The 71,355-nt window shown below is 44.2% G+C and overlaps 1 protein-coding gene across 1 annotated transcript; it reads left to right on the plus strand.

The window, feature by feature from the left end:
- Positions 1-13,061: 13,061 nt before the first annotated feature.
- LOC311134391 (serine palmitoyltransferase 2-like) lies at positions 13,062-60,659 on the plus strand (the record flags this gene model as incomplete). Its single annotated transcript, XM_084168070.1, has 4 exons — positions 13,062-13,099; positions 14,558-14,706; positions 48,328-48,452; positions 60,558-60,659. 4 exons carry the CDS (start codon positions 13,062-13,064, stop codon positions 60,657-60,659), a joined length of 414 nt encoding a protein of 137 aa, XP_084024196.1.
- Positions 60,660-71,355: the final 10,696 nt, after the last annotated feature.

The following is a 71,355-nucleotide window of genomic DNA, read 5'->3' on the forward strand; positions in this document are numbered from 1 at the left end:
GAAGTGTACCTATGATAAAAATTACAGACCTTTACATGCTTTGTAAGTAGGAAAACCTGCAAAATCGGCAGTGTATCAAATACTTGTTCTCCCCACTGTATATATTTATCTAGGAGAGACAGAGCAGCATATATATATGTATCTAGGAGAGACAGAGCAGCATATATATATTTATCTAGGAGAGACAGAGCAGCATATATATATGTATCTAGGAGAGACAGAGCAGCATATATATATTTGTCTAGGAGAGACAGAGCAGCATATATATATTTGTCTAGTGGAGCAGACACCCTGACAGACAGACAGTATAGTGAGTGGAGCAGACACCCTGACAGACAGACAGTATAGTGAGTGGAGCAGACACCCTGACAGACAGACAGTATAGTGAGTGGAGCAGACACCCTGACAGACAGACAGTATAGTGAGTGGAGCAGACACCCTGACAGACAGACAGTATAGTGAGTGGAGCAGACACCCTGACAGACAGACAGTATAGTGAGTGGAGCAGACACCCTGACAGACAGACAGTATAGTGAGTGGAGCAGACACCCTGACAGACAGACAGTATAGTGAGTGGAGCAGACACCCTGACAGACAGACAGTATAGTGAGTGGAGCAGACACCCTGACAGACAGACAGTATAGTGAGTGGAGCAGACACCCTGACAGACAGACAGTATAGTGAGTGGAGCAGACACCCTGACAGACAGACAGTATAGTGAGTGGAGCAGACACCCTGACAGACAGACAGTATAGTGAGTGGAGCAGACACCCTGACAGACAGACGGTATAGTGAGTGGAGCAGACACCCTGACAGACAGACAGTATAGTGAGTGGAGCAGACACCCTGACAGACAGACAGTATAGTGAGTGGAGCAGACACCCTGACAGACAGACAGTATAGTGAGTGGAGCAGACACCCTGACAGACAGACAGTATAGTGAGTGGAGCAGACACCCTGACAGACAGACAGTATAGTGAGTGGAGCAGACACCCTGACAGACAGACAGTATACTGAGTGGAGCAGACACCCTGACAGACAGACAGTATAGTGAGTGGAGCAGACACCCTGACAGACAGACAGTATAGTGAGTGGAGCAGACACCCTGACAGACAGACAGTATAGTGAGTGGAGCAGACACCCTGACAGACAGATATCTATTGTTTAAAGAAATGCTCAGGAACCTTGGCGACTACTAAGTAATTTTTAAACCTCCCGCTTTGGTGTGGATATGTCAATGTGTAGTTCATACATGCATAATCAATTAGCATCATTACTGTCTTACCTCAAGTTAGCCACAAAATCCCTAGTTTGAAAGCAACTGTTTTTCAGGAAGCTGTGCGGCGCCATTTTCCCCCACGTGTGCCAGCCCCCTAGAAATTGGAGTTCAATCAATGAGCTTCCGCCCCTCGCCATTTGAGTGACATCTAGCAAGAGGCACATAGTGCACCCACTGCAGAAAGAGAGAGAGAGAGAGCAATGACTTGGAGTACATATGTGCACATATGTGACGTAGTACGCAATTTTCAGGGACCACTTTTGGCTTGTGAGCGCTACTTACAGAACTACTGGCTGACAAGTATACAAAAGTACCAGAGAATCTTTTAAGATCTCATGGATCAGACTGAAAACTGAAACAACCCACACACACACGCACACGCACACGCACACACACACACACACACACACACACACACACACACACACACACACACACACACACACACACACACACACACACACACACACACACACACACACACACACACACACACACACACACACACACATAAACAGAGAGAGAGAAACACTATGTTGTTTTCAGATTACATAGGCCTATCTAGGAGACCAGGGTGGAGAGAAGACCTTTCTGAGACACTATAGGAACAGAGACCAGGGTGGAGAGAAGACCTTTCTGAGACACTATAGGAACAGAGACCAGGGTGGAGAGAAGACCTTTCTGAGACACTATAGGAACAGAGAACAGGGTGGAGAGAAGACCTTTCTGAGACTGTATAGGAACAGAGACCAGGGTGGAGAGAAGACCTTTCTGAGACACTATAGGAACAGAGAACAGGGTGGAGAGAAGACCTTTCTGAGACACTATAGGAACAGAGAACAGGGTGGAGAGAAGACCTTTCTGAGACACTATAGGAACAGAGACCAGGGTGGAGAGAAGACCTTTCTGAGACACTATAGGAACAGAGAACAGGGTGGAGAGAAGACCTTTCTGAGACTGTATAGGAACAGAGACCAGGGTGGAGAGAAGACCTTTCTGAGACACTATAGGAACAGAGACCAGGGTGGAGAGAAGACCTTTCTGAGACTGTATAGGAACAGAGACCAGGGTGGAGAGAAGACCTTTCTGAGACACTATAGGAACAGAGAACAGGGTGGAGAGAAGACCTTTCTGAGACACTATAGGAACAGAGAACAGGGTGGAGAGAAGACCTTTCTGAGACACTATAGGAACAGAGACCAGGGTGGAGAGAAGACCTTTCTGAGACACTATAGGAACAGAGACCAGGGTGGAGAGAAGACCTTTCTGAGACTGTATAGGAACAGAGACCAGGGTGGAGAGAAGACCTTTCTGAGACACTATAGGAACAGAGACCAGGGTGGAGAGAAGACCTTTCTGAGACACTATAGGAACAGAGAACAGGGTGGAGAGAAGACCTTTCTGAGACACTATAGGAACAGAGACCAGGGTGGAGAGAAGACCTTTCTGAGACTGTATAGGAACAGAGACCAGGGTGGAGAGAAGACCTTTCTGAGACACTATAGGAACAGAGACCAGGGTGGAGAGAAGACCTTTCTGAGACACTATAGGAACAGAGAACAGGGTGGAGAGAAGACCTTTCTGAGACACTATAGGAACAGAGAACAGGGTGGAGAGAAGACCTTTCTGAGACACTATAGGAACAGAGACCAGGGTGGAGAGAAGACCTTTCTGAGACACTATAGGAACAGAGACCAGGGTGGAGAGAAGACCTTTCTGAGACACTATAGGAACAGAGACCAGGGTGGAGAGAAGACCTTTCTGAGACTGTATAGGAACAGAGACCAGGGTGGAGAGAAGACCTTTCTGAGACACTATAGGAACAGAGACCAGGGTGGAGAGAAGACCTTTCTGAGACTGTATAGGAACAGAGACCAGGGTGGAGAGAAGACCTTTCTGAGACACTATAGGAACAGAGACCAGGGTGGAGAGAAGACCTTTCTGAGACACTATAGGAACAGAGACCAGGTTGGAGAGAAGACCTTTCTGAGACTGTATATGAACAGAGACCAGGGTGGAGAGAAGACCTTTCTGAGACACTATAGGAACAGAGACCAGGGTGGAGAGAAGACCTTTCTGAGACTGTATAGGAACAGAGACCAGGTTGGAGAGAAGACCTTTCTGAGACACTATAGGAACAGAGACCAGGGTGGAGAGAAGACCTTTCTGAGACACTATAGGAACAGAGACCAGGGTGGAGAGAAGACCTTTCTGAGACACTATAGGAACAGAGAACAGGGTGGAGAGAAGACCTTTCTGAGACACTATAGGAACAGAGACCAGGGTGGAGAGAAGACCTTTCTGAGACACTATAGGAACAGAGACCAGGGTGGAGAGAAGACCTTTCTGAGACACTATAGGAACAGAGACCAGGGTGGAGAGAAGACCTTTCTGAGACAGAGAGGCAGTGTGTGTGTGAGCAGGGCATGGTCACCAGGGGCGGTGTGTTCAATAGGGCGACATGGGCGACGCACTGCCAAACGGGAAAAGGAAGGGATTTTTTTTCTAATCAATTATATCACGGCAACAGTAGTTATCAGTGTTCTAATCTGATCTGACTGCCACTAAATGTCAAATCAGGCTAAAGTCGTGCTTCAAATGGCCCCGCCCGTTTTTGGGGCGATTTCAGTCATGTTGAAAATCGCCCAGAAGTCTGTCATAGACTCCCATGTAAAATCTATTTTTTTCAAATTTCAAAGCTTTCAATACAATCTCTATGGGTGTCTGTGGGCTTGCACTTACGCGCTTTCGTCATACGTGACGTAACCATGAACGTAACTAAGAAAATAGCGGCTAGCAGCGTCTCTGTTGCGACCTGCAGTGTGGCGTTATCTTATGTTTTTAATTTGTACACTTAGTGGTGTTATTTTATGTTTTTAATTTGTACACTTAGTTTACAAACATTCTGCCAACCATGGATTTCCAGTGGTGGGTTTTGGACTGATCTTGTTGATCGTGTACATACCCGCTACGAACGGACTAAATAATGAAAACGCTGCTGGCAGCGGAATCCAATACAGCTGGGAGACTTGGCTGGATGACAGAGTCCCGGACAGAGAAGTGGAGCCGGCCGGCTTCACCCTGGTCAGAGCGGACCGCGATCTGACACAGTCACAGGGAAAATCGATCCTGGTAAGAGAGCGACTCTGTACCCCCGACATTGAACTGCTTTCTGTGTCACTGCGACCTTACTATCTGCCCCGTGAGTTCCCCCAATTGTTTGTTACCGTTGTGTACTGTTGATAATCACAAGTTTACTGGAGAACTGAGACCAAGTAGAGACTTTGGACAGGGTGGATATGGTATAATAAAGGCAGTTTATTCAGAGGTAAAGATATCTGGAATCGCGTGCACGGACTCGTTCGTCAAACTCTTAGGGAGCTATCTGAAGAGAGCCCCGAAAACATTGTGTGCAGACATTTTATACAATAAATGATGTAGGTTGAATCTAGTAGTTCTGATCTTCTGATTGGTCCTGATGAGTTGGGCGAGGTCCCCTCCACTGTTGCATTGGCTCTGAGTCGGGTTCTCTGTCTTCAAATGTTCAGCCTAAAGAGAGGGGATTTTTGTGTGTGTGTGTGTGTGTGTGTGTGTGTTTAACAGTGATGATGTGTGTGTGTGTGTGTGTGTTATCAGTGATGATGTGTGTGTGTGTGTGTGTGTGTGTGTGTGTCCTCAGAGCAAGAACTCGTGAGTTGGAAGAACAGAGACCTATGGCGTGGGTGTTGTCCTTGGCCACCTGCTGACAAGGCTGACAAGATAGGACTCTTTTGTCCATTGTTATAGGATAGGAACAGCATTGATTGAAAACAAACGCCCAACACAAAATGGGTCATGCACAAGATTTTAGTCAGACCAAGCTATAACATTATATATTTACTACGACAGTACATTCAACCAAAAGCTAATATAACAAAGGCATCAGAGATTATTTATAATCTGTCACAGAAACTGGAATCCATCTCCCCAGATCAGTCAATAAATGCTTCTGGTATTGACTTATATGCTGCCCCTGTCTTCATGTTGTTGCTGGACATATCTTTTTTTAAATGTGTGTAGGTCACCTAAATCATCAGAAAAATTGCCCCTCCTGAGAATTTTTTCAGGAGCCGCCACTGATGGTCACTCAAACATCTCTCTCTCTCTCTCTCTCTCTCTCTCTCTCTTTAACCACATTTTGCGATGTTCAGATTAGTATTAGCATTCCAATTTGTAAAGACCATCATTCAAACCAACTAAACCGCCCATACTCTCCTTGAGGCAATACTGCAGACACAAAGAGATGGTGTCTGTTAAGGTCAAATGTATGTGTGTGTGTGTGTGTGTGTGTGTGTGTGTGTGTGTGTGTGCGCGCGCACATGCGTGTCAGAGGAGGCTGGTAGGAGGAGCTATAGGGAGATGGGCTCATTGTAATGGCTGGAATGGAATTAATGGAACGGTATCAAACACATCAAACAAATGGACACCACATGTTTGACTCCGTTCCATTAATTGCATTCTAGCCATTTCAATGAACCCATCCTCCTATAGCTCCTCCCACCAGCCTCCTCTGACACACATGCGCACACACATACATACATTTGACCTTAACAGACACCATCTCTGTGTGTCTGCAGTATTGCCTCAAGGAGAGTATGGGCGGTTTAGTTTTCAGAGAAGCAGACCGATACTGATTTACTACAGCCCTGATAATCTACTAGAAAGATCACCTAGCTGTGTCAAAACCGGTTCAATACTACTACAGACCATACCTTTAACAGTGCTCTCAATGGCTCTTGCATACAGGCCTAGACATTGTGCAAGATAAGTTTCTGTACTCTTTTCAAAGTACCTGTTCTGCTGCTGTGTAGTGTTCTTTGTATGGCCCTAATATCCATAGCCTGCAGGCTTATATGGTTGTGATGTGTAACCTACACGTAACAGTAACTTGGCTGTAATAAAACATAACAGAACCTTGTCTGTCATTTGAAACAATCATGTTTTTTTTCTTCCTCAATGTGGTTTGAAGCAAACGCCACAGTAGTATTGTTTTCATTGCTTCCTGTTTCCGTGTAAATGCCTCGTCCCAAATGCCACCCTATTCCCTATATAGTGCACTACTTTTCACCAAGGACCATAGAGCTCGGTTTCAAAGTAGTGCACCATATAGGGAGGGAATAGGGTGCTATTTCAGACGTATTCACTTTATTTGACACTATATTAAAGAACTGAAAGTTAGCACCCTGAACCCAGGGTATTAATGACAGATCCATTTGACCTCGTGCTTTAATCTAAGTCCAAACTGCTGTTGAATTCTATGACAGCCTTAGGTCTGGTGACAGCACTTAACTACATTATATTTCTATATATGACAGTCTATCATGAGTTTAGGAAAATGTAATGTACATTTTTCTTCCAATTGGTTTCAGATTCAGAGTCAACGCATTGTTTTACCAGCTGCTTCCTCAAGATCTATTTCACAACGTGGAGATGAGATTCGTAGCTGCGTGTACACAATATTAAGAGGGTTGTGCGTGGGTTAGGTTTCCTGGGCGACCTATTGTACTGATTATATAATGAAGTCACCTTTGTCATAATTACCCAAGTAAAGTAAACCGGTTTCATACCTGGGCTGCCACTCACTCACCGCTGCTGGAAAAAAACACTTCCTACTTATTCACTCAGTCGATCCCGTCTCTTCTCCTGACTAGGTATGGCTCGAACTACACTGTCTATAGCTCCTGTGCCCAACGGAAACCGCAAGATACAACTGAACGGGAATCACTTCAAAAGCGCCATTTGTAAGAAAAATGGATACCACAATAAGGCACAGGTATGTACAATTATTGGCGAGTAGATGTCATGGGGCGTTTTCCAATGTGCGACATCTTGAGCAGCCTAACTTTTATTATCTGTAAAAAAAAAAAAAAAAAAGACCGATAGAAAAACAACAACAACAATAATAATATCACCTGTAGGTGTAATAATGTAGGATCCGTTGCCGAGTTAGTGGGCTGTCACTTGTTATATGTTGACAGTGGCTACATGATGCGTAGCGCTGTCTAGTCTCTCAGAATCACACTTGTTGATGCAGGCAGGTATAGCTAGCTAGCTAGCTAGCCTCACATCATCATTTTCCTGCAAGTCAGAACAGCCTACAAGCACATGGAATCGGATATTTCAAGCCACGTTTCAAACATAGGTGGTTTGAAATCTACAAATCTGATTCCTGGCCATGCATCTTGTGTCTGAACGGTCAAATCTGATTTATTTACCCTCAGATGTTGTTTTTTTTGACTGTTATTTAGCATATCTTGTCGTTTGCTAGTTACTGTTGGGTTGACAGTTTGATAAGAACGTGTGGTAACTAACTAGCTAGCTTGTTAATTGTTTACAAAACCACTTAGTGAATGTGCTAGTTGACTCGGTTTTAAAGTCGAGGCTTTAAAAGTGTTCTTACTTTAAATGTTGAAAATCATAATGTCACTGGGAGACTTCTATGGCAGGTACTGTTGTCACCTTAGCTCCGCTGTAGTGAGCCATTACCATGACAACTAGTGGAGCCATGTCAGCAAATGACTACAGTCTGAACTAAAGGATGGTCGTTTTACATTATTTGACAGTTTTTGACAGTAATTTTTTTTCCATTTCTATTTTTTGAACACAAAGGCATGTATCTAAATTACCAGTCAAACGTTTGGACACACCTACTCATTCAAGGGTTTTTATTTATTTGTAAAAAAAAAAAAAAAAAAAAGACATCAACACTATGAAATTACACATATGTAATGATGTAGTAACCAAAAAAGTGTTAAACAAATCAAAATATATTTTATATTTGAGATTCTTCAAAGTAGCCACCCTTTGCCTTGATGAGGCAAAGGGTGTCACCTGGAATGTATTTCAGTTAACAGGTGTGCCTTGTTAAAAGTTAATTTGTGGAATTTCTTTCCTTCTTAATGCGTTTGAGCCAATCAGTTGTGTTGTAATAAGGTGAAGGGGGGTATACAGAAGATAGCCCTATTTGGTAAAAGACCAAGTCCATATTATGGCAAGAACAGCTCCAATAAGCAAAGAGAAACGACAGTCCATCATTACTTTAAGACATGAAGGTCAGTCAATATGGACAATTTCAAGAACTTTGAACGTTTCTTCAAGTGCAGTCGCAAAAACCATCAAGCGCTATGATGAAACTGGCTCTCATGAGGACCGCCACAGGAATGGAAGATCCAGAGTTACATCTACTGCAGAGGATGAGTTCATTAGAGTTAACTGCACCTCAGATTGCAGCCAAAATAAATGCTTAACAGAGTTCAAGTAACAGACACATCTCAACATCAACTGCTCAGAGGAGACTGTGTGAATCAGGCCTTCCATGGTCGAATTGCTGCAAAGAAACCACTACTAAAGGACACCAATAAGAAGAAGAGACTTGCTTGGGCCAAGAAACACGAGCAATGGACATTAGACCGGTGGAAATTTGTCCTTTGGTCTGGAGTCCAAATTGGAGATTTTTGGTTTCAACCGCAGTGTCTTTGTGAGATGCGGTGTGGGTGAACGGATGATCTCTGCATGTGTATTTCCCACCGTAAAGCCGTAAAGCATGGAGGAGGAGGTGTTATGGTGATTTATTTAGAATTCAAGGTACACTTAACCAGCATGGCTACCACAGCATTCTGCAGCGATACGCCATCCCATCTGGTTTGGGCTTAGTGGGACTATCATTTGTTTTTCAACAGGACAATGACCCAACACACCTCCAGGCTGTGTAAGGGCTATTTTACCAAGAAGGAGAGTGATGGAGTGCTGCATCAGATGACCTGGCCTCCACAATCCCCCGACCTCAACCCAATTGAGATGGTTTGTGATGAGTTGGACCGCAGAGTGAAGGAAAAGCAGCCAACAAGTGCTCAGCATATGTGGGAACTCCTTCAAGACTGTTGGAAAAGTATTCCAGGTGAAGCTGATTGAGAGAATGCCAAGAGTGTGCAAAGCTGTCATCAAGGCAAAGGGTGGCTACTTTGAAGAATCTCAAATATAAAATATATTTTGATTTGTTTAACACTTTTTTGGTGACCCTGACTGTTGTTGTGTGTGTGTAGTTTCCCTGACGGTTGTTGTGTGTGTGTAGTTTCCCTGACGGTTGTTGTGTGTGTGTGTGTAATTACTCTGACTGTTGTTGTGTGTGTGTAGTTTCCCTGACGGTTGTTGTGTGTGTGTGTGTAGTTACTCTGACTGTTGTTGTGTGTGTGTAGTTACTCTGACTGTTGTTGTTTTGTGTGTAGTTTCCCTGACGGTTGTTGTGTGTGTGTGTAGTTTCCCTGACTGTTGTTGTTTTGTGTGTAGTTTCCCTGACTGTTGTTATTTTGTGTGTAGTTACCCTGACTGTTGTTGTTGTATTGTGTGTAGTTTCCCTGACTGTTGTTGTTTTGTGTGTAGTTACCCTGACTGTTGTTGTTGTTTTGTGTGTAGTTTCCCTGACTGTTGTTGTTTTGTGTGTAGTTTCCCTGACTGTTGTTGTTTTCTGTGTGTAGTTTCCCTGACTGTTGTTGTTTTGTGTGTGTGTAGTTACCCTGACTGTTGTTGTTTTGTGTGTAGTTATCCTGACTTGTTGTTGTTCTTCTTCCTCTAGAAAAACATCACATCACATGGTGCTAGGCCCCCCTGCAGTAAGCAGAGGTTTCAGAGACCAGAGTCCTTTGAGCAGGCTCCCATGTACGTAGCTGTGATGACATACCTGGGGTTCGGCATCGTCACCCTGTTCGGATACTTCAGGGACTTCCTCAGAGCAGTAGGACTGGAGAAATGTCACATCGCCAGGGAGAGAGAGGAGCAGAAGGTAGACATATACAGTACCAGTCAAAAGTTTGGACACCTACTCATTCAAGGGTTTTTCTTTATTTGTACTATTTTCTACATTGTAGAATAATAATAGTGAAGACATCAAAACAATGAAATAACACATGGAATCATGTAGTAACCAAAAAAAGTGTTAAACAAATCAAAATATATGTTATATTTAATATTCTTCAAATAGCCACCCTTTGCCATGATGAAGGCTTTGCACACTCTTGGCATTCTCTCAACCAGCTTCACCTGGAATACTTTTCCAACAGTCTCGAGGTAATTGAGGTAATGTGGGTAGAGTTAAAGTGACTATGCATAGATAATAAACAGAGTAGCAGCAGCGTAAAAGAGGGGGTGGGGTGTGGGGGCAATGCAAATAGTATGGGTAGCCATGATTAGCTGTCCTGTTGAAAAACAAATGATAGTCCCACTAAGCCCAAACCAGATGGCATGGCATATCACTGTAGAATGCTGTGGCAGCCATGCTGGTTAAGTGTGCCTTGAATTCTAAATAAATCACAGACAGTGTCACTAGCAAAGCACCCCCACACCATAACACCTCCTCCTCCATGCTTTACGGTGGGAAATACACATGCGGAGATCATCCGTTCACCCACACCGCGTCTCACAAAGACACGGCGGTTGGAACCAAAAATCTCAAATTTGGACTCGTCTAACGTCCAACTGGTGAGTTCTGTTCTTCTATTTTCTGTTCTGCCCTGCTCTGTTCTGCTATATTCTGCCCTGTTCTGGTCTGTTCTGCCCTGTTCTGTTCTGCTATGCTATATTCTGCTCTGTTCTGCCCTGTTCTGCTCTGTTCTGCTCTGCTCTGCTCTGCTCTGTTCTGCTCTGTCCTGTCCTGTCCTGTCCTGTCCTGTCCTGTCCTGTCCTGTCCTGTCCTGTCCTATTCTGTCCTGTTCTGTTCTGTCCTGTCCTGTTCTGTTCTGCTCTGCCCTGTTCTGCTCTGTTCTGTCCTGTTCTGCTCTGCTGTGCCTTGGTCCTAAGGGAGCTCTTTGAACATAGCTGTTAGATCAGAAGCTGTCCAAATAACCTTTTTGACAACAACACCATATCCAGTGTACTCCTCTTACAGGGGGGTGTGATCTCTATACCCCATTAGGAGTAGTTCACTGCACCACCACACTAAGTATTCAAACATACTTACCACTTACAGTGGGGAGAACAAGTATTTTATACAATGCCGATTTTGCAGGTTTTCCTACTTACAAAGCATGTAGAGGTCTGTAATTTTTATCCTAGGTACACTTCAACTGTGAGAGACGGAATCTAAATAAAAAATCCAGAAATTCACACTGTATGATTTTTAAGTAATTAATTTGCATTTTATTGCATGACATAAGTATTTGATCACCTACCAACCAGTAAGACTTCTGGCTCTCACAGACCTGTTAGTTTTTCTTTAAGAAGCCCTCCTGTTCTCCACTCATTACCTGTATTAACTGCACCTGTTTGAACTCGTTACCTGTATAAAAGACACCTGTCCACACACTCAATCAAACAGACTACAACCTCTCCCCAATGGCCAAGACCAGAGAGCTGTGTAAGGACATCAGTGATAAAATTGTAGACCTGCACAAGGCTGGGATGGCTACAGGACAATAGGCAAGCAGCTTGGTGAGAAGGCAACAACTGTTGGCCCAATTATTAGAAAATGGAAGAAGTTCAAGATGACGGTCAATCACCCTCGGTCTGGGGCTCCATGCAAGATCTCACCTCGTGGGGCATCAATGATCATGAGGAAGGTGAGGGATCAGCCCAGAACTACACGGCAGGACCTCGTCAATGACCTGAAGAGAGCTGGGACCACAGTCTCAAAGAAAACCATTAGTAACACACTACTCCGTCATGGATTAAAATCCTGCAGCGAATGCAAGGTCCCCCTGCTCAAGCCAGCACATGTCCAGGCCCGTCTGAAGTTTGCCAATGACCATCTGGATGATCCAGAGGAGGAATGGGAAAAGGTCATGTGGTCTGATGAGACAAAAATAGAGCTTTTTGGTCTAAACTCCACTCGCCGTGTTTGGAGGAAGAAGAAGGATGAGTACAACCCCAAGAACACCATCCCAACCATGAAGCATGGAGGTGGAAACATCATTCTTTGGGGATGCTTTTCTGCAAAGGGGACAGGACGACTGCACCGTATTGAGGGGAGGATGGATGGGGCCATGTATCGCGAGATCTTGGCCAACAACCTCCTTCCCTCAGTAAGAGCATTGAAGATGGGTCGTGGCTGGGTCTTCCAGCATGACAACGACCCGAAACACACAGCCAGGGCAACTAAGGAGTGGCTCCGTAAGAAGCATCTCAAGGTCCTGGAGTGGCCTAGCCAGTCTCCAGACCTGAACCCAATAGAAAATCTTTGGAGGGAGCTGAAAGTCCATATTGCCCAGCGACAGCCCCGAAACCTGTAGGATCTGGAGAAGGTCTGTATGGAGGAGTGGGCCAAAATCCCTGCTGCAGTGTGTGCAAACCTGGTCAAGACCTACAGGAAACGTATGATCTCTGTAATTGCAAACAAAGGTTTCTGTACCAAATATAAAGTTCTGCTTTTCTGATGTATCACATACTTATGTCATGCAATAAAATGCAGATTAATTACTTTAAAATCATACAATGTGATTTTCTGGATGTTTGTTTTAGATTCCGCCTCTCACAGTTGAAGTGTACCTATGATAAAAATGACAGACCTCTACATGCTTTGTAAGTAGGAAAACCTTCAAAATCGGCAGTGTATCAAATACTTGTTCTCCCCACTGTATGTGCCATGTAGCAATCAAGCTGTACTGTGATAATAAACCTGTTTCAATATTATCCTCAGGATTTCGTCCCGCTGTATCAAGACTTTGAGAACTTCTACACCCGTAACCTGTACATGAGAGTGAGAGACAGCTGGAACAGACCTATCTGCAGTCTGCCCGGCCCTTTGTTTGACGTGATGGAGAGGGTGTCCCCAGACTACAACTGGACATTCAGGTACTGACACTTACTGTTTACACTAGCCAAATGGGTCATCTGTATCAGAACCCCAGATTTTTACAGAGGAGTGCTGATCTAGAGTCAGTTTTTCCTTGTAGATAACGATGGGTCAGACTATTATAATAATAATAATAATAATAATAATAATAATAATATAATAATAATAATAATAATAATTAGTCATTTAGCAGACGCTCTTATCCAGAGCGACTTACAGGAGCAATTAGGGTTAAGTGCCTTGCTCAAGGGCACATCGACAGATTTTTCACCTAGTCGTCTCGGGGATTAGAACCAGAGACCTTTCGGTTACTGGCACTACGCTCTTACCCACTAAGCTACCTGCCGCCACAGACTACATGGACAGGGAGGACCTGATCCTCGATCAGAACTCCTACTCTGAGACACTTTGTGAATATGGGGCCGAGGTGCTAAGGCTAAGAACAAATGTAATTTAATAAAATATTGATTGATATGTTTACTGTATTGTGTACTGGTAGACTCTGGTGAATAATAACTTATTGTATTATGTTGTAGGTTGGTTCCCACTAATCAGTGGTGAATAATAACTTATTACATTTACATTTTAGTCATTTAGCAGACGCTCTTATCCAGAGCGACTTACAGTTAGTGAATACATATATATATTTTTTTTTTATACTGGCCCCCCGTGGGAATCAAACCCACAACCCTGGCGTTGCAAACGCCATGCTCTATCAACTGAGCTACATCCCTGCCGGCCATTCCCTCCCCTACCCTGGACGACGCTGGGCCAATTGTGCGCCGCCCATGAGTCTCCCGGTCGCGGCCGGCTGCGACAGAGCCTGGATTCGAACCAGGATCTCTAGTGGCACAGTTAGCACTGCGATGCAGTGCCTTAGACCACTGCGCCACTCAGGAGTTATTATATTATGTTGTAGGTTGGTTCCCACTAATCAGTGGTGAATAATAACTTATTGTATTATGTTGTAGGTTGGTTCCCACTAATCAGTGGTGAATAATAGCTTATTGTATTATGTTGTAGGTTGGTTCCCACTAATCAGTGGTGAATAATAACTTATTGTATTATGTTGTAGGTTGGTTCCCACTAATCAGTGGTGAATAATAACGTATTGTATTATGTTGTAGGTTGGTTCCCACTAATCAGTGGTGAATAATAACGTATTGTATTATGTTGGAGGTTGGTTTCCACTAATCAGTGGTGAATAATAACTTATTGTATTATGTTGTAGGTTGGTTTCCACTATTACTGTCATTCAATAATGTTGTGTGTGTGCATTTGTCTGTTTGTGCCTCCCAGACATACATGTGCAACGAAATCAGTTGTTCACATGTCTGTAACATAAACATCGATACAAACAGGTTAGAAAATGATTAGTACATGTTCACATTAACAGAGAAGACCATTGACAACGTCCTCAACATGGATCTAACGTCTGTCCGTCCGTCTGTTTTCAGTTTAACAGGGAAGACTATAGACAACGTCATCAACATGGGTTCCTATAACTACCTGGGTTTCGCTGAGAACAACGCTGATTTCCTGAAGACTGTGGAAGACATTACCCAGCAGTATGGCCTCGGGGTCTGCAGCACACGACAGGAAATGGGTGAGCAGTGTGGGTGTGGAGGGTTGGACTGGGAAGGAGGGGGTCTGTGTGTGTGTGTGTGTGTGTGGGGGGGGGGGGGGGGGGGGGTTGGACTGGGAAGGTGGGGGTCTGTGTGTGTGTGTGTGTGTGGGGGGGGGGGGTTGGAGCTGGGAAGGTGGGGGTCTGTGTGTGGGGGGTTGGACTGGGAAGGTGGGGGTCTGTGTGTGAGGGGGGGGGGGGGTTGGAGCTGGGAAGGTGGGGGTCTGTGTGTGTAGGGGGGGGGAGGGTTGGAGCTGGGAAGGTGGGGGTCTGTGTGGGGGGAGGGAGGTTGGAGGGTTGGACTGGGAAGGTGGGGGTCTGTGTGTGGGGGGGGTGGAGGTTGGAGGGTTGAACTGGGAAGGAGGGGAGGGTGTGTCTGGTTGTGTGTGTGTGTGTGTGTGGGGGGGGGTGGAGGTTGGAGGGTTGAACTGGGAAGGAGGGGAGGGTGTGTCTGGTTGTGTGTGTGTGTGTGTGTGGGGGGGGGTGGAGGTTGGAGGGTTGAACTGGGAAGGAGGGGAGGGTGTGTCTGGTTGTGTGTGTGTGTGTGTGTGTGTGTGGGGGGGGGTGGAGGTTGGAGGGTTGAACTGGGAAGGAGGGGAGGGTGTGTCTGGTTGTGTGTGTGTGTGTGTGTGTGTGGGGGGGGGTGGAGGTTGGAGGGTTGAACTGGGAAGGAGGGGAGGGTGTGTCTGGTTGTGTGTGTGTGTGTGTGTGGGGGGGGGTGGAGGTTGGAGGGTTGAACTGGGAAGGAGGGGAGGGTGTGTCTGGTTGTGTGTGTGTGTGTGTGTAGGGGGGGGGGGGGGGTATAGGGGTGTGTGTGTGTGTGGTAAACGTGTGTGTTTATGGTTTAAACCATCCAACTCTGAAGCCAGCCACTCTTTATCCACTCGGTTTGTAATAGGTCAGAACTGAACTGCTCACATCTTGGCTGTTTCCCAAATGGCTCTCTATTACGTAAATAGGGCACTACTTTATTGCTCTGGTCTAAAGTAGTGTACTATATAGGGAATAGGGTGCCATTCTCTGGTCTAAAGTAGTGCACTATATAGGGAATAGGGTGCCATTCTCTGGTCTAAAGTAGTGCACTATATAGGGAATAGGGTGCCATTCTCTGGTCTAAAGTAGTGCACTATATAGGGAATAGGGTGCCATTCTCTGGTCTAAAGTAGTGCACTATATAGGGAATAGGGTGCCATTCTCTGGTCTAAAGTAGTGCACTATATAGGGAATAGGGTGCCATTCTCTGGTCTAAAGTAGTGCACTATATAGGGAATAGGGTGCCATTCTCTGGTCTAAAGTAGTGCACTATATAGGGAATAGGGTGCCATTCTCTGGTCTAAAGTAGTGCACTATATAGGGAATAGGGTGCCATTCTCTGGTCTAAAGTAGTGCACTATATAGGGAATAGGGTGCCATTCTCTGGTCTAAAGTAGTGCACTATATAGGGAATAGGGTGCCATTCTCTGGTCTAAAGTAGTGCACTATATAGGGAATAGGGTGCCATTCTCTGGTCTAAAGTAGTGCACTATATAGGGAATAGGGTGCCATTCTCTGGTCTAAAGTAGTGCACTATATAGGGAATAGGGTGCCATTCTCTGGTCTAAAGTAGTGCACTATATAGGGAATAGGGTGCCATTCTCTGGTCTAAAGTAGTGCACTATATAGGGAATAGGGTGCCATTCTCTGGTCTAAAGTAGTGCCCTATATAGGGAATAGGGTGCCATTCTCTGGTCTAAAGTAGTGCACTATATAGGGAATAGGGTGCCATTCTCTGGTCTAAAGTAGTGCCCTATATAGGGAATAGGGTGCCATTCTCTGGTCTAAAGTAGTGCACTATATAGGGAATAGGGTGCCATTCTCTGGTCTAAAGTAGTGCACTATATAGGGAATAGGGTGCCATTCTCTGGTCTAAAGTAGTGCCCTATATAGGGAATAGGGTGCCATTCTCTGGTCTAAAGTAGTGCACTATATAGGGAATAGGGTGCCATTTGGGACGCTGCCCCATTCTGTGTGTTTCTGGGGAGCACTAAAGCACTTGTAGTGTCCACCTGACGTGAGCCACTCCTTCAACCAGTATCAGTCTTTTATCTATGGAGTATCTAAATCAAATTTGATTGGTCACATACACGTGTTTAGCAGATGTTACTGCGGGTGTAGCGAAACGCTCGTCTTCTACTGTAGCCGTGTAAAAAGCCTTCACCATATCTTTTGAAGTCGATAGTATTGAACCACTCTCCCCTTAAGGAGTTGGACACGGCCAGTTCTTTGTTAATACCTATAGTTTTACGAGCTGTATAAATTCCTCTCTTCTATAACCTACCACTTACATAAGATTCTATAACCTACAGTTTGTTCGGAAAGTATTCAGACCCTTTGACTTTTTCCACATTTTGTTAAGTTACAGCCTTATTCTAAAATTGATTAAATTGTTTTTCCCCCCTCATCAATCTACACACAATACCCCATAATGACAAAGCAGAAACTGGTTTTTAATAGTTTTTGCAAATTTGTGACCGACCGCCTTGATTTGGTCTTATGTAGCAAAGAAATTGTATTTTTTACATTGGATAAAAGCAGAGACACAGAGCTACAAAATGGGATATCATACACTGCATTTAAGGAACAATGGAAAAGTAATTCTGCTTTGAAAGTTGATAAACTTGTAACCTCACTTTTGAGAAAATGGCCTTTGAATGTTTTGGTACCTAGTGAAGAGCTCTTCTTTGTCTAAACCCATTCAGCATCGTTCACACCCTCTTAAGCTTTAGCCCCACACATCTAATTTAGCTCTCGGAGCATTCAGAGCGCACACTTGACGCTCTGGCCGATGAGTAGGGTTGATCGGAACGTTCTGACCTCACAACGGCAGTCAAGCACCCAAGCTAACTGGCTAACGTTGGCTAGCTTGCTATTTACTTTCAGACACAAAATTGGGATTATGGTTAATTGTTTACCTCTGGATAACTTGAAAACAGCCTAACCAGCTCAACTGGCAACAATTTAATTACACTTTTTTGCCGACGTTTACTGACACCGGCCATATTCAACGGGTGTTGTGTGTTCGTAAATTCATCAGTTATTCTGTGCTCTGGCATACTCAGACTTAATTTACGAATGCACCCGAAATGGTTATTTGCATAGCGGAGTCTTTTGTTAAGACATGTAGCTAGCTAGCTAGCTAGCTAAACAATTAACCTAGCTAGGTAAACAACGTGTAAGTTCATATACGTCACGTAACGTTAGCTAGCGAGCCAGTCATGTCGTTTCTACCCTGCATGAATCTGCTGGTAGCTAACCAACCATGTTCAATGTTAGCTAGCTAACATTAGGCTCTAACTAGCAAAGCAAGTGGCTCTGAGATCCGAATAATAACATCATACACATAACGTTAGCTAGCGAGCCAGCCAGCTAACGTTAGCTAGCTAGCAAACAGTACACTTGAAATTAAACCACTTTCTGTAAAAATTAGAAACGTGTAATATGTGAAAATTTAGCTAGCTAGTCTATGCATGATGGACGCGTCTCTCTGTCACAGATGCCATGGTTGCCCTTCGTTTGAAGATGTAATCCGGAGACAGGTTTTTTCTCCATCTCTTTAGCTATCATACTCTCTAATTCCACTGATTTAAAAACTCGATCCTCCAGAAAGTGGAGAGCAACACTTATGCAGCTCCACTACACAATGCATTAAAAAAAGCAGCGTTAGACAGGATTACCTACACATACTGACCAGCTCAAATAGACAGAAGCCTTCTATATGGCAGACCAATCCGGACTCCTCTCTCTGCATGTCCAGCCCACTCATTATCTCAGCCAATCATGGCTAGGGAGAAGGTTGCTGTCTTTTTCTGTGGCTTAACCAACTAGGTTTGTAATTTAACCATTTTATTCGTATTTACTGATGGCATACAAGTTTGTTATTAAGGCACATGAAAGTTCACATGTTCCAGAATGCATTTCTGCCCCCAAAAGTTATTTTGATAAAAAAAAAAAAAAAAGTTTACGTTCAAATGGTTCTCCTGTGAAGTAGTAAACCGCAACATACGCCTAGTTTCCTGAAACGAGTCACATTTCTTAAAATACTATTTACATAAGTATTCAGACACTTTACTTTGTTGAAGCACCTTTGGCAGCGATTACAGCCAAAGGTGTTTCTCCTATTCTTCTCTGCAGATCCTCTCAAGCTCTGTCAGGTTGGATGGGGAGCGTCGCTGCACAGCTATTTTCAGGTCTCTCCAGAGATGTTCGATCGGGTTCAAGTCCAGGCTCTGGCTGGGCCACTCAAGGACATTGAGACTTGTCCCGAAGCCACTCCTGCGTTGTCCTGTTGGAAGTTGAACCTTCCCCAGCTCTGTGCCTCGACACAATCCTGTCTCTGAGCTCTACGGACAATACCTTCGACCTCATGTCTTGGTTTTTGCTCTGACATGCACTATCAACTCTGGGACCTTATATAGACAGGCGTGGGCCTTTCCATATCATGTCCAATCAGTTGAATTTACCACAGGTGGACTCCAATCAAGTTGTAGAAACATCTCAAGGATGATCAACTTAAACAGGATGCACTAGAGCTCAATTTCGAGTCTCATAGCAAAAGGTCTGAATACTTGTATAAATAAGGTATTTCTTTTTTTTATTTGTAATACATTTGTAAAAAAAAATCTAAAAACCTGTTTTCGCTTTGTCATTATGGGGTATTGTGTGTAGATTGGGAAAAATAATAATTTACCACTTACATAAGAGTCTATAACCATTTTAGGATAAGGCTGTAACGTAACAAAATGTGGAAAAAGTGAAGGGGGCTGAATAATTTCCGAATACACTGTATGTCAAGATGGGTGAGAAAAATTGACATCACATCGCGCTTCCTGTTGAACGTGGAACGATGTTGTTTTGGAAAGTCTTACTAGCTAGCTACCGCTAGCTACCTTTTGAGATTGGATCCCAGTTGCACCGCTACTATCTGTCCAGTGATTCAATGCCAGGTCTGAGGAGCTGTTTGGCTCTGTTTAATACTAATAAAAGAAAGGACCTGAAGAACAGTTTGCAGTTTCTCCCAGGGTCAGCTCGACGAGTTTAAACAGCATAACGGCAAGATGACAGCAATCTGTAAGTCGTTGAGAGAGGACATCAGTTCTGTATGTGATAACAATCACGAGGAACAATCAAGGCGGAACAACATGGTTGTGGACGTAATTGCACAATCTCCACATGAGACCTGGGCGGAGTCTGAGGACAAAGTGAGGGAAATGTTGAGGAAGATTGAGGTGGAGCGCGCCCACAGGACTGGAAAACCCACCACCGGCCCAGGTGACAGGCCCAGGCCGATACTGGTCAAGTTCTTGAGGTTCAAGGACAAGGTTGCTGTTCTGGAAAGAGCCAAGAACTTGAGAGGAACGTATATCTTCCTCAACGAGGACAATCCTGAAGCTGTGCGCCAGAAGAGGAAAGAACTTATCCCAGCCATGAAAGCTGCCAGAGCGCGTGGGGACATTGCTTACATCCGCTATGACAGGCTCATTGTCCACCCTCCCTCCCAAAAGCCTGGAAGGGATGAGAGAGCCAAGCCTATGTGTTTGTAGCTTCAACCCCGCAGCACACACACACACCAACTGATTAATGGACTGCTGAATGTATATATTCTCTTGCTTTGTTTGCTCTTTTCCATATTATGTTGATCTCTGATAAGCTACACAGGAAAGGGCTGTAAATAGCCCATATTAATATATGTAGCCTTAGAGATAAGGTTCATGAAATCAATAACTTGCTAACATCAGATAACGTTCATATATTAGCCATTTCTGAGACTGACTTAGATAATTAATTTGATGATATAGCAGTAGCAATACAAGGATATAACATCTATAGAAGAGACAGAAATGCTTATGGGGGAGGTGTTGCTGTATATATTCAGAGCCATTTTTCTTTGGCAAGATTAGCAAAATTAGGCATGACAGCAACAAATGCTGACACTACACATCCAAGTATATCTGACCAAATTATGAAAGACAAGCATTGTACTTTTGAATTCCGTAGAGTGAGTGTGGAAGAGGTGAAAAAAGTATTGTTGTCTATCAACAATGACAAGCCACCGGTGTCTGACAACTTGGATGGAAAATTTACTGAGGATAATAGCAGACGATATTGCCACTCCTATTTGCCATATCTTCAATCTAAGCCTACTAGAAAGTGTGTGCCCTCAGGCCTTTAGGGAAGCAAAAGTAAATCCGCTACCCAAGAATAGTAAAGCCCCCTTTACTGGCTCAAATAGCCGACCTAATTGACAGCAGACTTTCAGCACGCTTATAGGAAAGGACATTCAACAAGCACGGCACTTAGACAAATGACTGATGATTGGCTGAGAGAAATTGATAATAAAAACGATTGTGGGAACTGTTTTGTTAGACTTTTGACATTATCGATCATAGTCTGCTTCTGGAAAAACTTATGTGTTATGGAACACACTTAATGTGTTGTGAAAAGTGTTATGAAATGTAATGTCGTACATTTTAAATTGTATATAACTGCCTTAATGTTGCCGGACCCCAGGAAGAGTAGCTGCTGCCTTGGCAGGAACTAATGGGGATCCATAATAAACCCCAGGAAGAGTAGCTGCTGCCTTGGCAGGAACTAATGGGGATCCATAATAAACCCCAGGAAGAGTAGCTGCTGCCTTGGCAGGAACTAATGGGGATCCATAATAAACCCCAGGAAGAGTAGCTGCTGCCTTGGCAGGAACTAATGGGGATCCATAATAAACCCCAGGAAGAGTAGCTGCTGCCTTGGCAGGAACTAATGGGGATCCATAATAAACCCCAGAAAGAGTAGCTGCTGCCTTGGCAGGAACTAATGGGGATCCATAATAAACCCCAGGAAGAGTAGCTGCTCTCTTGACAGGAACTAATGGGGATCCATAATAAACCCCAGGAAGAGTAGCTGCTGCCTTGACAGGAACTAATGGGGATCCATAATAAACCCCAGGAAGAGTAGCTGCTGCCTTGACAGGAACTAATGGGGATCCATAATAAATACAAATACAAATAACCTACCACTTACGTAAGATTCTATATCTACCACTTACATAAGATTCTATATCTACCACTTACATAAGATTCTATATCTACCACTTACATAAGATTCTATATCTACCACTTACATAATATTCGATAACCTACCACTTACGTAAGATTCGATAACCTACCACTTACATAAGATTCTATATCTACCACTTATATAAGATTCTATATCTACCACTTACATAAGATTCTATATCTACCACTTACGTAAGATTCTATATCTACCACTTACATAAGATTCTATAACCTACCACTTACATAAGATTCTATAACCTACCACTTACATAAGATTCGATAACCTACCACTTACATAAGATTCTATAACCTACCACTTACATAAGATTCGATAACCTACCACTTACATAAGATTCTATATCTACCACTTACATAAGATTCTATATCTACCACTTACGTAAGATTCTATATCTACCACTTACATAAGATTCTATATCTACCACTTACATAAGATTCTATATCTACCACTTACATAAGATTCTATATCTACCACTTACATAAGATTCGATAACCTACCACTTACGTAAGATTCGATAACCTACCACTTACATAAGATTCTATATCTACCACTTATATAAGATTCTATATCTACCACTTACATAAGATTCTATATCTACCACTTACGTAAGATTCTATATCTACCACTTACATAATATTCTATAACCTACCACTTACATAAGATTCTATAACCTACCACTTACATAAGATTCTATAACCTACCACTTACATAAGATTCTATAACCTACCACTTACATAAGATTCGATAACCTACCACTTACATAAGATTCTATAACCTACCACTTACATAAGATTCTATAACCTACCACTTACATAAGATTCTATAACCTACCACTTACATAAGATTCTATAACCTACCACTTACATAAGATTCTATAACCTACCACTTACATAAGATTCGATAACCTACCACTTACATAAGATTCTATAACCTACCACTTACATAAGATTCTATAACCTACCACTTACATAAGATTCTATAACCTACCACTTACATAAGATTCGATAACCTACCACTTACATAAGATTCTATAACCTACCACTTACATAAGATTCTATAACCTACCACTTACATAAGATTCTATAACCTACCACTTACATAAGATTCGATAACCTACCACTTACATAAGAGAGACTATATACTCTCTAGGTGCATTGTTCTGTGATGACAGCCAAAAGATTGACCATCAAACTGACTGTGTAGTGTCCCAAATATTCTATATACCCTACACCCTATTCCCTATATAGTGCACTACTTTTGACCAGAGAATGACACCCTATTCCCTATATAGTGCACTACTTTTGACCAGAGAATGGCACCCTATTCCCTATATAGTGCACTACTTTTGACCAGAGAATGGCACCCTATTCCCTATATAGTGCACTACTTTTGACCAGAGAATGACACCCTATTCCCTATATAGTGCACTACTTTTGACCAGAGAATGGCACCCTATTCCCTATATAGTGCACTACTTTAGACCAGAGAATGGCACCCTATTCCCTATATAGTGCACTACTTTTGACCAGAGAATGGCACCCTATTCCCTATATAGTGCACTACTTTAGACCAGAGAATGGCACCCTATTCCCTATATAGTGCACTACTTTAGACCAGAGAATGGCACCCTATTCCCTATATAGTGCACTACTTTTGACCAGAGAATAGCACCCTATTCCCTATATAGTGCACTACTTTAGACCAGAGAATGGCACCCTATTCCCTATATAGTGCACTACTTTTGACCAATGCCCATTGGGAATAAAGTGCCATGTGGGATACAGCCAAGATGGGTGAGCCCTTCCAAGTCTGGCCTATTTGAAATGGGAGAGTAAGTACTACAATGGGTTCTGGTCAAAAGGTAGTGATCCATATAGGGAATAGGGTGCATGGGCTCTGGTCCAAAAGGTAGTGATCCATATAGGGTGCATGGGCTCTGGTCCAAAAGGTAGTGATCCATATAGGGAATAGGGTGCATGGGCTCTGGTCCAAAAGGTAGTGATCCATATAGGGAATAGGGTGCATGGGCTCTGGTCAAAAGGTAGTGATCCATATAGGGAATAGGGTGCATGGGCTCTGGTCAAAAGGTAGTGATCCATATAGGGAATAGGGTGCATGGGCTCTGGTCAAAAGGTAGTGATCCATATAGGGAATAGGGTGCAAGGGCTCTGGTCAAAAGGTAGTGATCCATATAGGGAATAGGGTGCAAGGGCTCTGGTCAAAAGGTAGTGATCCATATAGGGAATAGGGTGCAAGGGCTCTGGTCAAAAGGTAGTGATCCATATAGGGAATAGGGTGCATGGGCTCTGGTCAAAAGGTAGTGATCCATATAGGGAATAGGGTGCAAGGGCTCTGGTCAAAAGGTAGTGATCCATATAGGGAATAGGGTGCATGGGCTCTGGTCAAAAGGTAGTGATCCATATAGGGAATAGGGTGCATGGGCTCTGGTCAAAAGGTAGTGATCCATATAGGGAATAGGGTGTCATTTGGGACTTACACTATTTTATCTCATTTATTATCTTTCTCCTCAATTAAAACAGAATCTTTAATTAACTTGGTAGCGGCTGCAACGTTGAATGAATTATTTAATCTGTGTTAAATGATGTACAGTGTGAAGCACAAGCCTGGATCATTACCCCGGGGCCCATCCACTGAGTGTGTGTGTAGAGAGGAAATGCTATCATGGTTGTACTGTAACATCATGAAACGGACTTAAAACAGGCCACATGAACATACAGTGAGGGGAAACAAGTATTTGATCCCCTGCTGATTTTGTACGTTTGCCCACTGACAAAGACATGATCAGTCTATCATTTTAATGGTAGGTTTATTTGAACAGTGAAAGACAGAATAACAACAAAGAAATCCAAAAAAACGCATGTCAAAAATGTTATGAATAGATTTGCATTTTAATGAGGGAAATAAGTATTTGACCCCTCTGCAAAACATGACTTAGTACTTGGTGGCAAAACCCTTGTTGGCAATCACAGAGGTCAGACGTTTCTTGTAGTTGGCCACCAGGTTTGCACACATCTCAGGAGGGATTTTGTTCCACTCCTCTTTGCAGATCTTCTCCAAGTAATTAAGGTTTCGAGGCTGTCGTTTGGCAACTCGAACCTTCAGCTCCCTCCACAGATTTTCTATGGGATTAAGGTCTGGAGACTGGCTAGGCCACTCCAGGACCTTAATGTGCTTCTTCTTGAGCCACTCCTTTGTTTCCTTGGCCGTGTGTTTTGGGTCATTGTCATGCTGGAATACCCATCCACGACCCATTTTCAATGCCCTGGCTGAGGGAAGGAGGTTCTCACCCAAGATTTGATGGTACATGGCCCCGTCCATCGTCCCTTTGATGCAGTGAAGTTGTCCTGTCCCCTTAGCAGAAAAACACCCCCAAAGCATAATGTTTCCACCTCCATGTTTGACGGTAGGGATGGTGTTCTTGGGGTCATAGGCAGCATTCCTCCTCCTCCAAACACGGTGAGTTGAGTTGATGCCAAAGAGCACGATTTTGGTCTCATCTGACCACAACACTTTCACCCAGTTCTCCTCTGAATCATTCAGATGTTCATTGGCAAACTTCAGACGGGCCTGTATATGTGCTTTCTTGAGCAGGGGGACTTTGCGTGCGCTGCAGGATTTCAGTCCTTCATAGCGTAGTGTGTTACCAATGGTTTTCTTGGTGACTATGGTCCCAGCTGCCTTGAGATCATTGACAAGATCCTCCCGTGTAGTTCTGGGATGATTCCTCACCGTTTTCATGATCATTGCAACTCCACCAGGTGAGATCTTGCATGGAGCCCCAGGCTGAGGGAGATTGACAGTTATTTTGTGTTTCTTCCATTTGCAAATAATCGCACCAACTGTTGTCACCTTCTCACCAAGCTGCTTGGCGATGGTCTTGTAGCCCATTCCAGCCTTGTGTAGGTCTACAATCTTGTCCCTGACATCCTTGGAGAGCTCTTTGGTCTTGGCCATGGTGGATAGTTTGGAATCTGATTGATTGATTGCATCTGTGGACAGGTGTCTTTTATACAGGTAACAAGCTGATATTAGGAGCACTCCCTTTAAGAGTGTGCTCCTAATCTCAGCTCGTTACCTGTTTAAAAGACACCTGGGAGCCAGAAATCTGTCTGATTGAGAGGGGGTCAAATACTTATTTCCCTCATTAAAATGCAAATCAATTTATAACATTTTTGACATGCGTTTTTCTGGATTTCTGTTGTTGTTATTCTGTCTCTCACTGTTCAAATAAACCTACCATTAAAATTATAGACTGATCATGTCTTTGTCAGTGGGCAAACGTACCAAAATCAGCAGGAGATCAAATACTTTTTTCCCCTCACTGTAGCATAGTGTTAGAGACTAGACAGGGGAAGGAAGAGTTGTGTCTCAGTTGGTGAAAGCGTTGGCGCTAGCAACACTAGGGTCATGGGTTCAATTCCCACTGGGGTCACATATATATAAAAAATATATATACTCACTGGAAGACATTCTGGATAAAAGCATCTTCTAAATGGCATCTATAAGAAGAGTTGATTGTCTCAGAGTTGTTTTGGCGCTCGTTTCTCACAGCTCTTAAATTTTAATTTTAGTCATTTAGCAGACGCTCTTATCCAGAGCGACTTACAGGAGCAATTAGGGTTAAGTGCCTTGCTCAAGGGCAGATCGACAGATTTGTCATATAGTCGTCTCGGGGATTAGAACCAGCGACCGTTCGGTTACTGGCACAACGCTCTTAACCACTAAACTACCTGCCGCCTCTAAATCAGATGAGAAGAATGCTATCAGTCGAAATACCTTTCCTCAGGGCAGAAACCTGACGTAGCGTAAAATCGACGTCCATATTTGGTCGATTGTTTTTAATTGAGTTGTCAACAAATGTGAATTATACTCTAGGTAAACCCAGTTTCGTAGGCAGAGGGGCTGCGGAAGAAGAGCCGAGTTACCGTGAGTGTAATTTTTCTGCAGCTTTTAACCCAGTGCGTCGCTGAGATGAGAAGAGTGCTGTCTGTCTAAATATCTCTGTAGTGTTACAGGATTCCCAACCTGGTCCGATCAGGTTTCAGCTGCTTCCTAAACTCTCAGGTAGCGTCCCAAATAGGCACCCTATTCCCTATATAGTGCACCACCTTTCGGCGGAGGGGGTCTGCAGCCAGATCTACACATAAACAATAAAGAACAACAAAAAAAACGTATTTATTAATTAAATTAATTACAACAACAGATTAAACTGATTTTGGCCAAGGGATCCGTGGAATAAGTTTAGCGGGTGTAATACAATGCAATGTAATATTATTAATGTACAATTTTCTGTTCTTAACTCTGGGAAACATGGGCCTGGGAGGCTTACAGGGATATTGGTATCCACAGTAGTCCACCAATTATATTATATTATATTATATATATATATATATATATATATATATATATATATATATATATATATATATATATATATATATATAATAAATGTTTCAACTCAATACTTATTGTATCCCCCCCCCCCCCCCCCCCACCCCAATTCTTTTTTTAAACATAAATGCAATGTAATTTAAGCTTTAAAACTATCCTTAAAAACATGATCCAAAGTGATATTTAAGACCAACTAAAAGCTGGTTTTAGCGATAATTGCATTTACATTTACATAATTTAGCAGACGCTCTTATCCAGAGCGACTTACAAATTGGTGCATTCAACTTATGATAGCCAGTGGGGGGTGGGGGAAGAAGGATTACTTTTATACTATTCCAGGTATTCCTTAAAGAGGTAGGGTTTCAAGTGTCTCCGGAAGGTGGTCAGTGACTCCGCTGTCCTGGCGTCGTGAGGGAGCTTGTTCCACCATTGGGGTGCCAGAGCAGTGAACAGTTTTGACTGGGCTGAGCGGGAACTATGCTTCCGTAGAGGTAGGGGAGCTAGCAGGCCAGAGGTGGATGAACGTAGTGCCCTCGTTTGGGTGTAGGGACTGATCAGAGCCTGAAGGTAAGGAGGTGCCGTTCCCCTCACAGCTCCGTAGGCAAGCACCATGGTCTTGTAGCAGATGCGAGCTTCAACTGGAAGCCAGTGGAGTGTGCGGAGGAGCGGGGTGACGTGAGAGAACCTGGGAAGGTTGAACACCAGACGGGCTGCAGCGTTCTGGATAAGTTATCCAGCCGTGACGCACACTGCCCATATGCTCATGGAACAAGAGTTGCCTAATGTGCTTTTGGTGCCTGTATACTTCATATTTAGACATTTAAAAACTAACGTTTTTTTCAAATGCAGTCGCGAAGTAGTCAAGACAGTGGATAAAGGGTTTGGCTCCTGAGACCGCTTGGATATAAATCTTAATCACCAAAGCTTTATTACAATATCACGTTTTGAGAGGAGTAACACAGTGAGCCGCCGTTCCCTTTTTATCTATGTATTGTAGGCAGGGCCATATTATTTTAGCCGTGCAGGTCTCGTTTTGGACCTGCGTAAAACCGTCCATAGTCTGCGTTGTTTTAATATGATATGCCCACGGGGAGAAATCATGGGACCTGTAAGTGTGACATAGCCTATTGAAAACAAGATGTTGTTTTGTTTTGTTTAGAATTTGATTAGAGTTATTAGTTCTCTTTTTAGGCCTTATCAATAAGTAATTTAAACTTGTTTATTGACTATGTTTGGTATGTCCATGCTCAGCCAGAATGTAATTTACAGTAGGCCTATAGCCTCTATATCAGTGTGAATGCTATTGAAGCCGTGCAATTACTTAGAACAATGTGGACTGCAAATGGGTTCAAGTTAACACGTTCAGCAAAGATAGGTGTACAGTTTGTTCTTTAGTTTCTGTAAGCCATTTAACAACAGACCGTAAATACACAACCTGAAGTAACCCCATATTTCGCCATGGAGCACGTTCTGATTGGCCAGTGAGGGGCCAAGCCTCGACACACCCACAACTTGTTTATTCATCAAAACCCAGCCCTTTCACGCCAACAGCAGCAAGTGCGCTGATAATTGTAATAGTGAAAATAGCTAAAATATTTTATAGTTCTATCGCCTGTGCTTAGATTAACCATGGTGTAAAAACATATTGTTTAAATAGAGCCCCTTGCACACTGTTTTTATCTCACTCTAGTTGTGTTCTGATTATGAGGGGGTCCCTGATAAATTTGCTATCACAAAAAGGGGGTCCCCGGCCCTAAAAAAGTTTGAAAACCCCTATGGGATAAAGGTGTCATTCGGGACACAATTAGTATCTGTACTGAGGTGAAACCTGTTGAATGATTCACAGTGTTTTATACCAATCCAAGACACTTCAGATCCACCACTACACCATTTATACCTACCTAGGCCCAATCACACGTTAGGGTGGACTTGAAAAAATGTAAATGTAAACTTGAGTTAGTTTTGGAGATGAGTTGCAGAGTGTTTCACAGTGTTAACAGAGACGTCACCTTGGAGAAAAAGGCAGTAAAACAGGAAAGCGGATCAATAAAAATAAAAATAAAAAACCTTGTTGATCATTAATCAAAACTGTATATGCAGCGCCTTCACAAAGTATTCACACCCCTTTGACTGATTCCACGTTGTTGTTGTTGTTGTTGTTGTTGTTGTTGTTACAGCCTGAATTCAAAATGGATTAAATAGATATATTTTTCTCTCTCACCCTATAATGACAAAGTGAAAACATGTTATTATAAAGTTTTGCTAATTTGAAATGAAATTAAATACATTGCACTCTGTTCCCCTTACACAGTACACTACTTTTGACCATAGCCTTATGGGCAGAAGGGAGTGATTTGGGACGCTGCCATTCTCTCACGTCTTTACCACGTCTTCCATCTGAATCAGATTTTGTTTGTCTAGGGTTGGAAACTGAAGCCCTTGTGTCAATCATTCACGGGATGTTGTTTGCATCCAAAACGGCACCCTATTCCCTATGTAGTGCGCTGATTTTTAGGGCTCTGGTTAAAAGTTGTGCGCTATATAGGGAATAAGGGTGGCGTTTGGGACATTGACTGGCCGACCGCTTCTTAGTTCTCGCACGATCATTAACAAAAACTCAATAGGTAAACCAACTATAGGTGACATATATCTATAGCTGTAAACTGTGCTGACACATACAGTACCTGTAAAAAATATAGAATGTAGAACTTTAGCTACAGATATTACTTTCCAGTGGTTGTAGTAGTACGTGTATGTATGTATGTATTTTTTAAAAAGTGAGTACAGTACTATTGTGATGTTGTATTATATAGACTTTTATATATTTTGTTACGGCTCTTTTTAGAGTGTCTCACCTGCACACACGCAATGTTAGAGATCTATAAATGATTAACTTAACTCTGGTGAGATGTAGCTACCGCAGTGTCCAATAAAACCAACCCAGTATCACAGATTACTTTGAAAAATAGACACACATTGCTTATTGGAAATTCGTGCCAGGCACTCGAAAAAGTTACTTTTTTAGTGTGCAGTACACGATTTTTTTTTGTATACAGTGAATTTTAATCACAGATAAAGAAAGTAGATTACTTAAGACAGAAACGATAGGAGTGAGGTTGGTCAGGGGAGGGTGGGTGGGCGTATAACGCGGCCGTCTAGCATCCCAAAACGTTGCATGTTCGAAACATGTCATGGACAACTTTATCACTTTAGCTAATTAGCAAACTTTGCAACAACTTAATACTTAACTACTTAGCTAGCATGTTAGCTAACCATAACCTTAGTCCTTTAACTACTTAGCTAGCATGTTAGCTAACCATAACCTTAGTCCTTTAACTACTTAGCTAGCATGTTAGCTAACCATAACCTTAGCCCTTTAACTACTTAGCTAGCATGTTAGCTAACCCTAATGCGACCGTCTAGCAACTGTTACGTTCCCCGGCAAGAAAACCAAAAATGTCGCTCAAACAGAAGGGGGAACTAACAAAGAGTCACTGACCTACAACCAAAATGAAACAGGTGGTTTTAGGAGGGGTTCTGAAAGACGCTCATGGGGGGTGTCCACTGAAAGTTGACTAGCAACAACAACTGGGACCTAAAAGCCGACCACCATGAGCACCCACTAAATTTACCAAGAAGAGGCAAACAAAATAACAAACCTAAAGACAGGAAGTAAACCAGTGGAGCAAAATGAAAACAGGGGAAGATCAGACAAAGGAAGGTTTTTTCTAGAAATCAAATAGGGAGCGCCAACTAAAGGTGTTGACCCTCCACATCTCTCAAGACAACTGGAGCACTGGGCCAGCCAATCTTAAATATCACCTGGGCCAGCACAGGTGTAAAACATACTGACTAACGAGGTGACACCAACCGGTGTACCCTACATGCTAACGTGCTATACGTGCCAAAAGTCAAAACATACATGGAACATAAATGGAAAAACAAAAACTTTAACAACCCAAACGTTACGTGTTCCAATCATGTCATGGACCAACTTTAGCATTTTAGCTAATTAACAACTTTGCAACAACTTAGTACTTTTCAACTACTTAGCTAGTATGTTATCTAACCCTAACCCTAACCCCTAACCTTAACCCCTAACCCCTAACCTTAACCCCTAACCTTAACCCTTAACCTTAACCCCTAACCTTAACCCCTAACCCTTAACCTTAACCCCTAACCTTAACCCCTAACCTTAACCCCTAACCTTAACCCCTAGCCTAGCTAACGTTAGCCACAACAAATTAGAATTTGTGTAATGTACACGAAAATGCGTTATGAAGAAAGAAAATCGTGTAATGCACAGTAAATGCATTATGACGAAACGTGTGTGTAATACGCGCAATGAATTGTACTAAGTAATTAATGTCTATATCACAATAAGCTGTGATAGTGTGTTGAATTAAAACACAGCAGTCAGTTATCTATAAAGGGTTTGAAAATCCCCTTGGTACTGTTTCCCAGGAGTAGCCAGGTCCCAGATCTGTTTGTGCTGACCATAGGGGTTGGCAAGATCGTGCAAGCAGATCTAGGACCAGCCTATCCCAGGGGTGTTGGTGACTTTACACAACGCTGGTCGTCAAGCTTGGGACTGGGACGGAGTGGGTTATGTTGCTAAGGTGGAATAGTTACTCGGCGTTCTAGATCTAATGGATGAGGAATGATGACTTGGATTACTCGGCATTCTAGAATCTAGTGGACAAGTGGGCGGCGAGACAAGACTCATGGGCGGCGCACAATTGGCCCAGCGTCGTCCAGGGTAGGGGAGGGAATGGATGGCAGGGATGTAGCTCAGTTGATAGAGCATGGCGTTTGCAACGCCAGGGTTGTGGGTTCAATTCCCTCGGGGGGCCAGTATAAAAAAAATATGTATTCACTAACTGTAAGTCGCTCTGGATAAGAGCGTCTGCTAAATGACTAAAATGTAAAATGTAAAAATGTAGACTGTGTGTCATGACTGTAGGCTGTGTGTCATGACTGTAGGCTGTGTGTCATGACTGTAGACTGTGTGTCATGACTGTAGACTGTGTGTCATGACTGAAGACTGTGTGTCATGACTGTAGGCTGTGTGTCATGACTGTAGACTGTGTGTCATGACTGTAGACTGTGTGTCATGACTGAAGACTGTGTGTCATGACTGTAGGCTGTGTGTCATGACTGTAGACTGTGTGTCATGGCTGTAGACTGTGTGTCATGACTGTAGACTGTGTGTCATGACTGTAGACTGTGTGTCATGACTGTAGGCTGTGTGTCATGACTGTAGACTGTGTGTCATGACTGAAGACTGTGTGTCATGACTGTAGGCTGTGTGTCATGACTGTAGACTGTGTGTGATGACTGTAGACTGTGTGTCATGACTGTAGGCTGTGTGTCATGACTGTAGACTGTGTGTCATGACTGTAGACTGTGTGTCATGACTGAAGACTGTGTGTCATGACTGTAGGCTGTGTGTCATGACTGTAGACTGTGTGTCATGGCTGTAGACTGTGTGTCATGACTGTAGACTGTGTGTCATGACTGTAGACTGTGTGTCATGACTGTAGGCTGTGTGTCATGACTGTAGGCTGTGTGTCATGACTGTAGGCTGTGTGTCATCACTAGACTGTGTGTCGTGACTGTAGACTGTGTGTCGTGACTGTAGACTGTGTGTCATGACTGTAGGCTGTGTGTCATGACTGTAGACTGTGTGTCATGACTGTAGACTGTGTGTCATGACTGTAGACTGTGTGTCATGACTGTAGACTGTGTGTCGTGACTGTAGACTGTGTGTCATGACTGTAGGCTGTGTGTCATGACTGTAGACTGTGTGTCATGACTGTAGACTGTGTGTCATGACTGTAGACTGTGTGTCGTGACTGTAGACTGTGTGTCATGACTGTAGGCTGTGTGTCATGACTGTAGACTGTGTGTCATGACTGTAGACTGTGTGTCATGACTGAAGACTGTGTGTCATGACTGTAGGCTGTGTGTCATGACTGTAGGCTGTGTGTCATGACTGTAGACTGTGTGTCATGACTGTAGACTGTGTGTCATGGCTGTAGGCTGTGTGTCATGGCTGTAGGCTGTGTGTCATGGCTGTAGGCTGTACTCCTGAGTGGCGCAGTGGTCTAAGGCACTGCATCGCAGTGCTAACTGTGCCACTAGAGATCCTGGTTCGAATCCAGGCTCTGTCGCAGCCGGCCACAGTGCGAAAAGCAGACACTACTAAAATTGGAGTATTAATGAACATTGATTCTGGACAATTAATGCTCAGTTTATCGCGCGTGGCATTGCGGTACCACAAGCAGCATTTTAGACTGTTATACTAGCCGTCTAGTCTGTGTTTTATACATGTTCAGTAAGCATAAAACACAATTATATAAGGAATTAGCAACTCGTTCTCATTCTTAGATAAGGTTTCAACAGCCGAACAAAGGCTAGCATGCTGTTCAAACGGTTGGAAATGGACGGAAGGGTGTGTTCATAACAATTCAGCTCTTCTACCTTGTTAGCTAGCAAATACAGTGCCTTCAGAAAGTATTCATACCCCTGGACTTATTCCACATTTTGTTGTGTTACAGCCTGAATTCAAAAAGGATTAAATACATTTTTCTCTCCCCAATCTCCAAACAATACCCCATAATGACAGTGAAAACCTGTTTTTCAAAATTTTAGCAAATGAATTACAGAAATATCTAATTTACATAAGTATTCACACCCCTGAGCCAATACTTTGTAGAAGCACCTTTGGCAGCGACTACAGCTGTGAGTTTTTCTGGGTAAGTCTCTAAGAGTTTTCCACACAAGCTCTGTCAAATTGGTTGTTGATCATTGCTAGACATCCATTTTCAGATCTTGCCATAGATTTTCAAGTAGATTTAAGTCAAAACTGTAACTCGGCCACTCAGGAACATTCAATGTCTTCTTGGTAAGCAACTCCAGTGTAGATTTGGCCTTGTGTTGTAGGTCATTGTCCTGCTGAAAGGTGAATTCATCTCCCAGTGTCTGGTGGAAAGCAGACTGAACCAGGTTTTCCTCAAGGATTTTGCCTGTGCTTAGCTCCATTCCGTTTATTTTTTATCCTGAGAAACCCTCCAGTCCTTAACAATTACAAGCATACCCATAACATGATGCAGCCACCAATATGCTTGAAAAAATGGAGAGTGGTACTCCGTAATGTGTTGTATTGGATTTGCCCCAAACATAACACTTTGTATTCAGGACAAAAAGTAAAAAGTAAAAAGTACTTTAGTGCCTTGTTACAAACAGGATGCATGTTATGGAATATTTTTATTCTGTACAGGCTTGATTCTTTTCACTCTGTCAATTAGGTTAGTATTGTGGAGTAACTACAATGTTGTTGATCCATTCTTAGTTTTCTCCCATCACAGCCATTAAACTCTGCAACTGTTTTAAAGTCACCATTGGCCTCATGGTGAAATCCCTGAGTGGTTTCCTTCCTCCCCGGCAACTAAGTTAGGAAGGACGCCTGTATCTTTGTAGCAGGGTTTCTGTTAGGAGAATGTGGCGCCAGACAACGTGACCGGGAAGATTTTAATTTACCAGCCGTTTGAGAAATGTACTGGACCCATATGCGTTGGGTGTGTAACCCATTAGGGAGTCCACCCACAGTGCTCAGAGTGACATAAATCACATTTAGATTATAGTAATTCGTCTTAACAGAACATGCAATGAAGCAGCCAATAAAACGTCCTTTTCAAACATTTGCCAAAATGCAATTCGCAGGAAAACACCATTCTAAACAGCGCATCTGATATGACAGAGATGAAAATCTCTTGTTAGAAATTTAGAAAAAGTGTGAATCTAAAGATGCAACAACTAGGATGGGATGCTAATATGACTAGGATGGGATGCTAATATGGGATGCTAATATGACTAGGATGGGATGCTAATATGACTAGGATGGGATGCTAATATGACTAGGATGGGATGCTAATATGACTAGGGTGGGATGCTAATATGACTAGGATGGGATGCTAATATGACTAGGATGGGATGCTAATATGACTAGGATGGGATGCTAATATGACTAGGATGGGATGCTAATATGGCTAGGATGGGATGCTAATATGACTAGGATGGGATGCTAATATGACTAGGATGGGATGCTAATATGACTAGGATGGGATGCTAATATGGCTAGGATGGGATGCTAATATGACTAGGATGGGATGCTAATATGACTAGGATGGGATGCTAATACAACTAGGATGGGATGCTAATATGACTAGGATGGGATGCTAATATGGCTAGGATGGGATGCTAATATGACTAGGATGGGATGCTAATATGACTAGGATGGGATGCTAATATGACTAGGATGGGATGCTAATATGACTAGGATGGGATGCTAATATGACTAGGATGGGATGCTAATAGGACTAGGATGGGATGCTAATATGGCTAGGATGGGATGCTAATATGACTAGGATGGGATACTAATATGACTAGGATGGGATGCTAATATGACTAGGATGGGATGCTAATATGACTAGGATGGGATGCTAATATGACTAGGATGGGATGCTAATATGACTAGGAGTGATCATTTGGCTTCTGGACAATGAAATAAAGTTGCTATGAAAACCAATAGACCAGGAGAGAAATGGCAAATGAGGAAGAAGGCTTAGCTGATTTATTGACTTGCAGCTGTCAGTGAAAAGCATCTGAAATATTTTTGAAGAAAGAAAGAAAGAAATAATTTAAATGTTCAGACAAGCAGAAAGGGAAGGGTGAAGAAGGCGCCTATCTCTCCAGAATGCATGTGATCAGCTCTCCAGAATGCATGTGCTCAGCTCTCCAGAATGCATGTGCTCAGCTCTCCAGAATGCATGCACCTCTCTCTCCAGAATGCATGCACCTCTCTCTCCAGAATGCATGCGCTCAGCTCTCCAGAATGCATGCACCTCTCTCTCCAGAATGCATACACCTCTCTCTCCAGAATGCATGTGCTCAGCTCTCCAGAATGCATGCACCTCTCTCTCCAGAATGCATGCACCTCTCTCTCCAGAATGCATGCACTCAGCTCTCCAGAATGCATGCACCTCTCTCTCCAGAATGCATGCACTCAGCTCTCCAGAATGCATGCACCTCTCTCTCCAGAATGCGCTCAGCTCTCCAGAATGCATGCACCTCTCTCTCCAGAATGCGCTCAGCTCTCCAGAATGCGCTCAACTCTCTCCCGCCAATTCTTGCGCATTCATTGTTTCATTGTGTCAATTGTTTGCTCTTTCAATGTTTATTTTGAGCCATTCCCCATAACATGTCACCAGTAGTAAATGTACTGCTAATCCCCGTCATTTGGTTACATTCATTTCTGTTAATGCATGTATTAATTACAGTCAATTACCGTTCTCATTCTCGGAGTGGAAACATTGTTTGCAGAGTTCACAACCTGCTACACTTTTTAGTTTTATTTCATTACCGTCATTGTCTTTTGTTTGGATGAAGCTCCATGTGAGCATTTACATTTACATTTAAGTCATTTAGCAGATGCTCTCATCCAGAGCGACTTACAGGAGCAATTAGGGTTAAGTGCCTTGCTCAAGGGCACATTTACGTCATTTAGCAGACGCTCTAGTCCAGAGCGACTCACAAATTGATGCATTCACCCTATAGCCAGTGGGATAACCACTTTACAATTTTTTTGGGGGGGGGGGGGGTAGAAGGATTACTTTATCCTATCCCAGGTATTCCTTAAAGAGGTGGGGTTTCAAATGAGCACTGAGCATAGGTCTGGTTTCCCTGTCCCGTTAATGTTGAAGGAGGGTCGTGTCTGAGCATAGGTCTGGTTTCCCTGTCCCGTTAATGTTGAAGGAGGGTCGCGTCTGAGCATAGGTCTGGTTTCCCTGTCCCGTTAATGTTGAAGGAGGGTCGCGTCTGAGCATAGGTCTGGTTTCCCTGTCCCGTTAATGTTGAAGGAGGGTCGCGTCTGAGCATAGGTCTGGTTTCCCTGTCCCGTTAATGTTGAAGGAGGGTCGCGTCTGAGCATAGGTCTGGTTTCCCTGTCCCGTTAATGTTGAAGGAGGGTCGCGTCTGAGCATAGGTCTGGTTTCCCTGTCCCGTTAATGTTGAAGGAGGGTCGCGCCTGAGCATAGGTCTGGTTTCCCTGTCCCGTTAATGTTGAAGGAGGGTCGCGTCTGAGCATAGGTCTGGTTTCCCTGTCCCGTTAATGTTGAAGGAGGGTCGCGTCTGAGCACTCATAGAAGTGGCCTAACTGCTGCGTGCAAATGTGTGGCCATTTGGAGGATGTTTGATTTCTGATTGGCTTAACACATCACGTCCACAAGTAATACGCTTCTCAGTCATTCTTCTTCACATCACACAGCAAGTCAACAAAGTCTGGGTTTTTTTTAACATCCATTGCGAATGATAACCTAATTGTGCCTCACAGAAGGCCTATTTGAACAATCTTTCCAACAATCTCCCCCTCCATAATCACCAAACTTCAGTGTGAAAGAACAAAATATCATCATCTGATCATCCCATATATCCAATGGAAACGTCATAAAATACCTTTCCCTTGTGCAAAAACAGCTGTCTGTCTCAGTGGGAAACTCTGAGGGCCTGGAATAGGCTAGTTGATACAATGTTGCAAGTTCGCTAGAGACCACTTGGGATCTAGTTGATTGATTTGATACAATGTTGCAAGTTCGCTAGAGACCACTTGGGATCTAGTTGATTTGATTTGATACAATGTTGCAAGTTCGCTAGAGACCACTTGGGATCTAGTTGATTTGATTTGATACAATGTTGCAAGTTCGCTAGAGACCACTTGGGATCCAGTTGATTGATTTGATACAATGTTGCAAGTTCGCTAGAGACCACTTGGGATCTAGTTGATTTGATTTGATACAATGTTGCAAGTTCGCTAGAGACCACTTGGGATCCAGTTGATTGATTTGATACAATGTTGCAAGTTCGCTAGAGACCACTTGGGATCTAGTTGATTGATTTGATACAATGTTGCAAGTTCGCTAGAGACCACTTGGGATCTAGTTGATTGATTTGATACAATGTTGCAAGTTCGCTAGAGACCACTTGGGATCTAGTTGATTGATTTGATACAATGTTGCAAGTTCGCTAGAGACCACTTGGGATCCAGTTGATTGATTTGATACAATGTTGCAAGTTCGCTAGAGACCACTTGAGATCCAGTTGATTGATTTGATACAATGTTGCAAGTTCGCTAGAGACCACTTGGGATCCAGTTGATTGATTTGATACAATGTTGCAAGTTCGCTAGAGACCACTTGGGATCCAGTTGATTGATTTGATACAATGTTGCAAGTTCGCTAGAGACCACTTGGGATCCAGTTGATTTGATTTGATACAATGTTGCAAGTTCGCTAGAGACCACTTGGGATCCAGTTGATTTGATTTGATACAATGTTGCAAGTTCGCTAGAGACCACTTGGGATCCAGTTGATTTGATTTGATACAATGTTGCAAGTTCGCTAGAGACCACTTGGGATCCAGTTGATTTGATTTGATACAATGTTGCAAGTTCGCTAGAGACCACTTGGGATCCAGTTGATTTGATTTGATACAATGTTGCAAGTTCGCTAGAGACCACTTGGGATCCAGTTGATTTGATTTGATACAATGTTGCAAGTTCGCTAGAGACCACTTGAGATCCAGTTGATTGATTTGATACAATGTTGCAAGTTCGCTAGAGACCACTTGGGATCCAGTTGATTTGATTTGATACAATGTTGCAAGTTCGCTAGAGACCACTTGGGATCCAGTTGATTGATTTGATACAATGTTGCAAGTTCGCTAGAGACCACTTGGGATCCAGTTGATTGATTTGATACAATGTTGCAAGTTCGCTAGAGACCACTTGGGATCCAGTTGATTTGATTTGATACAATGTTGCAAGTTCGCTAGAGACCACTTGGGATCCAGTTGATTGATTTGATACACTGTTGCAAGTTCGCTAGAGACCACTTGGGATCCAGTTGATTGATTTGATACAATGTTGCAAGTTCGCTAGAGACCACTTGGGATCCAGTTGATTTGATTTGATACAATGTTGCAAGTTCGCTAGAGACCACTTGGGATCCAGTTGATTTGATTTGATACAATGTTGCAAGTTCGCTAGAGACCACTTGGGATCCAGTTGATTTGATTTGATACAATGTTGCAAGTTCGCTAGAGACCACTTGGGATCCAGTTGATTTGATTTGATACAATGTTGCACTTCACTAGCGATAGCTCAAGTCAAGACAGATGTAGAAAGGAAGATGGAGTAGAGAGATTCATGTGATTTGAAAGAGCCAGAATTATCATCAGTATATTTTCTACTGTTTTAATATGTCGGCTTTATGTCTTTTTATTTAGATGACAATATAAGTTACAGGCCAACGGTTTCATCTCTGAGTTCCATGTGTCATTTAGTCTATTTACCCACCAATGATCACGCTTTATCAATGTGTTCATACGGCAGAGGCTGGTGATCTCACGTTAGTTGACTTTTTAAACTTTTAGATAATTTTCTTTTTAATTCAGATTTGTATGATTTAACCACGTGACAATGATTTTGAGAAACGAAAACATTTAAATATTGATATGAAAATCATAACTGGCACGTAGAAATTGTAGGATTAAATTGTAATCTTCCCCAAACTTGAAACTCACGCGCCGCTTATGAAGTCTTTAGAAAATAATTATTAAATAATTTAATGTTTCTATGGTCGGATTTTCAAGGTAAGACATCATATCAAATTTTATTGGTCGCATACACGTGTTTAGCAGATGTTATTGCGGGTGTAGCGAAATGCTTGTTACGTTTGACATTTTAGTCATTTTAGCAGACGCTCTTATCCAGAGCGACTTACAGTTAGTGAGTGCATACATTTTTCATACTGGCCCCCCCGTGGGAATCGAACCCACAACCCTGGCGTTGCAAGCGCCACGCTCTACCAACTGAGCTACAGGTGGTCTCCTGTGCTTCTAGCTCCGACCGTGCAGTAATATCTAACAAGTAATATCTAACAATTTCACGACATATACCCAATACACACAAATCTAAGTAAAGCAACGGAATTAAGAATATATAAATAAATATATGGACGAGCGATGTCAGAGCGGCATGGACTAAGATACAGTAGAATAGTATAGAATACAGTATGTACAGTGCCTTGCAAAAGTATTCATCCCCCTTGGCGTTTTTCCTATTTTGTTGCATTACAACCTGTAATTTAAATTGATTTTTATTTGGATTTCATGTAATGGACACAAAATAGTCCAAATTGGTGAAGTTAAATGAAAAAAAATCTAAAAAATGTATCACGGAAAAGTGGTGTGTGCGTATGTATTCACCCCCTTTGCTATGAAGCCCCTAAATAAGATCTGGTGCAACCAATTACCTTCAGAAGTTATTAGTTAAATAAAGTCCACCTGTGTTCAATCTAAGTGTCACATGTTCTGTCACCTGTTCTGAAAGGCCCCAGAGTCTGCAACACCACTAAGCAAGGGGCACCACCAAGCAAGCGGCACCATGAAGACCAAGGAGCTCTCCAAACAAGTCAGGGACAAAGTTGTGGAGAAGTACAGATCAGGGTTGGGTTATAAAAAAATATCTGAAACTTTGAACATCCCACGGAGCACCATTTAAATCTATTAGTGAATGTGCATTATGTACATGGTTCTAGTTAAATTTGTAACAAAAAGGGCTTTTTCATAGACAGACTTGAAAGCCAGATCAGTGATTATTGCAAAAAATCTGGTTAAACTATTTTGATAAAATAATTAAATTATTAGTGGGTCTTATGGTTGTGGAAGGCTTATATTTAGCCAGATATAATTTCACAAGCCCTTCATTAATTAGATTATTGCAGACAGTGTATTTGACCTTTAAATTGTACAACAAGTATTCAGACCCTTTAGTCAGTACTTTGTTGAAGCACCTTTGGCAGCGATTACAGCATCGAGTCTTCTTGGGTATGACGCTACAAGCTTGGCACACCTGTATTTGGGGAGTTTCTCCCATTCTTCTCTGCAGATCCTCTCAAGCTCTGTCAGGTTGGATGGGGAGCGTCGCTGCACAGCTATTTTCAGGTCTCTCCAAAGATGTTTGATCAGGTTCATGTCCGGGCTATGGCTGGGCCACTCAAGGACATTGAGACTTGTCCCGAAGCCACTCCTGCGTTGTCTTGGCTGTGTGCTTAGGGTTGTTGTCCTGTTGGAAGGTGAACCTTTGCCCCAGTCTGAGGTCCTGAGCGCTCTGGAGCAGGTTTTTATCAAGGATCTCTCTGTACTTTGCTCCGTTCATCTTTCCCTCGATCCTGACTAATCTCCCAGTCCCTGCCGCTGAAAAACATCCCCACAGCATGATGCTGCCACCACCATGCTTCACCGTAGGGATGGTGCCAGGTTTTCTCCAGACGTGACGCTTGGCATTCAGGCCAAAGAGTTCAATCTTGGTTTCATCAGACCAGATAATCTTGTTTCTCATGGTCTGAGAGTCCTTTAGGTGCCTTTTTAGCAAACTCCAAGCGGGCTGTCATGCGCCTTTTACTGAGGAGTGGCTTCTGTCTGGCCACTCTACCATAAAGGCCTGATTGGTGGAGTGCTGCATAGATGGTTGTCCTTCTGGAAGGTTCTCCCATCTCCACAGAGAAACTCTGGAGCTCTCTCAGAGTGACCATCGGGTTCTTGGTCACCTCCCTGACCAAGGCCCTTCTCCCCCGACTGCTCAGTTTGGCCGGGTGGCCAGCTCTAGGAAGAGTCTTGGTGGTTTCCAAACTTCTTCCATTTAAGAATGATGGAGGCCACTGTGTTCTTGGGGACCTTCGATGCTGCAGAAATGTTTTGTTACCCTTCCCCAGATCTGTGCCTCGACACAATCCTGTCTCGGAGATCTACGGACAATTCCTCGACCTCATGGCTTGGTTGCTCTTACATGCACTGTCAACTCTGGGACCTTATATAATATAATTTCAGGCTTCGCTGTTAGGGATATTAAAGAACAACCAAAAGCTGGTTTTAGCGGTAACGCAGTTGGTTATGGCATGAATTTTGACACCAGAAACGCAGCCTATCCAGCCGTGACGCACACTTCCCATATGCTCATGGAACAAGAGTAGCCTAATGTGCTGCTTTTGGTGCCTGTATACTTCATATTTAGAAACATAAAAAAACTAATGTTTTTTTTCTCCATTTTGTTTTATTTGAATTAAAACCAAGCATAGCCTCCCCTCCTCTTAATGAAGCCTTTTATTTTGGTCTGCCCAAATGCAGTCGCGAAGTAGTCCAGACAGTGGATAAAGGGGTTGGCTCCTGAGAACGCTTGGATATAAATCTTAATCACCAAAGCTTTATTACAATATCACGTTTTGAGAGGAGTAAAACAGTGAGCCGCCGTTCCCTTTTTATCTATGTATTGTAGGCAGGGCCACATTATTTTAGCCGTGCAGGTCTCGTTTTGGACCTGCGTAAAACCCCCTCCATGATGCCCATCATGAAACGAGAGATGAGATCCTCCGTACCTATGAACCTGGTATTTAAAAGTTATTTCCCAGTGACAATTGCTTGTTTTCTGTTTCATATGTTCCAAACCCCAAGCCCTCCCTTGCCTACTTTAATGAAGACCGGTTCCACAGCAATGTCTTTTTTATCCTGGGGATTTATTTTATATTTTATATGTATGATGTCATTTACATTTTACATTTATTTATTGCTGTTGTAAAACAAAAACAAAAAGATTGCTTCTTTTTTTGTAAAACTTTATTACAAGCAAACTTATTAGAATTATTTTCCATTCCTGGTTTTATGGTGACAACACCGTGGTGCGCATGCAATGCAACTCCTGGAGATTTGTGAATGCGATCTGATCTGTAAGATTGTTCCGATTATGTTCATAAAACATATTTTGGGAGCAGCATAACGGTGAGTGGATATGCTCCCTTTCTCTTTATATTGGATCTATATTGGAAAAGTTTGGATGTGCGTAAAACCGTCCATAGTCTGCGTTGTTTTAATATGATATGCCCACGGGGAGAAATGATTGGGCCTGTAAGTGTGACATAGCCTATTTAAAACAAGTTGTTTTGTTTTGTTTAGAATTTGATTAGAGTTATTAGTTCTCTTTTTAGGCCTTATCAATAAGTAATTTAATCTTGTTTATTGACTATGTTTGGGATGTCCATGCTCAGCCAGAATGTAATTTACAGTAGGCCTAGCCCCTATATCAGTGTGAATGCTATTGAAGCCGTGCAATTACTTAGAACAATGTGGACTGCAAATGGGTTCAAGTTAACACGTTCAGCAAAGATAGGTGTACAGTTTGTTCTTTTGTTTCTGTAAGCCATTTAACAACAGACCGTAAATACACAACCTGAAGTAACCCCATATTTCGCCATGGAGCACGTTCTGATTGGCCAGTGAGGGGCCGAGCCTCGACACACCCACAACTTGTTTATTCATCGAAACCCAGCCCTTTCACGCCAACAGCAGCAAGTGCGCTGATAATTGTAACAGTGAAAATAGCTAAAATATTTTATAGCGCTATCGCCTGTGCTTAGATTAACCATGGTGTAAAAACATATTGTTTAAATAGAGCCCCCTTGCACACTGTTTTTTATCTCACTCTAGTTGTGTTCTGATTATGAGGGGGTCCCTGATAAATGTGCTATTTGAATTGTCTCTGACTGGAAATAAAAGTATTGTTTTATTATATATATTATTGTTTTATTATATATAGTATTGCCCGCATGGAGGAGTAGAGTACAGGGATAACTGCACTCTGTAGGTGGCAGAAAAACAGGAGTTTCACACACACACACACACACACACCACACACCATAAACACACACACACCATACACACACACACACACACACACACACACAAACACCATAAACACACACACACACACACACCATAAACACACACACACCACACACACACACACACACATACCACACACACACACACACACACACACACGCCGCCTACTTAGTCTCTGACAATATATTATCACTATCACCATTTCTGTGGGGAACACATTGTGAACATTGTGGCACGTATTATAATGTAATTTAAAAACGTCACATTGTTGCCAGACTGAACTTTAACAATGGCCACTTCAGTAGTAGATCACGAGTCAACTGGATTGGATCACTCAGACAGTCTAGTGTTGGAGGGATGGGGGAGAGATATGGTAGTGGAGGGGGGGGTGGGGGAGAGATATGGTAGGGGGGGGGGGGGATGGGGGAGAGATATGGTAGTGGGGGGGGGGGTGGGGGAGAGATATGGTAGTGGAGGGGGGGGATGGGGGAGAGATATGGTAGTGGAGGGGGGGGGGGAGAGATATGGTAGTGGGGGGGGACAGGGATGGGGGAGAGATATGGTAGTGGAGGGGGGGGATGGGGGGGAGATATGGTAGTGGAGGGGGGGGATGGGGGAGAGATATGGTAGTGGAGGGGGGGTGGAGGGGGGGGGGGGGGGATCAGCTGGTGGAGTGTCTGAGGCTTCTGTTCAGTCAGAGTCCTGGGCCCTGCGGGGAGAGGTCTGCTGTGAGGCTGCTCTGAGGCCCTGCGGGGAGAGGTCTGCTGTGAGGCTGCTCTGAGGCCCTGCGGGGAGAGGTCTGCTGTGAGGCTGCTCTGAGGCCCTGCGGGGAGAGGTCTGCTGTGAGGTTGCTCTGAGGCCCTGCGGGGAGAGGTCTGCTGTGAGGCTGCTCTGAGGCCCTGAGGGGTGAGGTCTGCTGTGAGGCTTCAGTTCAGTCAGTCCTGGGCCCTGCGGGGAGAGGTCTGCTGTGAGGCTGCTCTGAGGCCATGCGGGGAGAGGTCTGCTGTGAGGCTGCTCTGAGGCCCTGCGGGGAGAGGTCTGCTGTGAGGCTGCTCTGAGGCCCTGCGGGGAGAGGTCTGCTGTGAGGCCCTGCTTTGAGAGGTCTGCTGTGAGGCTGCTCTGAGGCCCTGAGGTCTGCTGTGAGGCTGCTCTGAGGCCCTGCGGGGAGAGGTCTGCTGTGAGGCTGCTCTGAGGCCCTGAGGTCTGCTGTGAGGCTGCTCTGAGGCCCTGCGGGGAGAGGTCTGCTGTGAGGCTGCTCTGAGGCCCTGCGGGGAGAGGTCTGCTGTGAGGCTGCTCTGAGGCCCTGAGGGGTGAGGTCTGCTGTGAGGCTTCAGTTCAGTCAGTCCTGGGCCCTGCGGGGAGAGGTCTGCTGTGAGGCTGCTCTGAGGCCCTGCGGGGAGAGGTCTGCTGTGAGGCTGCTCTGAGGCCATGCGGGGAGAGGTCTGCTGTGAGGCTGCTCTGAGGCCATGCGGGGAGAGGTCTGCTGTGAGGCTGCTCTGAGGCCATGCGGGGAGAGGTCTGCTGTGAGGCTGCTCTGAGGCCCTGCGGGGAGAGGTCTGCTGTGAGGCTGCTCTGAGGCCCTGCGGGGAGAGGTCTGCTGTGAGGCTGCTCTGAGGCCCTGCGGGGAGAGGTCTGCTGTGAGGCTGCTCTGAGGCCCTGCGGGGAGAGGTCTGCTGTGAGGCTGCTCTGAGGTTTATTGGTCTGAATGGAAAACTGATGTCGAGAGGCAGATTACAGTCTGATCAAGTTCCCAAAATGAATATTGTTCCACACCTGTGTCAGATTGGGTTACAGGTTACAGCCAACTGGGTTTAACTGAAATTGGGCTGGGGAGCTACGAGAAAGGAATGGAGGTATTTGTCATGCTTGTGGAGCTTCCTGCACCCACCATCGGACTTTAAAACAATAATTGCTGGGACTTAAAGGGATAGTTCGCTTAAATCACACTGCGTTTTTTACGGATCTGTTTTATTGGATTGACTTATTGAACTGTCCCTCTGGATTTGGCTGTGAAGGGTATTTGACTAGTTGTGCATCATGTATCCACTATCTGGCTTATATTATATTATATTATATAATTATATATTATTATATTATTATATATAGGCATGATCCATCAACCATGGATAGATATACATTGAGTGCCTTCAGAAAGTGTTCACACCCTTTGACTTATTCCACGTTTTGTTGTTACAGCCTGAATATAAAATGGATTGAATTGAGATTTTGTATCACTGGCCTACAAACAATACCCCATAATGTCAAAGTGGAATTATGTTTTTAGATATTTTTTTACAAATGAATATGAAATGAAAAGCTGAAATGTCTTGAGTCAATAAGTATTCAACCCCTTTGTTATGGCAAGACTAAATAAGTTCAGGAGTAAAGATTTACTTAACAAGTCACATAATACGTTGCATGGACTCACTCTGTGTGCAGTAATAGTGTTTAACATGATTTTTTTATGACTACCTCTGTACCTCACACATACAATTATCTGTAAGGTCCCTCAGTCGAGCAGTGAATTTCAAACACAGATTCAACCGCAAAGACCAGGGTGGTTTTCCAATGCCTCGCAGAGAAGGGCACCTATTGGTAAATGGGTCAAAATTAAATTAAAAGCAGACATTGAATATCCCTTTGAGCATGGTGAAGTTATTAATTACACTTTGAATGGTGTATCAATACATCTAGTCACTACAAAGATACAGGCGTCCTTCCTAACTCAGTTGCCGGAGAGGAAGGAAACTGCTCAGGGATTTCACTATGAGGCCAATGGTGAGGCGGCAGGTAGCTTAGTGGTTAAGAGCGTTGTGCCAGTAACCGAAAGGTCGCTGGTTTTAATCCCCGAGCCGACTAGGTGAAAAATCTGTCGATGTGCCCTTGAGCGAGGCACTTAACCCTAATTGCTCCTGTAAGTCGCACTGGATAAGAGCATCTGCTAAATGACTTAAATGTAAATGTAAAACAGTTACAGAGTTTAATAGGAGAAAACTGAGGATGGATCAACAATATTGTATTTACTCCACAATACTAATGTAAAAGACAGAAGCCTGTAAAACATGCATCCTGTTTGCAATAAGGCACTAAAGTAAAACTGCAAAAAAACGTTTTGTCCTGAATACAAAGCGTAATGTTTGGAGCAAATCCAACACAACACATCACTGAGTACCACTCTCCATTTTTTTCAAGCATGGTGGTGGCTGCATCATGTTATGGGTATGCTTGTCATCGGCAAGGACTAGGGAGTTTTTTAGGATAAAAATAAATGGAATAGAGCTAAGCACTGGCAAAATCCTGGAGGAAAACCTGGTTCAGTCTGCTTTCCACCAGACACTGGGAGATGAATTCACCTTTCAGCAGGACAATAACCTAAAACACAAGGCCAAATCTACACTAGATGGGTGAAAAAAAAATCTTTTTCATCCATTTTGAATTCAGGCTAAAACGCAACAAAATGTGTAATAAGTCACACGGTATGAATACTTTCAGTGAAGGCACTGTAATTGTCTATTGAATTGTATGCAGGAATGAAGTGGACATTAGTGAACTGTCACTCACTTTGTCCAAAACATGTGGCAGACACACGGCCGTATATTTGAGGAGCTATGTGTTTCGTCTGTTAAGCTCCCTGTATGGTGCATGGACCATACACCATAGATATTGAAGGGGATCATCCTCTGTATTTTATGAGCGGTAATTGACCTGCCACTCACCTTGTCCAAAACACGTGGTAAACCCCATGATGCTTGTAACAGCCAGTCCCTCTCCCTACCTCTTCCCCAAACGCTTAGATGTTTGCAGATCTGCAAGGTGTAAACGATATGTAAGAAGCGCCACCATTACACTGCTTCCACCTGCCCCTTCTGACATTAGGGACTCGGGGTAAGGAGAGAATTACACTCTTAGGGGGAAAAAAAAAAGGTGCTATTTTGAAGCTTAAAGGGTTCTTCGGCTGTCCCCATATGAGAACCCCTTTGAATAACCTTTTTTTGGTTCCAGGTAGAAGCCTTTTGGATTCCATGTAAAAACCCTTCGACCTGGAACCCAAAAGGGTTCTACCTGGAACCAGAAAGTGTTCTACCTGGAACCCAAAAGGGTTCTACCTGGAACCAGAAAGTGTTCTCTTACGGGGGTCATCTGAAGAACTCTTTTGGAACCCTTTTTGTCTTGGAGTGTTGGGCTCTGCTGTAAGAGTTATCAGATTGATCACTTGAAAACAGCAGCGAACAGTGACAGGACACGGATATTCATTTTCCCTTTTTGTTTCTTTCTGATTTCTCTGTCCATCAGGTAACCTGGCTATCCACGAGGAGTTGGAGCAGCTTGTAGCCGCCTTCCTGGGGGTTGAGTCCTCCATGATCTTGGGAATGGGCTTCGCTACCAACTCCATGAACATACCGGCACTGGTCGGCAAGGTGGGTCTTTTTAAAAAACGCACACTCTTTATCATCTAGCCCGGTCAATTGGTAGAGCATCAGCGCTTGTAACGCCAGGGTAGTGGGTTCGATCCCCGGGACCACCCATACGTAAAAATGTATGCACGCATGACTGTAAGTCGCTTTGGATAAAAGCGTCTGCTAAATGGCATATTATTATTATTATTATATTAAATTAAACCAGATTGAAACAGGGTTCAGTGTGGTTAGAAACAGGATTAGCCCAGGCTACACATCGTCTTCAGAGAGCCCAGGGTGATTCGTTTGAACCAGATTAACCTTCGTTTTTATACACGGCCCGATCAGAATGACTGAATTAATGTTTGTGTCTTTCCTCGGATTACAACATAGCCTGAATGTAAAGAGAAGTCCATCCACATTATAAGAACTGTCAACTAAACTCAATATCTAGTCTGTGTCCCTATGGGCCAAAAGTAGTGCACTGCCCTATGGGCCAAAAGTAGTGCACTACCCTATGGGCCCTGGTCAAAAGTAGTGCACTACGTAGGGAATAGGGTGCCATTTGGGACACAGTCACACAGCACAGTACAGTAATAACCCCCTAACCCAATTAATTAAAAATCTTAATTAAACATAACATTAGCCAGGAGCATGGAGGCAGAGGGACAGTCTGGACACAGACACAGGCATGGGCAGACAAAGGCAGTTCATAGCGGAGGATGGCAGGGCACCACTCCAGGGCCTGATTACCCCATGCTCAGGCTCTGCTGGCACACAAGCCCAGCTAATTGACTTAATTAATAAATGTATTGCTTTTGGAGCGTTAGTGTGTGGCACCAGCCCAGCTCACACGGAACAGCCAGGGGTTACCGTGGGGAAACGTAGCAGTATAGCTGTCACTGATTGGACTGGATGGGAGGAGGCAGGAGGAGGGGGCGAGGCGGTTTGGGGTATTAGTGACAAGGACGAGGCCACAGGGTGGTTTATGCATCTCAAGTAGTTTAGTAGCTCTAGGAGACAGGCTTCCCCCTGCAGGGACTGGCTGGTTGGATGGAGGCCTCAAGCATGGTGTTCTACAGGGACTTGCTATATCACCAGGCTAGGTCTCTGTCCACAGTGGCTGGTTATATTACCAGGCTAGGTCTCTGTCCACAGGGACTGGTTATATTACCAGGCTAGGTCTCTGTCCACAGTGGCTGGCTATATCACCAGGCTAGGTCTCTGTCCACAGTGGCTGGTTATATTACCAGGCTAGGTCTCTGTCCACAGGGACTGGTTATATTACCAGGCTAGGTCTCTGTCCACAGGGACTGGTTATATTACCAGGCTAGGTCTCTGTCCACAGTGGCTGGTTATATTACCAGGCTAGGTCTCTGTCCACAGTGGCTGGTTATATTACCAGGCTAGGTCTCTGTCCACAGTGGCTGGTTATATTACCAGGCTAGGTCTCTGTCCACAGGGACTGGTTATATTACCAGGCTAGGTCTCTGTCCACAGGGACTGGTTATATTACCAGGCTAGGTCTCTGTCCACAGGGACTGGTTATATTACCAGGCTAGGTCTCTGTCCACAGGGGCTGGTTATATTACCAGGCTAGGTCTCTGTCCACAGGGGCTGGTTATATTACCAGGCTAGGTCTCTGTCCACAGGGACTGGATGGTTGGATGGAGGCCTCAAGCATGGTGTTCTACTGGGACTTGCTATATCACCAGGCTAGGTCTCTGTCCACAGTGGCTGGTTATATTACCAGGCTAGGTCTCTGTCCACAGTGGCTGGTTATATTACCAGGCTAGGTCTCTGTCCACAGGGACTGGTTATATTACCAGGCTAGGTCTCTGTCCACAGTGGCTGGTTATATTACCAGGCTAGGTCTCTGTCCACAGGGACTGGTTATATTACCAGGCTAGGTCTCTGTCCACAGGGACTGGTTATATTACCAGGCTAGGTCTCTGTCCACAGGGACTGGTTATATCACCAGGCTAGGTCTCTGTCCACAGGGACTGGTTATATTACCAGGCTAGGTCTCTGTCCACAGGGACTGGTTATATCACCAGGCTAGGTCTCTGTCCACAGGGACTGGATGGTTGGATGGAGGCCTCAAGCATGGTGTTCTACTGGGGCTGGTTATATCACCAGGCTAGGTCTCTGTCCACAGTGGCTGGTTATATCACCAGGCTAGGTCTCTGTCCACAGGGACTGGTTATATCACCAGGCTAGGTCTCTGTCCACAGGGACTGGATGGTTGGATGGAGGCCTCAAGCATGGTGTTCTACTGGGGCTGGTTATATCACCAGGCTAGGTCTCTGTCCACAGTGGCTGGTTATATTACCAGGCTAGGTCTCTGTCCACAGGGACTGGATGGTTGGATGGAGGCCTCAAGCATGGTGACTGGAACAAATTGCAAAAATCTCTGAAGCTGGAGACACTTATCTCCCTCACTAACTTTAAGCATCAGTTGTCAGAGCACCTTACCGATCACTGCACCTGTACACAGCCCATCTGAAATTAGCCCACCCAACTACCTTATCCCCATATTGTTATTTATTTTGCTCATTTGTACCCCAGTATCTCTATTTGCACATCATCTCTTGCACATCATTCCAGTGTTAATACTAAATTGTAATTATTTTGCACTATAGCCTATTTTATTGCCTTACCTCCATAACTTGCTAAATTTGCACACTGTATATTATATGTATTTCTGTTGTATTTTTGACTTTGTTTGTTTTACCCCATATGTAACTCTGTGTTGTTGTTTTTATCGCACTGCTTTGCTTTATCTTTGCTTTATCTTGGCCAGGTCGCAGTTGTAAATGAGAACTTGTTCTCAACTGGTTTACCTGGTTAAATAAAGGTGAAATAAAAAAAATAAAAAAAAGAAATGGTGTTCTACTGGGGCTGGTTATATTACCAGGCTAGGTCTCTGTCCACAGTGGCTGGTTATATTACCAGGCTAGGTCTCTGTCCACAGGGACTGGTTATATCACCAGGCTAGGTCTCTGTCCACAGTGACTGGTTATATTACCAGGCTAGGTCTCTGTCCACAGGGACTGGTTATATTACCAGGCTAGGTCTCTGTCCACAGGGACTGGTTATATTACCAGGCTAGGTCTCTGTCCACAGGGACTGGTTATATCACCAGGCTAGGTCTCTGTCCACAGGGACTGGTTATATTACCAGGCTAGGTCTCTGTCCACAGGGACTGGTTATATTACCAGGCTAGGTCTCTGTCCACAGTGGCTGGTTATATTACCAGGCTAGGTCTCTGTCCACAGGGACTGGTTATATTACCAGGCTAGGTCTCTGTCCACAGGGACTGGTTATATCACCAGGCTAGGTCTCTGTCCACAGGGACTGGTTATATTACCAGGCTAGGTCTCTGTCCACAGTGGCTGGTTATATTACCAGGCTAGGTCTCTGTCCACAGGGACTGGTTATATTACCAGGCTAGGTCTCTGTCCACAGGGACTAGTTATATTACCAGGCTAGGTCTCTGTCCACAGTAGCTGGTTATATTACCAGGCTAGGTCTCTGTCCACAGGGACTGGTTATATTACCAGGCTAGGTCTCTGTCCACAGTAGCTGGTTATATTACCAGGCTAGGTCTCTGTCCACAGGGACTGGTTATATTACCAGGCTAGGTCTCTGGCCACAGGGACTGGTTATATTACCAGGCTAGGTCTCTGTCCACAGGGACTGGTTATATTACCAGGCTAGGTCTCTGTCCACAGGGACTGGTTATATTACCAGGCTAGGTCTCTGTCCACAGGGACTGGTTATATTACCAGGCTAGGTCTCTGTCCATAGGGACTGGTTATATTACCAGGCTAGGTCTCTGTCTACAGGGACTGGTTATATTACCAGGCTAGGTCTCTGTCCACAGGGACTGGTTATATTACCAGGCTAGGTCTGACCAGGTCCAGACCACCTGTGACCCTGGCTGCTGCTGAGACACGTTCATCAGCTACCAGTCTAGACAGGTCTGAGCACAGTACCCAGCATTACCAAACTAGACAGGTCTGACCACAGCACCCAGCAGCACCAAACTAGACAGGTCTGACCACAGCACCCAGCAGCACCAAACTAGACAGGTCTGACCACAGCACCCAGTAGCACCAAACTAGACAGGTCTGACCACAGCACCCAGCAGCACCAAACTAGACAGGTCTGACCACAGCACCCAGCAGCACCAAACTAGACAGGTCTGACCACAGCACCCAGCAGCACCAAACTAGACAGGTCTGACCACAGCACCCAGCAGCACCAAACTAGACAGGTCTGACCACAGCACCCAGCAGCACCAAACTAGACAGGTCTGACCACAGCACCCAGTAGCACCAAACTAGACAGGTCTGACCACATTACCCAGCAGCACCAAACTAGACAGGTCTGACCACAGCACCCAGCAGCACCAAACTAGACAGGTCTGACCACAGCACCCAGTAGCACCAAACTAGACAGGTCTGACCACAGCACCCAGCAGCACCAAACTAGACAGGTCTGAGCACAGTACCCAGCAGCACCAAACTAGACAGGTCTGACCACAGCACCCAGCAGCACCAAACTAGACCGGTCTGACCACAGTACCCAGCAGCACCAAACTAGACAGGTCTGAGCACAGTACCCAGCAGCACCAAACTAGACAGGTCTGGGCACAGTACCCAGCAGCACCAAACTAGACAGGTCTGACCACAGCACCCAGCAGCACCAAACTAGACCTGTCTGACAGGTCTGACCACAGTACCCAGCAGCACTAGTCGAGACCTGTCTGACAGGTCTGACTACAGTACCCAGCAGCACCAAACTAGACAGGTCTGACCACATTACCCTGCAGCACCAAACTAGACAGGTCTGACCACAGAACCCAGCAGCACCAAACTAGACAGTTCTGACCACAGTACCCAGCAGCACCAAACTAGACAGGTCTGAGCACAGTACCCAGCAGCACTAAACTAGACAGGTCTGGGCACAGTACCCAGCAGCACCAAACTAGACAGGTTTGACCACAGCACCCAGCAGCACCAAACTAGACCTGTCTAACAGGTCTGACCACAGTACCCAGCAGCACCAAACTAGACAGGTCTGACCACAGTACCCAGCAGCACCAAACTAGACAGGTCTGACCATAGCACCCAGTAGCACCAAACTAGACCTGTCTGACAGGTCTGACTACAGCACCAAACTAGACAGGTCTGAGCACAGTAATAATAATAATAATAATAATAATATGCCATTTAGCAGACGCTTTTATCCAAAGCGACTTACAGTCATGCGTGCTGGGTACTGTGTTTTTCACAGTACCCAGCAGCACCAAACTAGACAGGTCTGAGCACAGTACCCAGCAGCACCAAACTAGACAGGTCTGACCACAGTACCCAGCAGCACCAAACTAGACAGGTCTGAGCACAGTACCCAGCAGCACCAAACTAGACAGGTCTGACCACAGTACCCAGCAGCACCAAACTAGACAGGTCTGACCACAGTACCCAGCAGCACCAAACTAAACAGGTCTGACCACAGCTCTTAGCAGCACCAAACTAGACCTGTCTTACAGGTCTGACTACAGCACCCAGCAGCACCAAACTAGACAGGTCTGAGCACAGTACCCAGCAGCACCAAACTAGACAGGTCTGACCACAGTACCCAGCAGCACCAAACTAGACAGGTCTGACCACTGTACCCAGCAGCACCAAACTAGACAGGTCTGAGCGCAGTACCCAGTAGCACCAAACTAGACAGGTCTGAGCACAGCACCCAGCAGCACCAAATTAGACAGGTCTGACCACAGTACACAGCAGCACCAAACTAGACAGGTCTGAGCACAGTACCCAGCATTACCAAACTAGACAGGTCTGACCACAGTACCCAGCAGCACCAAACTAGACAGGTCTGACCACAGTACCCAGCAGCACCAAACTAGACAGGTCTGAGCACAATACCCAGCAGCACCAAACTAGACAGGTCTGAGCACAGTACCCAGCAGCACCAAACTAGACAGGTCTGAGCACAGTACCCAGCAGCACCAAGCTAGAGTGGCAGCTGTTGTACCAGGGACTTCTGAACTGGTCCTCCCGACCAAAGCCATGGAAGCTTAGCCTCTATTCTCTCCCCATGTAACGCTGGCTGCCACTGAGACACATTCATCAAAAGTCCTAGTTAAGAAGGCAGACTAATGTTTAAGCAATAAGGCATGAGAACCTGGGAATTATCGTGTGAATAACTCCCGATTTTAAAGGCTGTTCTCAGGTCATTGACCAGGTCCTGCCGTGTAGTTCTGTGCTGATCCCTCACCTTCCTCATGATCATTGATGCCCCACAAGGTGAGATCTTGCATGGAGCCCCAGACCGAGGGTGATTGACCGTCATCTTGAACTTCTTCCATTTTCTAATAATTGCACCAACAGTTGTTGCCTTCTCACCAAGCTGCTTGCCTATTGTCCTGTAGCCCATCCCAGCCTTGTGCAGGTCTACAATTTTATCCCTGATGTCCTTACACAGCTCTCTGGTCTTGGCCATTGTGGAGAGGTTGGAGTCTGTTTGATTGAGTGTGTGGACAGGTGTCTTTTATACACGTAACGAGTTCAAACAGGTGCAGTTAATACAGGTAATGAGTGGAGAACAGGAGGGCTTCTTAAAGAAAAACTAACAGGTCTGTGAGAGCCGGAATTCTTACTGGTTGGTAGGTGATCAAATACTTATGTCATGCAATAAAATGCAAATGAATTAGAAAAAAATCATACAATGTGATTTTCTGGATTTTGTTTTAGATTCCGTCTCTCACAGTTGAAGTGTACCTATGATAAAAATTACAGACCTCTACATGCTTTGTAAGTAGGAAAACCTGCAAAATCGGCAGTGTATCAAATACTTGTTCTCCCCACTGTACCTCGTCAACTATATGTCGAGGGGTAACTTCCAATCGAATGTATCTACCACAAACTCCAGTTCCCAGAACTGACCTTAAAAATCAACCTAGTGAGTTTTCAGGATTTTCGGCCCATCCTAATGATCGCCTCGTTTGAGGGCTTCCTTAAATCAGTGACGTCCTAATTAGTGTAATTTTTCCTTGTTTCCTGGCCTTATTCCTTCATGCTATTCCTTTTCCCTTTAATTTTATTCAAGTCAAATATCCCTGTGCCCAGTGTTATCAATTCCTATAGACACTCCCCCCTGTTTGCGTTGTTTTCAACGCAAACAAATTTAGAAATTTAGAACGGAGTCTCATCACACAGCAAATAACAGCAAAGCGCACACACAAGTCCTTTGACGGTGCAGTCCTTCAACGCACACACACACAAGCACACGAACCGACCAGTGCCCAAAGTGGTGAGAAAACTCACCCTTATCTGGCGGACTCTGGAGCGACGCAACACGTCCCAAATTCCTCGTCGCCATTAATGTAGTGTCGAGATAACGATGCCGATCATGCTGTGATGACAAGAAATCCGCTGATACTGTCATTGATTATAATGGTTTATTACATCAAAGATAACAGTATCAATTTACAGACTCCTGCAGACATCCGGAGAACAACTGACCCAATCTTTAATATGTTATTCCTCCCCGTCCTTTGTTCCAACCATGGTATTTATAATATGTAACATAATATGGGTGTTTTTTTATAGACCAATCCCTGGCCTTTACACATAAACAGACTCCTCTGTTTTAGGGGGGCCCCTATAGTAATACTTTCCAGATGTTTCCGCAAAGCAGAGCCAAATTCTGGAATGTTCAGATACTACACCAGCGCATACTGCTGTAATGATATGCTACGTAGTTCGTAACGATAGCGTGGCTAACAAATTGTCAGTCAACATAACGTGTGTGAGGTAACTTATTTGAAAAGTCAATACTTTAGGACATTGCTTAACATTTGTCATAATTAGTTAAAGTAATGCATTTTGTGTCCGCTCTCGTTGGACTTCGGCTGCATATTTTCCGCCATTTTCTTCAAATCGGAAAACGATGTGAAGCCACGCCCATTTTCAGAAGAATTGCATTATGGGCCCTAAAATCACGGAAATAGTGTCCACTGTTTGTATACTTCATATTTTGTCGAATGTAGTAGGACATCCGGGACCTGGGACAACAGGCTACATCTAATCTATACAGCACCAACAGACCTGGGACAACAGGCTACATCTAATCTATACAGCACCAACAGACCTGGGACAACAGGCTACATCTAATCTATACAGCACCAACAGACCTGGGACAACAGGCTACATCTAATCTATACAGCACCAACAGACCTGGGACGTCAGGCTACATCTAATCTATACAGCACCAACAGACCTGGGACGTAAGGCTACATCTAATCTATACAGCACCAACAGACCTGGGACAACAGGCTACATCTAATCTATACAGCACCAACAGACCTGGGACAACAGGCTACATCTAATCTATACAGCACCAACAGACCTGGGACAACAGGCTACATCTAATCTATACAGCACCAACAGACCTGGGACATCAGGCTACATCTAATCTATACAGCACCAACAGACCTGGGACAACAGGCTACATCTAATCTATACAGCGCCAACATACCTGGGACGTCAGGCTACATCTAATCTATACAGCACCAACAGACCTGGGACAACAGGCTACATCTAATCTATACAGCACCAACAGACCTGGGACGTCAGGCTACATCTAATCTATACAGCACCAACAGACCTGGGACAACAGGCTACATCTAATCTATACAGCACCAACAGACCTGGGACAACAGGCTACATCTAATCTATACAGCACCAACAGACCTGGGACATCAGGCTACATCTAATCTATACAGCACCAACAGACCTGGGACAACAGGCTACATCTAATCTATACAGCACCAACAGACCTGGGACAACAGGCTACATCTAATCTATACAGCACCAACAGACCTGGGACATCAGGCTACATCTAATCTATACAGCACCAACAGACCTGGGACAACAGGCTACATCTAATCTATACAGCACCAACAGACCTGGGACGTCAGGCTACATCTAATCTATACAGCACCAACAGACCTGGGACAACAGGCTACATCTAATCTATACAGCACCAACAGACCTGGGACGTCAGGCTACATCTAATCTATACAGCACCAACAGACCTGGGACGTCAGGCTACATCTAATCTATACAGCACCAACATACCTGGGACGTCAGGCTACATCTAATCTATACAGCACCAACAGACCTGGGACAACAGGCTACATCTAATCTATACAGCACCAACAGACCTGGGACGTCAGGCTACATCTAATCTATACAGCACCAACATACCTGGGACAACAGGCTACATCTAATCTATACAGCACCAACATACCTGGGACAACAGGCTACATCTAATCTATACAGCACCAACATACCTGGGACATCAGGCTACATCTAATCTATACAGCACCAACAGACCTGGGACGTCAGGCTACATCTAATCTATACAGCACCAACAGACCTGGGACAACAGGCTACATCTAATCTATACAGCACCAACAGACCTGGGACAACAGGCTACATCTAATCTATACAGCACCAACAGACCTGGGACAACAGGCTACATCTAATCTATACAGCACCAACATACCTGGGACAACAGGCTACATCTAATCTATACAGCACCAACAGACCTGGGACAACAGGCTACATCTAATCTATACAGCACCAACATACCTGGGACGTCAGGCTACATCTAATCTATACAGCACCAACAGACCTGGGACAACAGGCTACATCTAATCTATACAGCACCAACATACCTGGGACAACAGGCTACATCTAATCTATACAGCACCAACAGACCTGGGACGTCAGGCTACATCTAATCTATACAGCACCAACAGACCTGGGACAACAGGCTACATCTAATCTATACAGCACCAACATACCTGGGACGTCAGGCTACATCTAATCTATACAGCACCAACAGACCTGGGACGTCAGGCTACATCTAATCTATACAGCACCAACAGACCTGGGACAACAGGCTACATCTAATCTATACAGCACCAACAGACCTGGGACAACAGGCTACATCTAATCTATACAGCACCAACGTACCTGGGACAACAGGCTACATCTAATCTATACAGCACCAACATACCTGGGACAACAGGCTACATCTAATCTATACAGCACCAACAGACCTGGGACAACAGGCTACATCTAATCTATACAGCACCAACAGACCTGGGACAACAGGCTACATCTAATCTATACAGCACCAACAGACCTGGGACAACAGGCTACATCTAATCTATACAGCACCAACAGACCTGGGACAACAGGCTACATCTAATCTATACAGCACCAACAGACCTGGGACATCAGGCTACATCTAATCTATACAGCACCAACAGACCTGGGACAACAGGCTACATCTAATCTATACAGCACCAACAGACCTGGGACAACAGGCTACATCTAATCTATACAGCAACAACAGACCTGGGACATCAGGCTACATCTAATCTATACAGCACCAACATACCTGGGACAACAGGCTACATCTAATCTATACAGCACCAACATACCTGGGACAACAGGCTACATCTAATCTATACAGCACCAACAGACCTGGGACAACAGGCTACATCTAATCTATACAGCAACAACAGACCTGGGACATCAGGCTACATCTAATCTATACAGCACCAACATACCTGGGACATCAGGCTACATCTAATCTATACAGCACCAACAGACCTGGGACATCAGGCTACATCTAATCTATACAGCAACAACAGACCTGGGACAACAGGCTACATCTAATCTATACAGCACCAACAGACCTGGGACAACAGGCTACATCTAATCTATACAGCACCAACAGACCTGGGACAACAGGCTACATCTAATCTATACAGCACCAACAGACCTGGGACAACAGGCTACATCTAATCTATACAGCACCAACAGACCTGGGACAACAGGCTACATCTAATCTATACAGCACCAACAGACCTGGGACAACAGGCTACATCTAATCTATACAGCGCCAACATACCTGGGACAACAGGCTACATCTAATCTATACAGCACCAACATACCTGGGACGTCAGGCTACATCTAATCTATACAGCACCAACAGACCTGGGACATCAGGCTACATCTAATCTATACAGCACCAACATACCTGGGACATCAGGCTACATCTAATCTATACAGCACCAACAGACCTGGGACAACAGGCTACATCTAATCTATACAGCACCAACAGACCTGGGACATCAGGCTACATCTAATCTATACAGCACCAACATACCTGGGACAACAGGCTACATCTAATCTATACAGCACCAACAGACCTGGGACAACATGCTACATCTAATCTATACAGCACCAACAGACCTGGGACATCAGGCTACATCTAATCTATACAGCACCAACAGACCTGGGACGTCAGGCTACATCTAATCTATACAGCACCAACATACCTGGGACATCAGGCTACATCTAATCTATACAGCACCAACATACCTGGGACATCAGGCTACATCTAATCTATACAGCACCAACATACCTGGGACATCAGGCTACATCTAATCTATACAGCACCAACAGACCTGGGACAACAGGCTACATCTAATCTATACAGCACCAACATACCTGGGACAACAGGCTACATCTAATCTATACAGCACCAACAGACCTGGGACAACAGGCTACATCTAATCTATACAGCACCAACATACCTGGGACAACAGGCTACATCTAATCTATACAGCACCAACATACCTGGGACAACAGGCTACATCTAATCTATACAGCACCATCATACCTGGGACAACAGGCTACATCTAATCTATACAGCACCAACATACCTGGGACATCAGGCTACATCTAATCTATACAGCACCAACATACCTGGGACGTCAGGCTACATCTAATCTATACAGCACCAACATACCTGGGACAACAGGCTACATCTAATCTATACTGCACCAACATACCTGGGACATCAGGCTACATCTAATCTATACAGCACCAACATACCTGGGACAACAGGCTACATCTAATCTATTCAGCACCAACATACCTGGGACGTCAGGCTACATCTAATCTATACAGCAACAACAGACTACTACTACTTTGTAACCCCTGTGTTGCCTGTTCTTGTTTCCAGGGCTGTCTGATTCTGAGTGATGAGCTGAACCACACCTCTCTGATCTTGGGGGCCAGGTTGTCAGGGGCAACCATCCGGGTGTTCAAGCACAACAGTAAGTAGACATGCTCTCCAATTAAAGTACTCAAACACAACACATCTCTCTACTCAAACACAACACATCTCTCTACTCAAACACAACACATCTCTCTACTCAAACACAACACATCTCTCTGCTCAAACACAACACATCTCTTCTCAAACACAACACATCTCTCTACTCAAACACAACACATCTCTGCTCAAACACAACACATCTCTCTACTCAAACACAACACATCTCTCTACTCAAACACAACACATCTCTACTCAAACACAACACATCTCTCTACTCAAACACAACACATCTCTACTCAAACACAACACATCTCTACTCAAACACAACACATCTCTACTCAAACACAACACATCTCTCCTTAAACACAACACATCTCTACTCAAACACAACACATCTCTCTACTCAAACACAACACATATCTTCTCAAACACAACACATCTCTACTCAAACACAACACATCTCTCTACTCAAACACAACACATCTCTGCTCATACACAACACATCTCTCTGCTCAAACACAACACATCTCTCTGCTCAAACACAACACATCTCTATGCTCAAACACAACACATCTCTCTGCTCAAACACAACACATCTCTCTACTCAAACACAACACATCTCTCTACTCAAACACAACACATCTCTCTACTCAAACACAACACATCTCTCCTCAAACACAACACATCTCTCTACTCAAACACAACACATCTCTACTCAAACACAACACATCTCTACTCAAACACAACACATCTCTACTCAAACACAACACATCTCTCCTTAAACACAACACATCTCTACTCAAACACAACACATCTCTCTACTCAAACACAACACATATCTTCTCAAACACAACACATCTCTACTCAAACACAACACATCTCTCTACTCAAACACAACACATCTCTGCTCAAACACAACACATCTCTCTGCTCAAACACAACACATCTCTCTGCTCAAACACAACACATCTCTCTGCTCAAACACAACACATCTCTGCTCAAACACAACACATCTCTCTGCTCAAACACAACACATCTCTCTGATCAAACACAACAAATCTCTCTACTCAAACACAACACATCTCTCTACTCAAACACAACACATCTCTCTACTCAAACACAACACATCTCTCTGCTCAAACACAACACATCTCTCTACTCAAACACAACACATCTCTACTCAAACACAACACATCTCTTCTCAAACACAACACATCTCTACTCAAACACAACACATCTCTCTACTCAAACACAACACATCTCTCCTCAAACACAACACATCTCTCTACTCAAACACAACACATCTCTGCTCAAACACAACACATCTCTCTACTCAAACACAACACATCTCTCTACTCAAACACAACACATCTCTACTCAAACACAACACATCTCTCTACTCAAACACAACACATCTCTACTCAAACACAACACATCTCTACTCAAACACAACACATCTCTACTCAAACACAACACATCTCTCCTTAAACACAACACATCTCTACTCAAACACAACACATCTCTCTACTCAAACACAACACATATCTTCTCAAACACAACACATCTCTACTCAAACACAACACATCTCTCTACTCAAACACAACACATCTCTGCTCAAACACAACACATCTCTCTGCTCAAACACAACACATCTCTCTGCTCAAACACAACACATCTCTCTGCTCAAACACAACACATCTCTGCTCAAACACAACACATCTCTCTGCTCAAACACAACACATCTCTCTGATCAAACACAACAAATCTCTCTACTCAAACACAACACATCTCTCTACTCAAACACAACACATCTCTCTACTCAAACACAACACATCTCTCTGCTCAAACACAACACATCTCTCTACTCAAACACAACACATCTCTGCTCAAACACAACACATCTCTCTGCTCAAACACAACACATCTCTCTACTCAAACACAACACATCTCTCCTCAAACACAACACAACACATCTCTACTCGAACACAACACATCTCTCTACTCAAACACAACACATCTCTGCTCAAACACAACACATCTCTCTGCTCAAACACAACACATCTCTCTACTCAAACACAACACATCTCTCTGCTCAAACACAACACATCTCTTCTCAAACACAACACATCTCTACTCGAACACAACACATCTCTCTACTCAAACACAACACATCTCTCTACTCAAACACAACACATCTCTCTGCTCAAACACAACACATCTCTCTGCTCAAACACAACACATCTCTCTACTCAAACACAGCACATCTCTCTACTCAAACACAACACATCTCTCTACTCAAACACAACACATCTCTCTGCTCAAACACAACACATCTCTCTACTCAAACACAACACATCTCTCTACTCAAACACAACACATCTCTCTGCTCAAACACAACACATCTCTCTGCTCAAACACAACACATCTCTCTGCTCAAACACAACACATCTCTCTGCTCAAACACAACACATCTCTCTACTCAAACACAACACATCTCTCTACTCAAACACAACACAACACATCTCTACTCGAACACAACACATCTCTCTACTCAAACACAACACATCTCTGCTCAAACACAACACATCTCTCTGCTCAAACACAACACATCTCTCTACTCAAACACAACACATCTCTCTGCTCAAACACAACACATCTCTTCTCAAACACAACACATCTCTACTCGAACACAACACATCTCTCTACTCAAACACAACACATCTCTCTACTCAAACACAACACATCTCTCTGCTCAAACACAACACATCTCTCTGCTCAAACACAACACATCTCTCTACTCAAACACAGCACATCTCTCTACTCAAACACAACACATCTCTCTACTCAAACACAACACATCTCTCTGCTCAAACACAACACATCTCTCTACTCAAACACAACACATCTCTCTACTCAAACACAACACATCTCTCTGCTCAAACACAACACATCTCTCTGCTCAAACACAACACATCTCTCTGCTCAAACACAACACATCTCTCTACTCAAACACAACACATCTCTTCTCAAACACAACACATCTCTACTCGAACACAACACATCTCTCTACTCAAACACAACACATCTCTCTACTCAAACACAACACATCTCTCCTCAAACACAACACATCTCTCCTCAAACACAACACATCTCTCTACTCAAACACAACACATCTCTACTCAAACACAACACATCTCTCTACTCAAACACAACACATCTCTCTACTCAAACACAACACATCTCTCTGCTCAAACACAACACATCTCTCTACTCAAACACAACACATCTCTCTACTCAAACACAACACATCTCTCCTCAAACACAACACATCTCTCTACTCAAACACAACACATCTCTCTACTCAAACACAACACATCTCTCTTCTCAAACACAACACATCTCATCTTTCTACTCAAACACAACACATCTCTCTATGCTGAGGAGTATTTCTGTCTGTAATAAAGCCGTTTTGTGGGGGAAAACTCATTATGATTGGATGGGCCTTTTTCCCAAGTGGGTGGGCCTATGCCCTCCCAGGCCCACCCATGGCTGCGCCCCTTGCCCAGTCATGTGAAATCCATAGATTAGGGCTTTATTTATTTCAATTGACTGATTTCCTTATATGAACTGTAGCAAAATCTTTGAAATTGTTGAATGTCACACTTCTATTCTTGTTCAGTATAGACACCTACACTCTTAGAAAAAAAAAGGTGCCATCTGCTCTCTCTCTAGGTGTCCAATGTATTCTTTGTTTGGCTGCATGATGTTGTTGGGTAGAAACATGGTTGAGATCAGACCAAAAATGCTAAACCGCCCCAAATGGGATTGTATTACCTATGCTTTTGCCCAGGGCCAATAGGGCTGTGTAGGGAACATGGTGCCATTTGAGACACAGTCATCAGTACAGGAGACAGGACAGATGAGCTTATCCGACGCTGCTGTAAACCTCTGTCTGTAACATGCCCTGATGGGTGCAAGCAGAAACCAGTTCATTAAGGGGCCTCACAGCAGACCTCTCCCCGCAGGGCCTCACAGCAGACCTCTCCCCGCAGGGCCACAGAGCAGCCTCACAGCAGACCTCTCCCCGCAGGGCCTCACAGCAGACCTCTCCCCGCAGGGCCTCACAGCAGACCTCTCCCCGCAGGGCCTCAGAGCAGCCTCGCAGCAGACCTCAGGGCCTCAGAGCAGCCTCACAGCAGACCTCAGGGCCTCAGAGCAGCCTCACAGCAGACCTCAGGGCCTCAGAGCAGCCTCACAGCAGACCTCAGGGCCTCAGAGCAGCCTCACAGCAGACCTCTCCCCGCAGGGCCTCAGAGCAGCCTCACAGCAGACCTCAGGGCCTCAGAGCAGCCTCACAGCAGACCTCAGGGCCTCAGAGCAGCCTCACAGCAGACCTCTCCCCGCAGGGCCTCAGAGCAGCCTCACAGCAGACATCACCCCTCAGGGCCTCAGAGCAGCCTCACAGCAGACCTCTCCCCTCAGGGCCCATGACTCTGACTGAACAGAAGCCTCAGACACTCCACCAGCTGACCCCCCCCCCCACTACCATATCTCTCCCCCATCCCTGTCCCCCCCCCCCCCCCCCCACTACCATATCTCTCCCCCATCCCCCCCCCACTACCATATCTCTCCCCCATCCCCCCCCCACTACCATATCTCTCCCCCATCCCTGTCCCCCCAACACTAGACTGTCTGAGTGAGACACAGGCTGAGATCCAATCCAGTTGACTCGTGATCTACTACTAAAGTGGCCATTGTTAAAGTTCAGTCTGGCAACAATGTGACGTTTTTTTAAAATTACATTATAATACGTGCCACAATGTTCACAATGTGTGCTCCACAATGCCCCATTGGCAATGTGATTGTGATTGAATTGGTGTGTCCCCCATCACCAGAGTGGGAAATAAACGTGTTGGTCCACTAACCCTACAAAAAATACCAGCCACACAGATTTTTTACAAGCCAAAATATTTATTTTACTGAGTTACAGTTCATTTAAGGAAATCAGTCAATTGAAATGAATTCATTAGGCCCTAATCTATGGATTTCACACGACTGGGCAGGGGCGCAGCCATGGGGTGGGCCTGGGAGGAGGCCCACCCACTGGGGAGCCAGACCCAGCCAATCAGAATGAGTTTTTCCCCACAAAAGGGCTTTATTACAGACAGAAATACTCCTCAGCACCCCAAACCCCACCTTCAGTGTAGTAAGAAGTAATGGGGTATATTGCTGAATTTCATTTTAGTTTCGTGACCTGTGTCTTTTAACCAATGTATGTTAAAAAAAAAAAATCATTTAGATGCAATAGAAAAAACAGATCAACAGTTCTACAACTGAACATCAAGAATCAACACCCTGCCATAGAATGCTGAGCGATACGGCTTATTTATTATAGTTCAGCTCTGCGTTAAAACAAACCGAAACAAGGACTACATGATGTAGAAATGTAGAAGCACACAAATACATCCAGGCGAACAATGACTAAAAGTTCATGAATGAAAAGTTTTTGTGTGCGATCCACGATCAATCAAGCACAATCATTTAAGGTAAGAAAAAGAAAAAAAGCTGGTCCTTTTAAAGGACATGCCGTTACCGCGGTAACTTGGACACTCGCTTGTCTGTGATGAAATAAATCTCCAACTGCGATGACCTCCTAGCAGCAGACAGATGGTCCTCTGTAGCTCAGCTGGTAGAGCACGGCGCTTGTAACGCCAAGGTAGTGGGTTCGATCCCCGGGACCACCCATACACAAAAAAAAAAAAAAGATTAAAAAAAAATATGCACGCATGACTGTAAGTCGCTTTGGATAAAAGCGTCTGCTAAATGGCATATTATTATTATTATTATTATTATTATTATTATTATTATATTATTATTGAAAAAACAACCTAGTGTGTGAACAGAGCGATTGAACTAGCCATGAAACACCAGGACTAAGTCACACTTTAGGAGCCTTTCAGGTTAATTCGACCAACGTCTGTCTACGTGGCCTTTGGATTAAAAAAAAAAAACTGTTCCCAAAATACTGTGTGTGACCATTCTTACCCGCCAATGACAAATTCTACCCGCATTTGGCAGGTGGTGGGTGTTCATTTATTTATTTATTTATTGTTATTTATTTTGCTCATTTGTACCCCAGTATCTCTATTTGCACATCATCTCTTGCATATCTATCATTTCAGTGTTAATACTAATTGTAATTATTTTGCACTATAGCCTATTTATTGCCTTACCTCCATAACTTGCTACATTTGCACACACTGTATATAGATTTTCTGTTTTATTTTTGACTTTGTTTTTGTTTTACCCCATATGTAACTCTGTGTTGTTGTTTTTATCGCACTGCTTTGCTTTATCTTGGCCAGGTCGCAGTTGTAAATGAGAACTTGTTCTCAACTGGCTTACCTGGTTAAATAAAGGTGAAATAAAAAATAAATAAAATGTCCAACCTTGCCCGTCACCTAGTCTGAGAGGCTGGAGTTGGCCTGTCTCTGTCTATTTGTCTATGTACGTGTAGTAAACTGTATGGGTGGAGAGAGTTCCTGAATCGTTTAGACCGCACAGACAGCAGTGAAGCAGGTAGACCGAGAAGCAGGTAGACCGAGAAGCAGGTAGACCGAGAAGCAGGTAGACCGAGAAGCTGGTAGACCGAGAAGCAGGTAGACCAAGAAGCAGGTAGACAGAGAAGCAGGTAGACAGAGAAGCAGGTAGACAGAGAAGCTGGTAGACAGAGAAGCTGGTAGACAGAGAAGCAGGTAGACAGAGAAGCAGGTAGACAGAGAAGCTGGTAGACAGAGAAGCAGGTAGACCGAGAAGCAGGTAGACCGAGAAGCAGGTAGACCGAGAAGCTGGTAGACAGAGAAGCAGGTAGACAGAGAAGCAGGTAGACAGAGAAGCTGTTCTTAATATTAAGAGGGGAAGCACTTGTAGTATTTAAAGAACTTCACCTTTATATGAACCTAAGACTTGTTTATTTAGATATTTTGGTCTGGTAATGTTACATTCCACACTCTACTTTCCTGTATCGTTCTCCCTTAGCCCCAAGCTGCAAAACAAGCTATTATGTTTTGCACCATTATTTTAATGAGCATCAGATCATTAATGCAGAATACAGAATAACAAAAAAAAAATTCCCCAAAGAAGCTTTTTAAAAAACGGATTAAATGATGTAACATACATGATGTTAATATGTAGGGTTGTTTTGTTGCTCTCGTGGTTGTGTAGTAGCCTGTAGATCAGGGTTGGCCAATCCCGGTCCTGGAGGGCCGAAACACTTCTGGTTTTTGTTTCTACCTGGTAGTTAATTGCGCTCACCTGGGGTCCCTGGTCTGAATCAGTCCCTTATTAGAAGGAGAGGATGAAAACCAGAAGTGGCCCTCCATGGACCAGGATTGGACAGCCCTGATCTAAAACACCAGAAGTGGCCCTCCATGGACCAGGATTGGACAGCCCTGATCTAAAACACCAGAAGTGGCCCTCCATGGACCAGGATTGGACAGCCCTGATCTAAAACACCAGAAGTGGCCCTCCAGGACCAGGATTGGACAGCCCTGATCTAAAACACCAGAAGTGGCCCTCCAGGACCAGGATTGGACAGCCCTGATCTAAAACACCAGAAGTGACCCTCCATGGACCAGGATTGGACAGCCCTGATCTAAAACACCAGAAGTGGCTCTCCAGGACCAGGATTGGACAGCCCTGATCTAAAACACCAGAAGTGGCCCTCCATGGACCAGGATTGGACAGCCCTGCTAGAGATGTACATGTAGTCAGAGTTTTACCTCCTGATCAACACTGCCATCTAGTGGTAAAACCATGCTGACTGCAGTATCAAACCGTTCTAGGAACCATGCTTTTATCCAAAACCTCTTAGAGTGCAGTGAGTTTAAAAAAAAAATATGTATGATCCCTGCATAATTGAACCCACAACCTTTCTCTTGCCAACACAGCTATATATCCACCGCTGGTATTTCCCCAGAGACCTACACTAGGCTCAGTCAGTAAATAAGAAAAATTAGGTCGGTGCTTATACATGTTCCTATTTCACACGTGCACAAGTGTGTGTTAATACGCATGTATGAATTGGAAATGTTTTTTTGTTTTTTTTTTCATATCCCAACTCCCCCTGAGACACCCTCGGAAACGGTCTATTTTCTTCTCTATGTAGTGCACTATATAGGGAATAGGGTGCCAATTGGGACGTTCAGTATCTGCTGTAGATTACAGGTGTTCATTAGCCTCATGCGGCTTTGGTATTTCCTGTTTGGTATTTCCTGTTTGGTATTTCCTGTTTGGTATTTCCTGTTTGGTATTTCCTGTGGTGGTCCAAAGGAAGGTGTTACTGGCAGATATAAACAGACTGGACTCTGGTCCAAAGGAAGGTGTTACTGGCAGATATAAACAGACTGGACTCTGGTCCAAAGGAAGGTGTTACTGGCAGATATAAACAGACTGTACTCTGGTCCAAAGGAAGGTGTTACTGGCAGATATAAACAGACTGTACTCTGGTCCAAAGGAAGGTGTTACTGGCAGATATAAACAGACTGTACTCTGGTCCAAAGGAAGGTGTTACTGGCAGATATAAACAGACTGTACTCTGGTCCAAAGGAAGGTGTTACTGGCAGATATAAACAGACTGTACTCTGGTCCAAAGGAAGGTGTTACTGGCAGATATAAACAGACTGTACTCTGGTCCAAAGGAAGGTGTTACTGGCAGATATAAACAGACTGGACTCTGGTCCAAAGGAAGGTGTTACTGGCAGATATAAACAGACTGTACTCTGGTCCAAAGGAAGGTGTTACTGGCAGATATAAACAGACTGTACTCTGGTCCAAAGGAAGGTGTTACTGGCAGATATAAACAGACTGTACTCTGGTCCAAAGGAAGGTGTTACTGGCAGATAGAAACAGACTGGACTCTGGTCCAAAGGAAGGTGTTACTGGCAGATATAAACAGACTGTACTCTGGTCCAAAGGAAGGTGTTACTGGCAGATATAAACAGACTGGACTCTGGTCCAAAGGAAGGTGTTACTGGCAGATAATAACAGACTGTACTCTGGTCCAAAGGAAGGTGTTACTGGCAGATATAAACAGACTGTACTCTGGTCCAAAGGAAGGTGTTACTGGCAGATATAAACAGACTGTACTCTGGTCCAAAGGAAGGTGTTACTGGCAGATATAAACAGACTGTACTCTGGTCCAAAGGAAGGTGTTAATGGCAGATATAAACAGACTGGACTCTGGTCCAAAGGAAGGTGTTACTGGCAGATATAAACAGACTGTACTCTGGTCCAAAGGAAGGTGTTAATGGCAGATATAAACAGACTGGACTCTGGTCCAAAGGAAGGTGTTACTGGCAGATATAAACAGACTGTACTCTGGTCCAAAGGAAGGTGTTACTGGCAGATATAAACCGACTGTACTCTGGTCCAAAGGAAGGTGTTACTGGCAGATATAAACAGACTGTACTCTGGTCCAAAGGAAGGTGTTACTGGCAGATATAAACAGACTGGACTCTGGTCCAAAGGAAGGTGTTACTGGCAGATATAAACAGACTGTACTCTGGTCCAAAGGAAGGTGTTACTGGCAGATATAAACAGACTGTACTCTGGTCCAAAGGAAGGTGTTACTGGCAGATATAAACAGACTGTACTCTGGTCCAAAGGAAGGTGTTACTGGCAGATATAAACAGACTGGACTCTGGTCCAAAGGAAGGTGTTACTGGCAGATAATAACAGACTGGACTCTGGTCCAAAGGAAGGTGTTACTGGCAGATATAAACAGACTGTACTCTGGTCCAAAGGAAGGTGTTACTGGCAGATAATAACAGACTGGACTCTGGTCCAAAGGAAGGTGTTACTGGCAGATAATAACAGACTGGACTCTGGTCCAAAGGAAGGTGTTACTGGCAGATAATAACAGACTGGACTCTGGTCCAAAGGAAGGTGTTACTGGCAGATATAAACAGACTGGACTCTGGTCCAAAGGAAGGTGTTACTGGCAGATAATAACAGACTGGACTCTGGTCCAAAGGAAGGTGTTACTGGCAGATAATAACAGACTGGACTCTGGTCCAAAGGAAGGTGTTACTGGCAGATATAAACAGACTGTACTCTGGTCCAAAGGAAGGTGTTACTGGCAGATAATAACAGACTGGACTCTGGTCCAAAGGAAGGTGTTACTGGCAGATATAAACAGACTGTACTCTGGTCCAAAGGAAGGTGTTACTGGCAGATATAAACAGACTGGACTCTGGTCCAAAGGAAGGTGTTACTGGCAGATATAAACAGACTGTACTCTGGTCCAAAGGAAGGTGTTACTGGCAGATATAAACAGACTGGACTCTGGTCCAAAGGAAGGTGTTACTGGCAGATATAAACAGACTGGACTCTGGTCCAAAGGAAGGTGTTACTGGCAGATATAAACAGACTGGACTCTGGTCCAAAGGAAGGTGTTACTGGCAGATATAAACAGACTGGACTCTGGTCCAAAGGAAGGTGTTACTGGCAGATATAAACAGACTGTACTCTGGTCCAAAGGAAGGTGTTACTGGCAGATATAAACAGACTGGACTCTGGTCCAAAGGAAGGTGTTACTGGCAGATATAAACAGACTGGACTCTGGTCCAAAGGAAGGTGTTACTGGCAGATATAAACAGACTGGACTCTGGTCCAAAGGAAGGGGTTACTGGCAGATATAAAC

The sequence above is a fragment of the Coregonus lavaretus genome, assembly GCF_964263955.1.
Source record: "Coregonus lavaretus genome assembly, chromosome: 1".
In the NCBI taxonomy this organism is placed as follows: Eukaryota; Metazoa; Chordata; class Actinopteri; order Salmoniformes; family Salmonidae; genus Coregonus; species Coregonus lavaretus.